The 62,829-nt window shown below is 46.1% G+C and overlaps 1 protein-coding gene across 1 annotated transcript; it reads left to right on the top strand.

The window, feature by feature from the left end:
• Window positions 1-27,941: 27,941 nt before the first annotated feature.
• CHMP1B (charged multivesicular body protein 1B) lies at window positions 27,942-36,616 on the top strand. The gene is made up of 8 exons (XM_072123791.1): window positions 27,942-28,158; window positions 31,729-31,826; window positions 34,988-35,134; window positions 35,299-35,367; window positions 35,486-35,593; window positions 35,711-35,754; window positions 35,837-35,909; window positions 36,411-36,616. Exons 1-8 carry the CDS (start codon window positions 28,143-28,145, stop codon window positions 36,453-36,455), a joined length of 600 nt encoding a protein of 199 aa, XP_071979892.1. The 5' UTR covers window positions 27,942-28,142; the 3' UTR covers window positions 36,456-36,616.
• The last annotated feature ends 26,213 nt before the right edge of the window (window positions 36,617-62,829 follow it).

Below are 62,829 nucleotides of genomic sequence, written 5' to 3'. Positions count from 1 at the left end.
GCATGAGGTAGTACCTACATGTGATGTGAAGCACCAGGTACATTGAAATGTAAGATATGATGAAGCACCAGGTATGACGAGGTGTGAGGCATGATAAGATGTGAGGCATGATAAGATGTGATGTGAGGCACCCGGTATGGTGAGGTGTGAGGCAGCACTTGTGGGTCTCACCTGCAGTCAGTCCCCGCACACCTCCCCGCAGTGAGCTCTCCCGCCTGTCGGGTGAGATGTGCGGGACCGGGGCCAGTAGTCGGCTATGTCCGGCCAGTAGTCGGCTGTGTCGGGCAGGAGCTGCTCCGGGCGATGTGTGAGGCGCAGAATTAGCGGAGCCTCCACCTCATCTACCTCATCATCTGTCCAGCGTAATACTGTCTCCACGGCAACGCGACGTCACAGCCTGTGTACCCCGCCCACAGAGGAACGTCCTAGAGAACAGCCGCCCACCGCCTCGTCACAGCGCGGGAAGCGCCAAATCCTGTCAGAGTGCGGAGAAGGCGGGAAGCGCCAAATCCTGTCAGAGTGCGGAGAAGGCGGGAAGCGCCAAATCCTGTCAGAGTGCGGGGAACGCGGGACCTTGTGCTGCCGGGGTCTGTCCGAGGGGCCTGGAGGCAGGAGCCGGGGACAGACAGAAGTCTCAGCACCTGTGCAGGGGGTCCTACAGTCTCTGTGTTGTAGTCTGAGCACTTTGGGGTCCTTGGTGCTTTTGGGCCTAGTGCCGCATACAGGGTCCTGTGTGGAGAAGGTCTATAGGGTGCGTGCATCTGTGTGACAGCGGTTTTGTATGGGAACATACAATTTATCATGGGGGGCCTTTTACGCTGCACCATACTGGGCCCCATCTTTTTTGGACCATTTTTTGTAGAGTCTTCGGCTGTACATACGTCTTCCGTGGACGGCACCGCACTATTCCGTACAGGGCAAAAAGTTAGGACATGTCCTGTCTTTCCCCCTGTAATGGCCGTGTGTAATGCATTACTATGGCGGTGGTACGGGTGCATGAGGCCTTACCAAAAAATTTCATCAGCAATATCCTGTGGTGCCTGGCTCTGGGAAGCCCAGGTCACTAAAAGACTGAGAGGTTTCAAATCCGAAAACTCCTGTTTTGGCAGTGGCTCTTCTCTCTGAGAGTCTGATTTTGGACAGCCCTTTACCAGTTATTTATTTATTTATTTTGCTTATATCTTTTTCTATCCTAGAACTTCCCATTAAAGCCCAGGCCCTACCGACGGATCGTGGTACTTCAAGCCACTACAAGTTTTAACAACTTTGGTCTGTTACTTGATTACACTTGCTTCAGTAAACTTTAGCCATCCATATTGTCTCTGGCACTGGACTCCTGACTTAGTGTGTAGACCCAGCTACATATCAGCTGAGTGAGTGAGACTTTTCAAAGTTCATTGTGTATTGATTCTGGAAGACGGCAGGGCACGTGCAGTCGATGTGGCTTTTAAACTTTGAGCCTCATATCTGTTTAATTAAGTACCTTTTAAAGGGGCATTCCAATTTGTGGATCAACCTTTTATGCTGTTGTATTGGGGTCTTAGTCTCTGTCTCTCTCGTGTTTGGGGGTCCCTATACCTATGGTTGAATGAGCTAGTCAAATTAAAAACCCCTCGGGAGCTTATCCTGGGTGCCATACCAATGCTAAAATCCGCTACAGGGTTTCTAGCTGATGCTTTGGGGAAGTGGATAAGGTTTGCAGCTAAGGAGGGAGTATTATCTAATGCCACCAGAAGGGACCTGCGGATAGAACGCTGGAATGGGGACATTAAGTTAAAAGCAAAGCTCTCTAATGTCCCTTTTACAGGTATTAGGACAGAAATTAGATGACATCTTAGAACGTGAGGCTGAAAAGAGGGATTTTCCAGACGTTAAAGAGCAAAAGAAAAACTTTTCTTTTTGTCCCTTCAGATCACAGCCTCCTACATACAAAGGAAAGGGCAAAGGTGGTAAATGGTTACCCCAAAGGCAGAGGACAAGGATTCATACTCAACCCCTCGTCTATACCAGTCCCAAAACAATGACTTCAGGGTGGGGGGAGAGACTTCTCCATTTCCATCCACAGTGTAAGTCAGTAACCAGAAATGGCTGGATTTTAATGATCATCCAAGAGGGTTACAAAATAGATCTGAATCTCAAAACAGAGGTCCAGCTAGTTAATAGAAGTAATGTGGATGAAGGTCCAAGAAGTAATATCCTTAGGAGTCATAACCAAAGTAACCCACCACCCAACACAGAACAGGTCATTTCTTGCCATTATTCTTAATAAAGAAACCCAATGGGTCTTACAGATTAATTATAAATCTCAAGTTCTTGAACAATTGGCACCAATACAGACAGCATAAGGTGGAAGTGTAAAATTGTCCACAACAGTTATAAATCAGGATACATACATGTGCACCATGGACTTAAGATGCATATTATCGCGTCCCTATTCGCAATCAAACTGTCGAGGTTTGCAGTAGAATCTTAGTGGCTTGAATTTGCATTCTCAATTCGTAGCCCTCCCATTCTGGATTTTTCTGCACCCCAAATTTTTACAAAACTGATGGAAGAAATAGCGGCCCTAAAGGAATTGGGACACTAAATCATTCCATGGGTTGATGACTTTCTGATAATGGTAGACACAAGGCCCAGCTAATTCAGAGCAGAGATTTTTGCATGAAATTCCTAGAGAAATTCTTGTTCCTGGAAAAAAAGGAAGGTGTTCCTGGGAGTGCATCTAGATTCTTCCTTACAGTAATCCTTTCTTCCAGAACTAGGAGGAAAAACTAAATAAATCTTGTGGATCATTTTCTCTTCGGTCTACTCCATCAGGAAGGCTATGAGGTTACTAGGGCTAATGACAGCATTGATACATTGGGGCAGATTTACTTACCCGGTCCATTCGCGATCCAGCGGCGCGTTCTCTGCGCTGGATTCGGGTCCGGCCGGGATTTATTAAGGTAGTTCCTCCGCCGTCCACTAGGTGGCGCTGCTGCGCTGAAAAGCATCGGAACGCCGAGCCGGGCTGAGTGAAGGTAAGTGCAAGCTCCGCAACAGATTTTTTTTATTTATTTTTTTTTGCGGCGGTTTTTCCGAATCCGTCGGGTTTTCGTTCGGCCACGCCCCCCCCGATTTCCGTCGCGTGCATGCCAGCGCCGATGCGCCACAATCCGATCGCGTGCGCCAAAATCCCCCGGCAATTCAGGGGAAATCGGCGCAAATCGGAAATATTCGATTATTAGTAACACGTCGGGAAAACGCGAATCGGGCCCTTAGTAAATGACCCCCAATGTGTCTCCTGGAGGCAATTCCATTCAAGGCCTTTCCAGGACTGGCTGCTAAAAAGTTAGGATTATCAAAATCGATCCTTGGAAAAGCAGAATTCTTTCAGAGGGAAGTCTTTCTCGTACGGTGGAAAAAAGGTAAAAAACTTTGGACATTGTCTCAAGGAGACTCCATGTTCTGTGATCTGCCTACAGACGGATGCTTAAGGTTCTGGGGGCAAAACTTCCAGATGGAAATGTTCAGCAAACATGGTCCTCCACAATGAGGAAGAAATCTTCAATCTTCTGCAGGTTTCACCCTTCTATCTCGCGGGAAGAAAATCAAACCACAGACTTCCTAAGTCGACACCAGGTAGATCCCAACGTATGGGCCATAAAGCGGGGGGGGTTTCCAGGACATTATCAAGAAATGTGGTAAGCCTCGAACCTTCGCCACATGCTGAAAGACAAAACGAAATTCATTCTCCTTAGTGGCTCACAATCAATCGCAGGTAGTAGACTCTCGTAAGTCAAAACTGGTGTTCTAACTGGGGTATGCTTTCCCCTATTGTGCTTGATTTCTAGGACCCTTCAGAAATTGGAGACCACATCATTCTGATCATTCCATGGTGGTCTGATCTGTTTTTTTCATCTCCAGAAGTTAGCAGTAGAACAGTCTATTCTTCTCCGTAACAGGTCCGACTTGCACCAGGGCCCAGTCTTCCATCCCAATCCCTCTTTTCTGAAACTCTGCATGGAACTTAAAAGGAGGATCCTCATGGCCAGAGGGTTATCAAAAAAGGTGATGGACTTGAAAAAAAGAGCCGCAAACCAGTTACTATGGCTATATATAAACAAGATTTGGAAAAGATTCATTACATGGACAGGTGACTCCCCTTCTGATCAGAATCTTCCCAACATTGCTCACTTATTAAACTTCCTTCAGGAATGATATGGCTCTAAAACCGAGGACCTTTAAAGGTTTAGGTCTCGGTTAAAGGGAAATATTTTAACCTCTGTTTCCTGTCCCTGCAGGGGGTCAGAGGCCAACCTCCATGTGGTCGTCATGGTGGACTCCTGGAAATGGAATTACCAGTATGTACTATTTCAAATCTTTATTTGGATGTGATTTACCATAAATGTAGCCTTGTTGTCCCTAAGAAATGAGAAAGCTTTTCTTGGATATCACCACCATTGTGCTTTTCTAGCAATAGCCAGGCATGCAGTATCGAGCCCGACTTGACCACATGAATTCAGCTCTCATGATTGCTCAGATTGCAAACTAGAAAAGAAAATTAACTAGACGATCTATGAGGTACATCCATATAGTTTGGTGCAGTTTGTGTAACTTTTCTTTGTGCCATCTATTAGGTGTACAATATCCCAAAAAACTTACAACATGCTGGCTTCTGATACAGAGTCAGCTAGCAAGGATGATTGCCCCTTTTTCCTCTCTTCCCACTCAACTCCCAGTGACCTTGCATATCTCCCAATAAGGGGCCCTAGGATTTGTAACGTAGAAATGCCTGGGACTTCTATGGGCCCCACATGTGTAATCCCAGATAATTTATGCACTGTATAATGCATACATGATATATCGGTATGCAGACCAAAGTGGAATGTTCCTGGAGTTTTACGAAGTGCTAATGGAGCATTTGCTTTTTGGAGACCAGGAAGGCGTGTCAGTACTTCTGGAAGTGAGACCACACGTATTATACCAGGAAAGAGCTTTCCAGGAGAAGTTCCCCAAACTGCTAGCCAGGGAAGGACATAAAAAGGTGCAGGATGTGTTCCAAAAGAGTTATCAGGAAGGTCACCATTTACCATTGTGAAACATGCCCGAAAAACCTAGATTATGCATAAGGGAATGATTTGGCTATATCACACCTTCCAGAATGTTTACCCTAAAGTACTCTGCACAGCTTATACATAATGCCGCACCTTCTTTTCTGATCCCTGCTATGTGCTCAGCCTGTAGATTATTACAGTACCCAGGAGAACCCACACAATGATTTTGGAGTGTTTTTTGTCTTCAGTGTTATGATTTTGGCACAATATATATATATTTTTTATACTATGCACTATCCATTATCTTTGCGGCCTATTTGTGGGGTTAAAATACTTTTAAAAAGGAATAAGTGCTCAGGGGTTTTTAGTGTACTGATCCCTAAGAGCATCTACAAATCCTTCATGACAAAAAAAGTTCTTCCTTCTGAGTCTTACCATGTGCCCAGCCGTGTGGAATATTGCCATACCTGGGATAAACCGCACAATAATTTTTGGGGTGTTTGTCTCCAGTGGCATGAGTTGGGAAAATTACATTTGGCACAATAATGGCACATTTGAGAGAAAACAATTTTTACTCTGCATCATTCTTTGTATTTACATTTGGGCCAGCAAATCAGGGGTTAAAATGCTGACTACAACCCTAGATAAATTCTTTGAGGGGTGCCCTTTCCAAAATGTGGTCATTTTTCGGGAGTTTCAATTGTACTGGTACCTCAGAGGCACCCCAATCCAGTGCAAACGGAGCTCAAAAAGCTAAATTTTACTTGTTCCCTTCTGAGCCTTACTACCTGCCCAACCTATAGATTATTGGTATCTTCATGGATTCCCAGACAGCCCAGGACTTGCCTTGTTGCCTGAGACTTGAGTAATAGGAACATTTGAGCAGATCTGGATTATCATTGTAGCACCGACTCCAGGCCCGGTTTCAGGGGAACCTGAATTTGTCACTCCTTCTTACTACCGTATTAATGTTCTCAGTATACTGATATGATTGAAAGCTATGACAGAGAAGGGAGCAAGAAGTTACTGCTTAAATTGTCATGTTGATACTTTGCAATATATAAGTGGGTTTGGTTAGTTTTGGCACTCAGTCTCTAAAGGGTTTGCCATCTGTGATATAGGACATACAGTCTGTTGCCTTACCCCACAATACCCCATGAGAAAGCAACCACGAAACGCGCGTCGGGGTTCTGTGGTGGTGTGATGACACTTCTGCTTCAAATGCAACATGCAGTCTGGTTGGTATGCTTTTTGAATATGCATTTGCACTTTATTGATATTATGTAATATTTGATATGCCAGCTGCTGATGCTTATTCTTGTGACGGTATGTTATGACTGTATTTAGGAACATGATGTGCCCCTCCTCTGTTTACCATCTGTTGATTATGTTTGTAATGGGTGTTTTAAGTCATAGTGACGATGAAATTGTTTGTGTATTCAATAAAATTTATATTTTTGGATTGAATCCAAGTTTGCACAGTCTAGTAGTAGGTACAAATTTATGGTTTATGTAGGCTTTGCATATGTATTTTTGTGTCTGGTTTGTAGGTATTTATAATACTTCTATATAGTTCAGGTAGTGTTTTTTTAGACCCCTTAGGTCAGTGATGGCAAACCTTTTAGAGGCCGAGTGCCCAAACTACAACAAAGACCCACTTATTTATCGCAAAGTGCCAACACAGAAATGTAATTTGTGATTTATACTCCCTTCTCTGTCACAGTTTTCATTGATACCAGCCCCTGAGTACACCAATAAAGCAGAAAATAGTCCCAGGTAGAGCTGTCACTTTAAAATAACTCTGTGCACAGCAAGTCCTGGGCTGTCTGGGACTGAAGGAAGATACCTGGAGTCATCTCTGGTGATGGCCTGAGTGCCCACAGAAAGGGCTCTGAGTGCCACCTCTGGCACCAGTGCCATAGGTTAGCCATCACTGCCTTAGGTTGTCAGGGATTGTCGCTCGTGTCACATTATACAATATAACTGCTCCTTTATCTTACTCCCAGGGTTCCCCTCTTGTCAGTGCGGAGGCAGTCTTATTTTGTGTTTCTGATTTTAGCTATGGGAGACACACTGCTCCCCACCCCCATTCACCCACACACTTTCTCCAGACTTCCATACATCGCCTGCAGCATCACCCAGTTTAATGTGATGCATTTATGGAAAGTCACAGTGTGCACAGGGAATTCATGACTGTGGATGAGTCATAGAGGGGGCGGCGGGGACCTCTCCATTTACATTTCTGGCTGCATTAAAGCTTATATAGGTCATCTATCTACGAGTGCAACATCAAAGACAGAGATAAGTGGTTACTTCACATTGACCGCATGTAGTCTGATGCAGCCAAATTACAACCTCCCCAACACTGCCCAGTAGTTTTGAACTTCATTATAGCAATAGAATTTGATTCTTCCTGGCTGTGTCTACCATCCATCTAAGGCTACACTCACACAGACATGTGCCCATTATAACGGCGGGGCACATGTCGGAACCGGGAAAAGAGGAGGGGTGAGCACCACTCACTCCTGCCCCTCTCCAAGGTAATATATGGCGCACGGCACCGTATTCTGGCAAAAGATAGGACAAGTCCTATCTTTCTCCTAGCTAGGGAGGGGTACGGTGCCGTGCGCCCATTGCTGGCTAGGGGACGTATATATGTCCCCACATATGTGTGTGTGAATGGATATAGTATCGGAGGCTGCAGGATGGCAGATAACTATGGAAGACCACAGGGAATAGTTTTATCTGAGAGTGAGGACACTAAATCATTCATGGGCATCTCTCGTTCCACCTGAGACAGGGTTGCTTGGGTAAAGTCCTTTGAATTAATACCAAGTCAAACCAGTCTAATGGCTCCGTGGCCCAACATTTATTGTCGGTTATATCTGTAGAGAGATTATTTACTAAATCTCCTCATTCTTAAAAAAAATCTGGATACCTCAAGGTTATGGACCGTGCAGTCCAGTGATTACTTTATCTACCATTAAAATCAAGCATGATAAAGCAGGGACTATTAATCAAAGTATATTAACATACAAGCTTTATTTTGCAAAGAATGTGATGATCCTTAGAGAACAGCAATGACTGCAGCACAGAGAAAGATTATAACTATATTTTCTGAATTTTTTTAACAGCGGCTAATCTGTAGCAAGTGCACAAGCCTTTGCTATGGGTGACTTCAGCACATCTGCGACCACCGGATATCACTAGTCTCTCACTGTTCTGCTGGGATTTTGGTCCACAGTTCTGTGAATGCTTTTCTATTGGGTTTAAATCAGGACTCTGATGTGGGCTCTTCAGTGTTTCAATGTTTTCTGTTTCAAGGAACTGCTTTACCAGTTCTGTTATGCAACAGGGGGTACTGTCCGACATGAAAATTGCTGGCTGACTGAGTGATGAATGCATATAAGGAACCATGTGTTGTCAAAGAAGGTTCTGATACTTGTATTGTCTCTGCCATGTAGCTGTATGAGAGCTCCAACTGCCGCAGAAAACATTTCCAAAACCATGACACTTCCTCCACCTCCTTTCACTGACCTCTTTTTACACACTTTGGGTTCAGTCTTTACCCAGTTTGTCATTGAACATAATGATTTCAATCAGATCCAAATAAATGAAACTAGTTTTCATCACTAAAATGTACTGTGGACACTCCTCCTCTGTCCACATAACATGCTCCTCAGCAATGATGCTTATTGCCTTCTGATTCCTTCTGCTAATGAGATGTTTGGTCACTGTAGAGTGAGCTTTCAGTCCAAATGCTCTTAAACAATGAAACACTGTATGGTGACACATATCCTTACCCTGTTCAGTGCTGAACTGGTGGCAGTTCCAGCTGCAGTGATGAATTTATTCCCCACGAAGATTCTCCACTTTATCCTGTCCTCTTTTTCCAACTCTCTTCCGAGCGACCAGTCTTCTTGGGGGAATTAACTGAGTTTGTTGTAAAGAGGAAATATTCTAGAGGACAACCTGCTGCTGGAGGGTTTGTCACTTTGTAACTGTGCAACATTAATACAAAGTCATTGAATAAAATAAAAAAAAATCTAAATTTTGGATGCAGTTAAAAAGAGATAATTGAGGAAATGACACAATTTGATCTCCAGAAACAGCTTGGTTTCGATGTTAGATTTACTTTAATGACTTTAGTTGTCTTCCACATTATGACTGATGCCTTTTTGTATTCTCATATGGCTCGGCAGCTGGTGCCGGACACTGGGAGCTACCAGTAAGTGGGGTACCCCAGGATCCTTTTTAGTTGCTTTTGTTAAGTGTATTTCTTTCGGGATGTATTTTATGTTACACATCTACATAAACACACTGATGGGAAGCCATAACAAAGTATCGTATTACTTATTTTACCTCTAGGGGTGAATGATATTACTATTCTGTCGTTAAATAGCTGATATTGCCACTACTGGACTTGAAACGTGTGTCTTTTTTATTGCAGAGAAATCTGATGTGGATTGTTGACTGATGCGGAGGGTTGATTGCTTTTGTTAGACACTGTAGATATACAGAGAATAGCATAGATGGTTTGCTGTCGTGGAGATGACGACATACATATCCTCTTCATTAAACCGTGATGAGTGTTCGTAATTAATGTGACCCCAGAGATTAGTCACATTACATGTCATTACTACTTACAGCAGTGGAGGCTGAGACGCTGCTCCAATGAATATCCTTCTAATCTTCTCCATAATTGGTAATGGCTCTCTAAGAGCAGAATTCATTCAAAACTATGAGATCTAGAGAGGTGGTAAAGGAGATAAGAAAGAGTAAAAGACCTCACTAGGATGCGAATGGGATTAAATTGAAACGAATGAGTATGAGGAACTGATCCAAATATCATAGAACCCAACCATTGCACTGATACCGGATTGTGATACAGGAAGAGTTTTTAGTTTATCTCCACTCCTGCAGTTCTGCTTGTTATGAAGCTTTGTATCATAAGCTAACAGAGTGCACCATTGTTTTATATCACTGCCATGATCCTGGCACTTATACGGCGTAACGAGCCGCGCACAAGATGAAACTGACTCAGCCATCTGTGTTCATCAATATTTCAGGACATATAGAGATGGAGAATGTAAATGTTCTCTGTTCCAGGAGGAAACTTTAACCAACAAGTTATTGCCTAAACATAAGCACTAAGTTGCCTAATTACATTGACGACTTTGAACCTACTATGACACTGTGCAGTCATACCCGTTGCCAAACGTAGCAAATGTAACTACTATAATACTGCCCCTATGTAGTATATAACCGCCCCCTATGTACAAGACTATAACTACTATAATGCATCATAGGTCCTTTAGCTGCCCAACTCTACAGCTTCAGCAGTGCAGAGGCCACAATCTGAGGCTTTGTGGTAGAACCGCCTCTCCTCTAGGTGTAGAGGATGTCCCCTGTCTAAGGTGATGGTAGACTTGCCTCTCCTCTAGGTGTAGAGGATGCCCCCTGCCTATGATCATGGTAGAACAGACTATCCTCTAGGTGTAGAGGATGTCCCCTGTCTAAGGTGATGGTAGACTTGCCTCTCCTCTAGGTGTAGAGGATGCCCCCTGCCTATGATCATGGTAGAACAGACTATCCTCTAGGTACAGAGGATGCCTCTTGTCTATGGTGTTGGAAGAATAGCATCTCCTCTAGATGTAGAGGGTGCCCCATGCCTATGGCAGAACCACCTCTCCCCTAAGTGTAGATGATGCCCCTTTCCATGGTGATGGTAGAATCTTCTCTTCTCTAGGTGTAGTGGATGCACCATGTCTATGGTGATGGTAGAACCTCCTCTCCTCTAGGTGTAGAGGATGCCCCCTGTCTATGGTGATGGTAGAACCTCCTCTCATCTAGGTGTAGAGGATGCCCCCTGTCTATGGAGGTGGTAGAACCTCCTCCCCTCTAGGTGTAGAAGATGCCCCTGTCTATGGTGATGGTAGAACCTCCTCCCCTCTAGGTGTAGAGGATGCCCCATTGTCTATGGTGATGGTAGATCCCCCTCTCCTCTAGGTGTAGAGGATGCCCCCTGTCTATGGTGATGGTATAACCTCCTCCCCTCTAGGTGTAGAAGATGCCCCTGTCTATGGTGATGGTGGAACAGACTCTCCTCTAGTGGATGCCCCCTGTCTATAGAGATTGTAGAATTGAGTATCCTCTAGGTCAGTGGTGGCGAACCCATGGCACGGGTGCCAGAGGCGGCACTCAGAGCTTTTTCTGTGGGCACTCAGGCCATCGTCCCAGCACATCAGACAGAGAATCTTCCTGCAGTTCCAAGCAACTTAAAAAATGCTGCTTTCAGTCATATTTTGATACTTACTTCGTTACTAGGGACTGTAGGAAGAGGGAGAATGAGTAGACAAGGCCGAATTATCTTTGGAGGACCTTCTTCTGGCCTCACGCTTCTCTGTGTACAGAGGGACAATGGAAAGAAGTTAAAATGATGAAAATTTTCCATCTTTCTACTGTGTTGCTGTCCTCAGGAGGCCCATATGATTGAAAGTTGTAGAACAGGGAACAATAAGTTACTACTTTAATTTTTGGTTGGCACCTCGTGATAAATAAGGGGGGGGTTTGGGTTCAGTTTGGGCATTCGGCTGCTAAAAGGTTCGCCATCACTGCTGTAGGTGTACTGGATGCCACCTGTCTATGGTGATGGTAGAACCGACTCTTCTCTAGGTGTAGAGGATGCCCCCTGTCTATGGTGATGGTAGAACCTCCTCTCCTCTAGGTGTAGAGGATGCCCCCTGTCTATGGTGATGGTAGAACCACCTCCCCTCTAGGTGTAGATGATGCCCCCTGTCTATGGTGATGGTAGAACCTCCTCTCCTCTAGGTGTAGAGGATGCCCCCTGTCTATGATGATGGTAGAGCCTCCTCTCCTCTAGGTGTAGAGGATGCCCCCTGTCTATGGTGATGGTAGAACCTCCTCTCCTCTAGGTGTAGAGGATGCCCCCTGTCTATGGTGATGGTAGAACCTCCTCTTCTCTAGGTGTAGAGGATGCCCCCTGTCTATGGTGATGGTAGAACCACCTCCCCTCTAGGTGTAGATGATACCCCCTGTCTATGGTGATGGTAGAACCTCCTCTCCTCTAGGTGTAGAGGATGCCCCCTGTCTATGATGATGGTAGAGCCTCCTCTCCTCTAGGTGTAGAGGATGTCCCCTGTCTATGGTGATGGTAGAACCTCCTCTCCTCTAGGTGTAGAGGATGCCCCCTGTCTATGGTGATGGTAGAACCTCCTCTCCTCTAGGTGTAGAGGATGCCCCCTGTATATGGTGATGGTAGAACCTCCTCTCCTCTAGGTGTAGAGGATGCCCCCTGTCTATGGTGATGGTAGAACCTCCTCTCCTCTAGGTGTAGAGGATGTCCCCTGTCTATGGTGATGGTAGAACCTCATCTCCTCTAGGTGTAGAGGATGCCCCCTGTCTATGGTGATGGTAGAACCTCCTCTCCTCTAGGTGTAGAGGATGCCCCCTGTCTATGGTGATGGTAGAACCTTCTCTCCTCTAGGTGTAGAGGATGCCCCCTGTCTATGGTGATGGTTGATCCGCCTCTCCTCTAAGTGTAGAGGATGCCTCCTGTCTATGGTGATGGTAGAACCTCCTCTCCTCTAGGTGTAGAGGATGTCCCCTGTCTATGGTGATGGTAGAACCTCCTCTCCTCTAGGTGTAGAGGATGTCCCCTGTCTATGGTGATGGTAGAACCTCCTCTCCTCTAGGTGTAGAGGATGTCCCCTGTCTATGGTGATGGTAGAACCTCATCTCCTCTAGGTGTAGAGGATGCCCCCTGTCTATGGTGATGGTAGAACCTCCTCTCCTCTAGGTGTAGAGGATGCCCCCTGTCTATGGTGATGGTAGAACCTCCTCTCCTCTAGGTGTAGAGGATGCCCCCTGTCTATGGTGATGGTAGAACCTCCTCTCCTCTAGGTGTAGATGATGCCCCCTGCCTATGGTGATGATAGAACCTCCTCTAGGTGTAGAGGATGCCCCCTTTCTATGGTGATGGTAGAACCTCCTCTCCTCTAGGTGTAGAGGATGCTCCCTGTCTATGGTGATGGTAGAACCGCCTCTCCTCTAGGTGTAGAGGATGTCCCCTGTCTATGGTGATGGTAGAACCTCCTCTCCTCTAGGCGTAGAGGATGCCCCCTGTCTATGGTGATGGTAGAACCACCTCTCCTCTAGGTGTAGAGGATGCCCCCTGTCTATGGTGATGGTAGAACCTCCTTTCCTCTAGGTGTAGAGGATGCCCCCTGTCTATGGTGATGGTAGAACCCCCTCTCCTCTAGGTGTAGAGGATGTCCCTGTCTATGGTGATGGTAAAATCGCCTCTCCTCTAGGTGTAGAGGATGCCCCCTGTCTATGGTGATGGTAGAACCTCCTCTTCTCTAGGTGTAGAGGATGCCCCCTGTCTATGGTGATGGTAAAATCGCCTCTCCTCTAGGTGTAGAGGATGCCCCCTGTCTATGGTGATGGTAGAACCGACTCTTCTCTAGGTGTAAAGGACGCCCCCTGTCTAGCAAAGGTAGAACAGAATTTCCTCTACTTGTGTCTATGGTGATTGTGAAATCACTTCTCAAATATTGTCTATAATAACAATTATAGTCCATACAGTCATTATAGTAATTACAGTCATTGTCCAGCTGCGTCTCACTGATGACCACCATGTCATATTTCAGCTCTAACATTAGGACTTAATGTTAGTAAGCCTTCTGACGTTCGTGTACATGGACTTTGTGGTTTTTTACATCATTTATTTAACTAGAATTCAACTACTGATCAGGCCATGGATCAATATTCAAGGACCACCAGTTGACATTTCCCCTCTGATCACAACAGCCCTTGAGTAGAAGACATTATTGGCATTTTCATCACTAGTGATGAGAACATTACTTAGTTTAAAATTAAAAGAGCGGTAAATGACTGACACTCACCCCAAGGGCCATCAACAACCACTAATAATGACCTCCAACATAGGAATGTAAGATCAATGAACCACTGAAGCAGAGATGGAAAAACGTTTATCAGAGGGACCTGCTACGATTTACACTATAGGACTGGGCAACCACCAGCTCCGCGTCCAGCGTCGGACTGGAGTGACTACAGTTACACGATATCCGTTCACAAATTCCTTAAACGTAGCTGACCCATAGCGGGCTTTGACCTTGCCTTGGACTGTTATGGTCTGAGGAGCCCTGTCAGTAACCTGGTGACTGGACTGCGAAGCTTATTAGCGCTGGCCAGCTGCTGACCTGATAAATAGCCGGCCTCTTCCTGTAACCCCTGCCAGATCTTTGTGCCTCATATCCTTAGAGAAAGCTTCCTATTGTGACTCCTGCAATTACCGTTGTGACCTCTGTTTCCGTTTCTGACCTCGATTCTCTGACGCCTCAACGTTCTGCTTCGTCCCCAACTCCGATCCTGTGCTGCCTGTCCTGACCTCCTGCCTGACCACGACTCTGCTTGCCATTCCTGAACCTCGCCTTCGCAACTACCACGAGCAAAGTCGTGGCTGTGGAGTGACCTGGTGGTATCCTGCCGCAGCAAGTCCAACCTGTTTTGTAGCGGCTCTGGTGAATACCGAGTGCCACTTAGTCTCTGTTCCCCGGTGTCGGCTTACGTCATCGCTCGCAGTGGTTCAGTGGGTCCACCACTATTATATGATTATACCTACATGAGGCGCAGGTACGACTAGTAACAATAATTCTTTATTTATATAGCACCTTAGGTATATAGGCTCCTAAGGGCCAATCACCTGTATGCTAAGCTCGAGAAGTGTTTATTCCATCAAGAGAGTCTTCTCTTTTCTTTGGTATATCATCTCTGACAAGGGACTACCGATGGATCCCACGCAATTGTCTGAAGTACTTCAGTGGCCTCGCCCAGTGGGACTTTGTGCCATCCAGAGATTTCTGGGCTTTGCTAATTACTACCGGCAGTTCATATCACCTGCCATTCCTGTTCCTTGCCTTGGCCACTACCGCGAGAAAAGTCTCGCCTGTGGAGCGACCTGGTGATATCCCGCTTTGTGGCGGGCTCTGGCAAATACTGGGTGCCACTTAGACTCCACTCCCAGGTGTCTGCTTACGTCATTGCTCACGGTGGCTAAGTGGGTCCACCACCACTGACCCTGTGTCCTTCTAATCCTCATCTTAGGCCAAGATGAATTTGGAACCAAACATTGAATAAGGTTTGGATCACAATACAGACACTAATGGGAGTAAACCTATGTAGGAAAATAACCATATTGCCGCCTATGTACAAAAATATAACTATTATAATACTGCCCCTATGTACAAGAATATAACTACTATAATACTGCCCCCTATGTACAAGAATATAACTACTATAATACTGCCCTCTATGTACAAGAATATAACTACTATAATACTGCTCCCTGTGTACAAGAATATAACTACTATAATACTGCCCCCTATGTACAAGAATATAACTACTATAATACTGCCCCCTATGTACAAGAATATAACTACTATAATACTGCCCCCTATGTACAAGAATATAACTACTATAATACTGCCCCCTATGTACTAGGATATAACTACTATAATACTGCCCCCTATGTACAAGAATATAACTACTATAATACTGCCCCCTATGTACTAGGATATAACTACTATAATACTGCCCCCTATGTACTAGGATATAACTACTATAATACTGCCCCCTATATACAAGAATATAACTACTATAATACTGCCCCCTATGTACAAGAATATAACTACTATAATACTGCCCCCTATGTACTAGGATATAACTACTATAATACTGCCCCTATGTACAAGAATATAACTACTATAATACTGCCCCCTATGTACAAGAATATAACTACTATAATACTGCCCCCTATGTACTAGGATATAACTACTATAATACTGCCCCCTATGTACAAGAATATAACTACTATAATACTGCCCCCTATGTACTAGGATATAACTACTATAATACTGCCCCCTATGTACTAGGATATAACTACTATAATACTGCCCCCTATGTACAAGAATATAACTACTATAATACTGCCCCCTATGTACTAGGATATAACTACTATAATACTGCCCCCTATATACAAGAATATAACTACTATAATACTGCCCCCTATGTACAAGAATATAACTACTATAATACTGACCCTATGTACAAGAATATAACTACTATAATACTGCCCCTATGTACAGGAATATAACTACTATAATACTGCCCCCTATGTACAAGAATATAACTACTATAATACTGCCCCCTATGTACAAGAATATAACTACTATAATACTGCCCCCTATGTACAAGAATATAACTACTATAATACTGCCCCCTATGTACAAGAATATAACTACTATAATACTGCCCCCTATGTACAAGAATATAACTACTATAATACTGTCCCCTATGTACAAGAATATAACTACTATAATACTGCCCCCTATGTACAAGAATATAACTACTATAATACTGTCCCCTATGTACAAGAATATAACTACTATAATACTGCCCCCTATGTACAAGAATATAACTACTATAATACTGCCCCCTATGTACAAGAATATAACTACTATAATACTGTCCCCTATGTACAAGAATATAACTACTATAATACTGCCCCCTATGTACAAGAATATAACTACTATAATCCTGCCCCCTATGTACAAGAATATAACTACTATAATACTGCCCCCTATGTACAAGAATATAACTACTATAATACTGCCCCCTATGTACTAGGATATAACTACTATAATACTGCCCCCTATGTACAAGAATATAACTACTATAATACTGCCCCCTATGTACAAGAATATAACTACTATAATACTGACCCTATGTACAAGAATATAACTACTATAATACTGCCCCTATGTACAGGAATATAACTACTATAATACTGCCCCCTATGTACAAGAATATAACTACTATAATACTGCCCCCTATGTACAAGAATATAACTACTATAATACTGCCCCCTATGTACAAGAATATAACTACTATAATACTGCCCCCTATGTACAAGAATATAACTACTATAATACTGCCCCCTATGTACAAGAATATAACTACTATAATACTGCCCCCTATGTACAAGAATATAACTACTATAATACTGCCCCCTATGTACAAGAATATAACTACTATAATACTGTCCCCTATGTACAAGAATATAACTACTATAATACTGCCCCCTATGTACAAGAATATAACTACTATAATACTGCCCCCTATGTACAAGAATATAACTACTATAATACTGCCCCCTATGTACAAGAATATAACTACTATAATACTGCTCCCTATGTACAAGAATATAACTACTATAATACTGCCCCCTATGTACAAGAATATAACTACTATAATACTGCCCCCTATGTACAAGAATATAACTACTATAATACTGCCCCCTATGTACAAGAATATAACTACTATAATACTGCCCCCTATGTACTAGGATATAACTACTATAATACTGCCCCCTATGTACTAGGATATAACTACTATAATACTGCCCCCTATGTACAAGAATATAACTACTATAATACTGCCCCCTATGTACTAGGATATAACTACTATAATACCGCCCCCTATGTACTAGGATATAACTACTATAATACCGCCCCCTATGTACAAGAATATAACTACTATAATACCGCTCCCTATGTACAAGAATATAACTACTATAATACCGCCCCCTATGTACAAGAATATAACTACTATAATACCGCCCCCTATGTACAAGAATATAACTACTATAATACCGCCCCCTATGTACAAGAATATAACTACTATAATACTGCCCCCTATGTACTAGGATATAACTACTATAATACCGCCCCCTATGTACTAGGATATAACTACTATAATACCGCCCCCTATGTACTAGGATATAACTACTATAATACCGCCCCCTATGTACTAGGATATAACTACTATAATACCGCCCCCTATGTACAAGAATATAACTACTATAATACCGCCCCCTATGTACAAGAATATAACTACTATAATACCGCCCCCTATGTACAAGAATATAACTACTATAATACCGCCCCCTATGTACAAGAATATAACTACTATAATACCGCCCCCTATGTACAAGAATATAACTACTATAATACCGCCCCCTATGTACAAGAATATAACTACTATAATACCGCCCCCTATGTACAAGAATATAACTACTATAATACCGCCCCCTATGTACAAGAATATAACTACTATAATACCGCCCCCTATGTACAAGAATATAACTACTATAATACCGCCCCCTATGTACAAGAATATAACTACTATAATACCGCCCCCTATGTACAAGAATATAACTACTATAATACCGCCCCCTATGTACAAGAATATAACTACTATAATACCGCCCCCTATGTACAGGAATATAACTACTATAATACCGCCCCCTATGTACAGGAATATAACTACTATAACACCGCCCCCTATGTACAGGAATATAACTACTATAACACCGCCCCCTATGTACAGGAATATAACTACTATAACACCGCCCCCTATGTACAGGAATATAACTACTATAACACCGCCCCCTATGTACAGGAATATAACTACTATAACACCGCCCCCTATGTACAGGAATATAACTACTATAATACCGCCCCCTATGTACAAGAATATAACTACTATAATACCGCCCCCTATGTACAAGAATATAACTACTATAATACCGCCCCCTATGTACAAGAATATAACTACTATAATACCGCCCCCTATGTACAAGAATATAACTACTATAATACCGCCCCCTATGTACAAGAATATAACTACTATAATACCGTCCCCTATGTACAAGAATATAACTACTATAATACCGTCCCCTATGTACAAGAATATAACTACTATAATACCGCCCCCTATGTACAAGAATATAACTACTATAATACCGCCCCCTATGTACAAGAATATAACTACTATAATACCGCCCCCTATGTACAAGAATATAACTACTATAATACCGCCCCCTATGTACAAGAATATAACTACTATAATACTGCCCCCTATGTACAAGAATATAACTACTATAATACTGCCCCCTATGTACAAGAATATAACTACTATAATACTGCCCCCTATGTACAAGAATATAACTACTATAATACTGCCCCTATGTATGTTATAGTGACATTCGATTAGTGTAACTTTGTAAATGACAGTATGACACATGCTGTATTTCTCTGGTGGTGGTGGGGGGGGGGGGGGGGGGGCACGTCTTGGCTGTGTGAGGTATTTATCTCCATTCTCTCAATTCTTAGGTTTGTCGTGTTGCTGACTCCCCCCCCCCCCCTCCTTTTCTATGAATTAATGTAGAATCTTTGGCTGTTCTGTGAATGGAGATGAGGGATGGAGGGTGAATGAGGCGCTGATGTCAGCGGTGACTCATGCCTCATTACCATGGGCTCCAGTCATTCAGGGCTCTGTCACCATCACGACCGCAGCTGACGCTCATCGTGTTCTCTACGGACAGGAATCTACTCAGACGTGAAGCAGGAATCTCCCAGCATCCTCCACTGCGGTGTAATAACTCGGGGATATCAGTCACTGCCTGCAGTAAAGAGACGCGTTCATAGGAATACAAGGTGTCCGTAAAATACTATATATACCACCTGACATGCAAGTGTAAGAACACAAAATTATCACGACCGCCGCATGGCTCTGCGTCCTATTTGCGCCATTACTGGAGATTTCCACTGTTAAAGTTACAGAAAAAAAAAAATAAAATGTGATTTCTAAATACAGATCTCAGTTCCCGACTTTAAGAGTCAATGGGGCTCATTTACTAAGGGACCGCACGAAGGGTCCGTCGTCGGAATATCCGATGATTTCCAATGTGCGCTGCATCTAAAATGGGATTGTGTCGCACGCGAAAAGATTTTGGCGCATCGGCGCTGGCATTCATGTGACAGAAATTGGGGGGGGGCGTGCCATGGACAATCCGACATATTTGGACTACGCACGGGATTTACCATTTAAAATTGTGTCGCATCCAATGCACTTACATGCACCAGGAAGAAGAAGGTGAACTCCTGTGGACCTGAGCGGGGAAAAGACACATGCAGGATCTGGGGCGCAGGATCTACGTGGATGGCGGCAGACTTCATCCTCATCGGACAACGCACCTCGGGGATCGTGCATGGACCAGGTAAGTAAATGTGCCCCAATATCTCCACTTCTGTGTAACCTAGAAACACAAGCCTGATAATATATTAGAGAAGAGATTTGTGTTTCTTGGTGCCCTTTTTTAGGAGATATGGACATCTGAAGTGAGACCCCCCCCCCCCCCCAACCTGAAGACAGGAAGAGGAAGGAGCTCCAGTAGACACTTACCAAAAGTACATGGAAAATGATCATGGATTAACACTGTACATATTACATATTTTGGTAAAGGTTTAAACAATTTTACTGCTTATTAAAAAAAAAAAATTTAATTGTAAAAATTACAAAGAAAAGCATATTTTTCACATTGCTTGCTAACAAAATAAATAAATAAAATAAAAAAAAATATATATACCATATATACTGGAGTATAAGCCTAGTTTTTTCAGCACAAAAAATGTGCTGAAAACCCAAACTCGGCTTATACACGAGTAAAAAATATATAGGTTTTACCAGGTTTTTATGGTAAAATTAGGGGCCTCGGCTTATACCTGGGTCGGCTTATACTTGAGTATATACGGTATATATATATACAGGCAGTCCCCGGGTTATACACACAATAGGGTCCGGAGGTTTGTTCTTAAGTTGAATTTGTATGTAAGTCGAAACTGTATATTTTGTAATTGAAGACACATTTTTTTCTTTTGCCCCAGTTATTATTGGAGTTTCCAAATTTTTGCTGTAATTGGACCAAGGATTATCAATAAAGCTTCATTACAGACTCATAATTACTGATTTTCAAGATAACACAGAAAAGTACTGTTATAGAAGTCAGATTTTGCATGTAATGGCTGAATCAGGTTTCGTCAGGAATGGGACTGGTACAAACCCAATGTCAGCCTCCTTCACGTGCCCTGAGCACAGGTGTCATTCAGCAATTGCATTTTACTATAATCTTTATGTCACCTGGAGAACTGTACTGTAGTGAGAAACTTCAGAATAGACTTTGTTCTAAGCCGATAAAACCATATCAACCCGGTGTTACATTTATTAAATGGCCCTTTATGACCTGTCCACTGGTTATTTTATCAGGACTTGATAAATGTTGCTTTCACTTGTGACCCACGTCAAGTAGCTGAGCAGAATAGAGAGCGGCAGCAAACTCAGGCTAGTTACGGCACTTCTATAGCTTTGCAGAACCCACCATCTATCAGGTATTTACGACATATCCCGTGTCTCTACTGTGTTATCTACCACTCTATTACTGCACAGCGTAATTGCAAGTAAATATATATATATACCCATGCTGCCGCTTAGCCAGAGTCAAGTATGATTGGACCCCTTTAAACTGGACTATGGACATGTATGCAGAGAGTGCAGGAGTTGTGTCTGCATTATTATATTTAAAGTGGTTGACAACACCTTGTACAGCTTTTATCCAGGAATGGAGAAAATTCTGACTTTCCATTAGCCTGGTTGAATACTGCAGCTTAGGACCTAGCAAGATGCCCGGGTTGGTCCATTATTATTGTCAGTATATTATATGCACCGAGAATAATGTCACATAAATATAGCACTTGCCAAATAAGATTCCAAACACACCATCAATGATCCCAAAAACAGGGGTCCCCATATGCTGCACGGAGATAGAGTAGAGGTACAAATACACTCACCGGCCACTTTATTAGGTACACCATGCTAGTAACGGGTTGGACCCCCTTTTGCCTTCAGAACTGCCTCAATTCTTCGTGGCACAGATACAACAAGGTGCTGGAAGCTCCTCAGAGATTTTGGTCCATATTGACATGATGGCATCACACAGTTGCCGCAGATTTGTCGGCTGCACATCCATGATGCGAATCTCCCGTTCCACCACATCCCAAAGATGCTCTATTGGATTGAGATCTGGTGACTGTGGAGGCCATTTGTGTCCAGTGACCTCATTGTCATGTTCAAGAAACCAGTCTGAGATGATTCCAGCTTTATGACCTGGCGCATTATCCTGCTGAAAGTAGCCATCAGATGTTACAGGGTACATTGTGCTCATAAAGGGATGGACATGGTCAGCAACAATACTCAGGTAGGCTGTGGCGTTGTACCAAGGGGCCCAAAGAGTGCCAAGAAAATATTCCCCACACCATGACACCACCACCGCCAGCCTGAACGGTCGATACAAGGCAGGATGGATCCATGCTTTCATGTTGTTGACGCCAAATTCTGACTCTACCATCCGAATGTCGCAGCAGAAATCGAGACTCATCAGACCAGGCAACGTTTTTCCAATCTTCTACTGTCCAATTTCGATGAGCTTGTGCAAATTGTAGCCTCAGTTTCCTGTTCTTAGCTGAAAGGAGTGGCACCCGGTGTGGTCTTCTTCTGCTGTAGCCCATCTGCTTCAAAGTTGGACGTACTGTGCGTTCAGAGATGCTCTTCTGCCTACCTTGGTTGTAACGGGTGGCGATTTGAGTCACTGTTGTCTTTCTATCAGCTCGAACCAGTCTGCCCATTCTCCTCTGACCTCTGGCATCAACAAGGCATTTCCGCCCACAGAACTGCCGCTCACTGGATGTTCTTTCTTTTTCGGACCATTCTCTGTAAACCCTAGAGATGGTTGTGCGAGAAAATCCCAGTAGATCAGCAGTTTCTGAAATCCTCAGACCAGCCCTTCTGGCACCAACAACCATGCCACGTTCAAAGGCCACAAATCACCTTTCTTCCCCATACTGATGCTCGGTTTGAACTTCAGGAGATTGTCTTGACCATGTCTACATGCCTAAATGCACTGAGTTGCCGCCATGTGATTGACTGATTAGAAATTAAGTGTTAACGAGCAGTTGGACAGGTGTACCCAGAGGTCGCATTAACGCCTCACCACGCGTCTATGACGCATGGTGAGGCACTATTACCCCCCAAAATAATCGCCATGCGTAAAATTACGCTTGGCGATTATCCTCTGTAGCACGCGGGTCGAGAGGTCCGACGCGCTCATTTGCAGGATCGCGATTCGCGATCATAATGAAGATTGAAACTGCACACCGCTCAGCAGTGCGCACAAGACCAATAACAAAGCTCCTTTCACGCTGCTGATGTTAAGCAGCGTCTATGGGGCTTTGTTATTGGCTGCCCGCGTGCCACTCTATTTTATATGACCGCGGGCCCCTCCTGACTGAGCACAGACTGATGGCACATGCATCACACTACCTGACAAACTACATCCTGGTGCCTTCTCAGGCTATCAAAATGTTGTACAAGAAGATGACATATGTAAAACAATATTTAATTGGCCGTGGACTACTTCTGATGCTTACATTCCCATCATTGGGGACAGGGACTGATTTGACATGGTTTGTGCAGCGCTGCGTAATCTGTGTGCGCTATATAAATAAAGAATTATTATTATTTATTATTATTACAGACACCTTACAGCTGATCATTACAGTCTGGGACTATAGTAACATCCAGAGACTTCACCAGAGGTCACAGTGGGCAGAGGGGTCCGTCTGTAACTATGGGTTGTCTGTAAGTCGGGTGTCCTTAAGTAGGGGACCGCCTGTATACACACACACCGGGTCACCTACAGGATAGGTTCTGTAGGTTTGTTCTTAAGTTGAATTTGTATGTAAGTCGGAACTGTATATTTTATAATTGTAGATCCAGACAAATTTTTTTTTGGTCTCTTTGACAGTTGGATTTTAAAAATGTTGGGTTGTCATCAGAACCAGAATTATCAATGAAGCTTCATTACAGACGCCTGTTATAGATGTTTATTGTAAGGTACAGAAAATTCCCAACATCCAGGGGTCCGTTTGTAACTAGGGGTAAGTTGGGTGTTCTTAAGTAGGGGACCACCTGTATAGTGAAAGATTCATATGTCATAAAAAAACAAAGTCAAAATTGTCACGTATCAGAAGGCACCAGGGCCCCTGCACCTGCACATGGTCTCACACTGGGTCTGAGGATCTCATCCTGGTACCTAATGGCTGTCATTACTGACCCACTGCCGGATCGCTCATGCTGGAGGATGTTGCAGCCAACAGAACGTTCTCCATGTTATCTTCATAGACACATGTGCTCATTGTGAACCTGCTTTCATCTGATACATAACAGGATATCCTCTATATTTTTTTCACATAGTTTCTTATGGTATGTTGCCCAATACAGCCAATTCTGTCCTGTAATGAATAGGGCCGAATACATTTATGTGCACAAGGCCTTAGGCTACTTTCACACACATATGCTTGCCGGTGCTACGACAGCGAGCTGCTCACCCCTTCCCTCTCCATAGCGAAGCCCTTCTCCTCCATGTCTCCTTGTACTGGCCTGTCTCCTGGTATCTGCTCCTCCTCCATGTCTCCTGGTGTACTGGCCTGTCTCCTGGTATCTGCTCCTCCTCCATGTCTCCTGGTATCTGCTCCTCCTCCATGTCTCCTGGTATCTGCTCCTCCTCCATGTCTCCTGGTATCTGCTCCTCTTCCATGTCTCCTGGTGTACTGGCCTGTCTCCTGGTATCTGCTCCTCCTCCAGGTCTCCTGGTGTACTGGCCTGTCTCCTGGTATCTGCTCCTCCTCCATGTCTCCTGGTGTACTGTCCTGTCTCCTGGTATCTCCTCCTCCATGTCTCCTGGGGTACTGTCCTGTCTCCTGGTATCTGCTCCTCCTCCAGGTCTCCTGATATCTGCACCTCCTCCATGTCTCCTGGTATACTGGCCTGTCTCCTGGTATCTGCTCCTCCGCCAGGTCTCCTGGTGTACTGGCCTGTCTCCTGGTATCTGCTCCTCCACCAGGTCTCCTGGTGTACTGGCCTGTCTCCTGGTATCTGCTCCTCCACCAGGTCTCCTGGTGTACTGGCCTGTCTCCTGGTATCTGCTCCTCCACCAGGTCTCCTGGTGTACTGGCCTGTCTCCAGGTATCTGCTCCTCCTCCAGGTCTCCTGGTGTACTGGCCTGTCTCCTGGTATCTCCTCCTTGATGTCTCCTGGTATCTCTTCCTCCATGTCTCCTGGTGTACTGTCCTGTCTCCTGGTATCTCCTCCTCCATGTCTCCTGGTGTACTGTCCTGTCTCCTGGTATGTGCTCCTCCTCCAGGTCTCCTGGTGTACTGGCCTGTCTCCTGGTATCTGCTCCTCCACCAGGTCTCCTGGTGTACTGGCCTGTCTCCTGGTATCTGCTCCTCCACCAGGTCTCCTGGTGTACTGGCCTGTCTCCAGGTATCTGCTCCTCCTCCAGGTCTCCTGGTGTACTGGCCTGTCTCCTGGTATCTCCTCCTTGATGTCTCCTGGTATCTCTTCCTCCATGTCTCCTGGTGTACTGTCCTGTCTCCTGGTATCTCCTCCTCCATGTCTCCTGGTGTACTGTCCTGTCTCCTGGTATGTGCTCCTCCTCCAGGTCTCCTGGTGTACTGGCCTGTCTCCTGGTATCTGCTCCTCCTCCATGTCTCCTGGTATCTCCTCCATGATGTCTCCTGGTATCTCCTCCTCCATGTCTCCTGGTGTACTGTCCTGTCTCCTGGTATCTGCTCCTCCTCCAGGTCTCCTGGTATCTGCACCTCCTCCATGTCTCCTGTTGTACTGGCCTGTCTCCTGGTATCTGCTCCTCCGCCAGGTCTCCTGGTGTACTGGCCTGTCTCCTGGTATCTGCTCCTCCGCCAGGTCTCCTGGTGTACTGGCCTGTCTCCTGGTATCTGCTCCTCCTCCAGGTCTCCTGGTGTACTGGCCTGTCTCCTGGTATCTGCTCCTCCTCCATGTCTCCTGGTGTACTGGCCTGTCTCCTGGTATCTGCTCCTCCTCCATGTCTCCTGGTATCTCCTCCTTCATGTCTCCTGGTGTACTGTCCTGTCTCCTGGTATCTGCTCCTCCTCCAGGTCTCCTGGTGTACTGGCCTGTCTCCTGGTATCTGCTCCTCCGCCAGGTCTCCTGGTGTACTGGCCTGTCTCCTGGTATCTGCTCCTCCTCCAGGTCTCCTGGTGTACTGGCCTGTCTCCTGGTATTTGCTCCTCCTCAATGTCTCCTGGTATCTCTTCCTCCAGGTCTCCTTGTGTACTGGCCTGTCTCCTGGTATCTGCTCCTCCTCCAGGTCTCCTGGTGTACTGGCCTGTCTCCTGGTATCTGCTCCTTGTTCATGTCTCCTGTTGTACTGGCCTGTCTCCTGGTATCTGCTCCTCCGCCAGGTCTCCTGGTGTACTGGCCTGTCTCCTGGTATCTGCTCCTCCGCCAGGTCTCCTGGTGTACTGGCCTGTCTCCTGGTATCTGCTCCTCCTCCATGTCTCCTGGTGTACTGGCCTGTCTCCTGGTATCTGCTCCTCCTCCATGTCTCCTGGTGTACTGGCCTGTCTCCTGGTATCTGCTCCTCCTCCATGTCTCCTGGTATCTCCTCCTTCATGTCTCCTGGTGTACTGTCCTGTCTCCTGGTATCTGCTCCTCCTCCAGGTCTCCTGGTGTACTGGCCTGTCTCCAGGTATCTGCTCCTCCTCCAGGTCTCCTGGTGTACTGGCCTGTCTCCTGGTATCTCCTCCTTGATGTCTCCTGGTATCTCCTCCTCCATGTCTCCTGGTGTACTGTCCTGTCTCCTGGTATGTGCTCCTCCTCCAGGTCTCCTGGTGTACTGGCCTGTCTCCTGGTATCTGCTCCTCCTCCATGTCTCCTGGTATCTCCTCCTTGATGTCTCCTGGTATCTCCTCCTCCATGTCTCCTGGTGTACTGTCCTGTCTCCTGGTATCTGCTCCTCCTCCAGGTCTCCTGGTATCTGCACCTCCTCCATGTCTCCTGTTGTACTGGCCTGTCTCCTGGTATCTGCTCCTCCGCCAGGTCTCCTGGTGTACTGGCCTGTCTCCTGGTATCTGCTCCTCCGCCAGGTCTCCTGGTGTACTGGCCTGTCTCCTGGTATCTGCTCCTCCTCCAGGTCTCCTGGTGTACTGGCCTGTCTCCTGGTATCTGCTCCTCCTCCATGTCTCCTGGTGTACTGTCCTGTCTCCTGGTATATGCTCCTCTGCCAGGTCTCCTGGTGTACTGTCCTGTCTCCCGGTATCTGCTTTTCCGCCAGGTCTCCTGGTGTACTGGCCTGTATCCTGGTATCTGCTCCTCGTTTATGTCTCCTTGTGTACTGGCCTGTCTCCTGGTATCTGCTCCTCCTCCATGTCTCCTGGTGTACTGGCCTGTCTCCTGGTATCTCTTCCATGCTCTGGACAATAGGGTGACAGACACAGCTCACCTACTTACCACAGCTCGCAGTGATGTTCCATCCTGGATGATCTGCACCACCTGAGCGACCTCTGTGGGTTGTAGACTCCTCAGAGCGATGACACACAGCAAAAGTGACCAAAACAATAGGCAATAAGGATTAGAAAAGATACATTTTTTTGCGGTCACCAACTACAGGACCCTCCTTTACCGTCTTGCTAATTGCTATAATTCTACCTGAACACGGAGACAGTGACAAGCATGTGCTGGTGTCAGTAACTTGTATGAGACGAGATCCCTGCTGCAGCTTCTTCTTCTTCTATCATTGCAACTAGAATAGAACTGCAGCCAAATATCCCAAACTTTGGCTGATAACAGAGAGTAATAGCTGGTATCTGGCTGAATGAGTCCCTGCCCCTCTGATAAGTGACAGGATGAGTCCCCGCCCCTCTGATGAGTGACAGGATGACTACCCGCCCCCTCTGATGTGTGACAGGTAAGTCCCCGCCCCCTCTGATGTGTGAGAGGTGAGTCCCCGCCCCCTCTGATGTGTGACAGGATGAGTCCCCGCCCGCTGGCGCCTGACTCTATGGTCACAAGACTCTGACACCATGGAACCTGCCCTTTACGTCATCACCACACCCCTATTCTAGCCCCACCCTACGATACCCAGAGTGGATTCCTACTGGCTGAGAGGCATGTGACGTCAATAATCAACAGGAAGTTTGGCTCCTCAGTAACCGGAAGAACCCGGAAGATTTGAGAACCTGTGACACTGGACCGGGAGACGCCGGCGGCTGAAGAGACCGAAGCAACATGTCCAACATGGAGAGTATCCTGCCCGGGTGAGCGCGGAGCCAAACCTGCGCCTCTAGACCTGTATTATCTGTATATGTATCTTATCTGCCCTAGTAATGCCCCCCCCTCTCTGTGTATCTGCCCTAGTAATGCCCCCCCTCTGTGTATCTGCCCTAGTAATGCCCCCACCTCTCTGTGTATCTGCCCTAGTAATGCCCCCACCTCTCTGTGTATCTGCCCTAGTAATGCCCCCTCCTCTCTGTGTATCTGCCCTAGTAATGCCCCCACCTCTCTGTGTATCTGCCCTAGTAATGCCCCCTCCTCTCTGTGTATCTGCCCTAGTAATGCCCCCCCCTCTCTGTGTATCTGCCCTAGTAATGCCCCCCCCTCTCTGTGTATCTGCCCTAGTAATGCCCCCCCCTCTCTGTGTATCTGCCCTAGTAATGCCCCCCCCTCTCTGTGTATCTGCCCTAGTAATGCCCCCTCCTCTCTGTGTATCTGCCCTAGTAATGCCCCCCCCTCTCTGTGTATCTGCCCTAGTAATGCCCCCCCCCCCTCTCTGTGTATCTGCCCCAGGAATGCCCCCCACCCTCGGTGTATCAGCAATCAAAGGAACCAGGCAGCGCGGCCCCCGGTATCATAACTGTGCGGATTCCCCAGAACCACTGCACAGGACAGAAATGGCGCACAACTTGCTGATCCAATCAGCACCGAGATATAAGGTTTTAAAATTAAAAAAAAACAAAAACCTTGAAGTCTGGAAGTTTTGTACCCCAGAAGATCCGTCAGTGTCTTATTCTGAAGGGTAAAACAGATGGGGAAAAATAGATATATTTGTTTGGCTTAAAAACACCAGAAAACTGCATCAAAATTTTGTCCCATAGAAATTTCTGGGAAGCTACTCCCATTTTTGGAAGCTGTGCCCCATTAATATGCTAACAAGAATAATGTCTTATACCTTAATTCATCTCTCTAGGATGAAATGGCTGATAACAGAGAGTAATAGATTGTATCCCCCCTGTACAGTCTCCTCTCCCCGGGATGTAATGGCTGATAACAGAGAGTAATAGATTGTATCCCCCCCTGTACAGTCTCCTCTCCCCAGGATGTAATGGCTGATAACAGAGAGTAATAGATTGTATCCCCCCCTGTACAGTCTCCTCTCCCCAGGATGTAATGGCTGATAACAGAGAGTAATAGATTGTACCCCCCTGTACAGCCTCCTCTCCCCGGGATGAAATGGCTGATAACAGAGAGTAATAGATTGTATCCCCCCTGTACAGACTCCTCTCCCCGGGGTGTAATGGCTGATAACAGAGAGTAATAGATTGTATCCCCCCTGTACAGACTCCTCTCCCCGGGATGTAATGGCTGATAACAGAGAGTAATAGATTGTATCCCCCCTGTACAGTCTCCTCTCCCCGGGGTGTAATGGCTGATAACAGAGAGTAATAGATTGTATCCCCCCCTGTACAGTCTCCTCTCCCCGGGGTGTAATGGCTGATAACAGAGAGTAATAGATTGTATCCCCCCCTGTACAGTCTCCTCTCCCCAGGATGTAATGGCTGATAACAGAGAGTAATAGATTGTACAGGGGGGATACAGTCTCCTCTCCCCGGGATGTAGTGGCTGATAACACAGAGTAAGGCTAAATTCACACTGCCGTGAGCCCGCCGCACCGTAGCACGGCGGGCACACGGCAGCGCGGGGAGAGGAGGAGGAGGTGAGCGCAGCTCACCCCCGCCCCTCCCCATAGAAACTAATGGCGCACGGCGCCGTAATACGGGGAAAGATAGGACATGTCCTATCTTTCCCCGGGCTACGGAGCGGTACGGTGCCGCACGTGTGCTGCACCGTACCGCTCCCGTACAGGGCCGTGAGCCCATAGGAGTGTATGGGGGACGTATATCGGCCGTATATACGTCGGCCGTATATACGTCCCCCATACTGTAGTGTGAATGTAGCCTAATAGATTGTATCCCCCTGTACAGTCTCCTCTCCCCGGGATGAAATGCCTGATAACAGAGAGTAATAGATTGTATCCCCCCTATACAGTCTCCTCTCCCCGGGATGAAATGGCTGATAACAGAGAGTAATAGATTGTATCCCCCTGTACAATCTCCTCTCCCCAGGATGAAATGGCTGATAACAGAGAGTAATAGATTGTATCCCCCCCTGTACAGTCTCCTCTCCCCAGGATGTAATGGCTGATAACAGAGAGTAATAGATTGTATCCCCCCTGTACAGTCTCCTCTCCCCGGGATGTAATGGCTGATAACAGAGAGTAATAGATTGTATCCCCCTGTATAGTCTCCTCTCCCCGGGATGTAATGGCTGATAACAGAGAGTAATAGATTGTATCCCCCCTGTACAGTCTCCTCTCCCCGGGATGTAATGGCTGATAACAGAGAGTAATAGATTGTATCCCCCCTGTACAGTCTCCTCTCCCCGGGATGTAATGGCTGATAACAGAGAGTAATAGATTGTATCCCCCCTATACAGTCTCCTCTCCCCGGGATGAAATGGCTGATAACAGAGAGTAATAGATTGTATCCCCCCCCTGTACAGTCTCCTCTCCCCGGGATGTAATGGCTGATAACAGAGAGTAATAGATTGTATCCCCCCTGTACAGTCTCCTCTCCCCGGGATGTAATGGCTGATAACAGAGAGTAATAGATTGTATCCCCCCTATACAGTCTCCTCTCCCCGGGATGAAATGGCTGATAACAGAGAGTAATAGATTGTATCCCCCCCCTGTACAGTCTCCTCTCCCCGGGATGTAATGGCTGATAACAGAGAGTAATAGATTGTATCCCCCCTGTACAGTCTCCTCTCCCCGGGATGTAATGGCTGATAACAGAGAGTAATAGATTGTATCCCCCCTGTACAGTCTCCTCTCCCCAGGATGTAATGGCTGATAACAGAGAGTAATAAATAAAGTGTGAGACGTGACTGCCTTGGGTTATACTCTGTGTAGCTCTTGTTTGCTGACAGGAAGCAGAGTTACTGAGATCCTATTTTCTGGACTGTCCATATCTAAGGGATTGGTGACCTCTATCCTTTTGTAATGGATCACATGACTTCATCTTCACCTGTGACATCACTGGGGGCGGGGCTGGGTGCAGGTGGCAGAACCGGGTGATCAGGTTTATGAGTGTATATTATTAGTGATGGAGACTCCCCTATTCTGTTTGGTTATAGACTAGTAACCCTTACACTGCCAGGCAGGTCACATGGTGTGTGCAGGGACCTCTGATGTGTGGGGTTATATAGTGACACACACAGTGATAATGTCCCCCAAATGTTGTGCAGAAAGCTAAGGCGCCAATTGCTACCCCCTGAGGCCTGGGCATCCTCCATATCCCAGCCCATAGGATACAAGAGGTTATGAGGTCAAGTGGAGACTGATTCTGGGGATTGACCTTGTTAACCCCGCTGCCCCGGGGGCGCCGGTGTATGCTGCAGTTCTGTGTCCCCTCAGTATTTGGGCCGTGAGCACAAATACTTCAGCTCTACCCACATAATCGCCGTCTGTGATGTGTTCAGTGTCGTGGCCGATGATGTCGTCCTCTCTGGGTTGTTCTGCCCTTAACCTTCCAATCAGAACATTTGTTTAATCTGAAGTTTGCGGCAAAAGAACTAAACCGAAGTGCCAAGAAATGTGAGAAGGAGGAAAAGGCTGAGAAGGCCAAAATCAAGAAGGTGAGGAAAACCTGACGAGAAGAGGGGGGAAGGGGGGGGGATCAGCACCAGGCAGTAGGATTAGGTGCTATAGTGATGGTGGTCTGCCCTCCAGGATCAGCACCAGGCAGTAGGATTAGGTGCTATAGTGATGATGGTGGTCTGCCCTCCAGGATCAGCATCAGGCAGTAGGATTAGGTGCTATAGTGATGATGGTGGTCTGCCCTCCAGGATCAGCACCAGGCAGTAGGATTAGGTGCTATAGTGATGATAGTAGTCTGCCCTCCAGGATCAGCACCAGGCAGTAGGATTAGGTGCTATAGTGATGATAGTAGTCTGCCCTCCAGGATAAGCATCAGGCAGTAGGATTAGGTGCTATAGTGATGATGGTGGTCTGCCCTCCAGGATCAGCACCAGGCAGTAGGATTAGGTGCTATAGTGATGATGGTGGTCTGCCCTCCAGGATCAGCATCAGGCAGTAGGATTAGGTGCTATAGTGATGATGGTGGTCTGCCCTCCAGGATCAGCACCAGGCAGTAGGATTAGGTGCTATAGTAATGATGGTGGTCTGCCCTCCAGGATCAGCACCAGGCAGTAGGATTAGGTGCTATAGTGATGATAGTAGTCTGCCCTCCAGGATCAGCACCAGGCAGTAGGATTAGGTGCTATAGTGATGATGGTGGTCTGCCCTCCAGGATCAGCATCAGGCAGTAGGATTAGGTGCTATAGTGATGATGGTGGTCTGCCCTCCAGGATCAGCACCAGGCAGTAGGATTAGGTGCTATAGTGATGATGGTGGTCTGCCCTCCAGGATCAGCATCAGGCAGTAGGATTAGGTGCTATAGTGATGATGATGGTCTGCCCTCCAGGATCAGCATCAGGCAGTAGGATTAGGTGCTATAGTGATGATGGTGGTCTGCCCTCCAGGATCAGCATCGGACACTAGGATTAGGTGCTATAGTGATGATGGTGGTCTGCCCTCCAGGATCAGCACCAGGCAGTAGGATTAGGTGCTATAGTGATGATGGTGGTCTGCCCTCCAGGATCAGCACCAGGCAGTAGGAATAGGTGCTATAGTGATGATGGTAGTCTGCCCTCCAGGATCAGCACCGGGCAGTAGGATTAGGTGCTATAGTGATGATGGTGGTCTGCCCTCCAGGATCAGCACCAGGCAGTAGGATTAGGTGCTATAGTGATGATGGTGGTCTGCCTGCGGGGTCAGCATCAGGCAGTAGGATTAGGTGCTATAGTGATGATGGTGGTCTGCCCTCCAGGATCGGCATCAGGCAGTAGGATTAGGTGCTATAGTGATGATGGTGGTCTGCCCTCCAGGATCAGCACCAGGCAGTAGGATTAGGTGCTATAGTAATGATGGTGGTCTGCCCTCCAGGATCAGCATCGGGCAGTAGGATTAGGTGCTATAGTGATGATGGTGGTCTGCCTTCCAGGATCAGCATCAGGCAGTAGGATTAGGTGCTATAGTGATGATGGTGGTCTGCCTGCGGGGTCAGCATCAGGCAGTAGGATTAGGTGCTATAGTGATGATGGTGGTCTGCCCTCCAGGATCGGCATCAGGCAGTAGGATTAGGTGCTATAGTGATGATGGTGGTCTGCCCTCCAGGATCAGCACCAGGCAGTAGGATTAGGTGCTATAGTGATGATAGTAGTCTGCCCTCCAGGATAAGCATCAGGCAGTAGGATTAGGTGCTATAGTGATGATAGTGGTCTGCCCTCCAGGATCAGCACCAGGCAGTAGGATTAGGTGCTATAGTGATGATAGTAGTCTGCCCTCCAGGATAAGCATCAGGCAGTAGGATTAGGTGCTATAGTGATGATGGTGGTCTGCCCTCCAGGATCAGCACCAGGCAGTAGGATTAGGTGCTATAGTGATGATGGTGGTCTGCCCTCCAGGATCAGCATCAGGCAGTAGGATTAGGTGCTATAGTGATGATGGTGGTCTGCCCTCCAGGATCAGCATCAGGCAGTAGGATTAGGTGCTATAGTGATGATGGTGGTCTGCCCTCCAGGATCAGCACCAGGCAGTAGGATTAGGTGCTATAGTGATGATAGTAGTCTGCCCTCCAGGATAAGCATCAGGCAGTAGGATTAGGTGCTATAGTGATGATAGTGGTCTGCCCTCCAGGATCAGCACCAGGCAGTAGGATTAGGTGCTATAGTGATGATAGTAGTCTGCCCTCCAGGATAAGCATCAGGCAGTAGGATTAGGTGCTATAGTGATGATGGTGGTCTGCCCTCCAGGATCAGCACCAGGCAGTAGGATTAGGTGCTATAGTGATGATGGTGGTCTGCCCTCCAGGATCAGCATCAGGCAGTAGGATTAGGTGCTATAGTGATGATGGTGGTCTGCCTGCGGGGTCAGCATCAGGCAGTAGGATTAGGTGCTATAGTGATGATGGTGGTCTGCCCTCCAGGATCGGCATCAGGCAGTAGGATTAGGTGCTATAGTGATGATGGTGGTCTGCCCTGCAGGATCAGCACCGGGCAGTAGGATTAGGTGCTATAGTGATGATGGTGGTCTGCCCTCCAGGATCCGCATCGGGCAGTAGGATTAGGTGCTATAGTGATGATGGTGGTCTGCCCTCCAGGATAAGCATCAGGCAGTAGGATTAGGTGCTATAGAGATGATGATGGTCTGCCCTCCAGGATCAGCACCAGGCACTAGGATTAGGTGCTATAGTGATGATGGTGGTCTGCCCTCCAGGATCAGCACCGGGCAGTAGGATTAGGTGCTATAGTGATGATGGTGGTCTGCCCTCCAGGATCAGCACCAGGCACTAGGATTAGGTGCTATAGAGATGATGATGGTCTGCCCTCCAGGATCAGCACCAGGCAGTAGGATTAGGTGCTATAGTGATCACTGTGGTCTGTAGTGAGCAGTGGGGTTCACCTTCCAGGATCAGCATCAGTAATTGGGGTTAGGGGCAGTAGTGATCAGTCAGTAGGATTAGGGGCAGTAGTGATCAGTCAGTAGGATCAGGGGCAGTAGTGATCAGTGTGGTCTGCCCTGTGGGACCAGCATTAGTCAGTAGTATTAGAGCAGTAGTATCGTTACCATTTGCCCTACAGTGATGGCATCAGTCAGTAGGATTAGGGGCAGTAGTGATCACCATCAGTCAGTATTGATTATTGTTTCATCAATTGTTTTTTTTTCACTGCTCCAGGCCATACAGAAGGGGAATACGGAGATCGCTCGGATACACGCGGAGAACGCCATCCGACAGAAGAACCAAGGCATCAACTTCCTGCGGATGAGCGCCCGAGTAGATGCTGTAGCAGCGCGGGTACAGACCGCTGTCACAATGGGCAAGGTTGGTTGGATTTGATGCTGCAGCTAATGAAGGTTTTACATTACTGCTGCAGCTGGAGCAGAATCTTCAGATCACCCCCGGAGCTGAAATCCTACTGCAGCTGGTTTCCAGTGACCAGAGTGCAGTGCATTGTGGGCAACATTTCACTTGTGTTTCTGTTTCAGGTGACAAAGTCCATGGCGGGTGTGGTGAAATCCATGGACGCCACATTGAAGAGCATGAACCTAGAGAAGGTGAGCTGGAGGGGCATGGTGGGGGTATCGCCTCTATGGTCACAGTGGGGTAATTGGAGGGTGTGGCTTCTGTGGTAGCGTGCCCACCATTGTGGAGTCTCATGTCCTCTGTCCTCAGATCTCCGCCCTGATGGATAAGTTCGAGCAGCAGTTTGAGACTCTGGATGTTCAGACCCAACAGATGGAAGACTCAATGAGCAACACCACGACGCTGACCACACCACAGGTAAGTACTGGGTAGGGTGGCACCTCTTCTCACCAACCAGTCAGAGGAAGGCGCACTTCTCAGACTGGCACGTTTGGAGCGTGTCATTATTACAAAAATTTCCTTCCTCTTTTGCAGAATCAAGTGGACAATCTGTTGCAGGAGATGGCGGACGAGGCCGGGTGAGTGAACGTTATAGTGTGTTACATGGGATTTGACATGTTTTTCACAAGCTCCACGTTCACTTTTTGTTTCTTTTTTCAGCCTTGACCTGAATATGGAGCTTCCTCAAGGACAGACCGGATCTGTGGGAACCAGCGTTGCCTCTACAGAACAGGTACATAAAACGCTGCCCCAGAAGCATACTGACAAATAAGGGGATCCTGCTGGTTCAGTGTCTGCAGGAGCCAATGATGAGGTTGCATAAATTTGTAATCGCTATATCCCACCCATCACGAGAAAGCATAAATGTAACTCTGTATCAGAAGAATAGTGAGTGCAGCTCTGGAGTATAATACAGGATGTAACTCAGGATCAGTACAGCATAAGTAATGTCATGTATGCACACAGTGACTGCACCAGCAGCAGAATAGTGAGTGCAGCTCTGGGGTATAATACAGGATGTAACTGGGGATCAGTACAGGATAAGTAATGTCATGTATGTACACAGTGACTGCACCAGCAGCAGAATAGTGAGTGCAGCTGTGGAGTATAATGCAGGATATAAGTGAGGTTCAGCATTACATGCACAGTACAGGTAGATAAGGTCTGCGTATTTATTGCTGGATAATTATGTAATATAATGAGTTGAGTTATTGATGTTCTGTGTGTTTTGCAGGATGAGTTGTCGCAGAGACTTGCCCGTTTGCGTGATCAGGTGTAAGGTTGTTGCTTCCGTGTGAGTTTGCTTTGTCCTCCTGTAAATATACATGGTACATACCTGGATTTGTTTCTCTACAAGAAGCTTTCTGACTGGTCGCCTTCTCCTGGATCCTGTTGCCTCATACACAACTGTGCTGCTCAGAGACTGCAGGGGGCAGAGTGTCACCCCCATCGTACTCATTATATATCAGATTAAACTCATTAAAACTGTGTATAAATGTCTGCACATGAACACTAAGAAACCTGACAAGTCCATGATATTCTGAACATCTCAATGAGGCTGTGATGTCATGGGGCCCTCCCGCTGTGGCTGCCCTGTGATGTCATGGGGCCCTCCCGCTGTGGCTGCCCTGTGATGTCATGGGGCCCTCCCGCTGTGGCGGCCCTGTGTGTCTGTCCATTAGTCATGGTCTGGCTCTGCTTGGCACCACATCCTCGTGTAGGGTGGCTTCTTGCTGCTGGGTGCCTTTACATTTGGGCTTGTATTTATTTGCATCCTGGCGCTGATGGATCCACGTCTGGAGCCTGCTCCTCTTGTTCTCTGCTGTGCGGCTTTTAATAAATAGTTTTCTTTATGTAGGTTTGGAGTTTTCTTTGCATTTGCAGTGAAACCACTTTGTAGCACAAAGACTTTCAGCAGTTTCTGAAGATTTTATCGGAGGGTCGTAGTTTCTAACCTTGTGATTTAAGGGAACGTTTTTGAGGCGTTGCTCGCCCGTATAATGGTCTAGGAATGTGAGGAAGAGGCCTTTGGCCACCCTATAATGTACACTGGGTGACCTTAAACAATTGATCCCCTATTACATAACTACAGAACAGCGGGATAACAAAAACCTACAAATCAGTCTTGTCCGGAAAATTGTCCACAATTTCTGTATTCCAATGCCTCCAAGTGTCACCGGCCAATAAACCTACAGAGAGACGGTTACAAATCTTTCTAAAGGACGTTTAGAGGGCTGGAGATGGCACTGGGCGAGTGCCGGGGCCTAGAGCTACTGGGATGGTGGTGGTGGTGGGGGGGGGCACATATTGCTGTACATAATGAATCCATAGGGGTTAACGACGTGAGCCTTAATTAAAATAACCATGAGGGGGCTGTTTGGGATGATAAACTTGGGAATATTAGACTGTTTTATCTTCGGAATTTTGAATGCCACCATGTGAGTTCACTGTAGAGGGGCCCACTGAGGCTCTGTCGCCCAGGGGCCTTATGAAACCTGGAGCCGACCCTGGACATCTACCATGAGTTTTGACGGATGGTAGGTGGTCCAGTATTACATTTTGACGGACTGCTTTAAAACGAGCCAAAAGCGCGTTCAAAGCGCCACGTGTGCCATCACCCCTAGTGTTGTATTTCCAAATGCTACATAAATGGACCCAGCCTCTTTTTTTGGATAAATAAATGATTACACCAGAATATCCTTATTAGAGGGGGAGAGCCCAGGACTTTTTGCCTTCCTTACCTTATAACACCAGCCCGTTTTAGTAGCCAACCATAACTAAAATAAACCATTGGGCCCTGGATCAGGGACCCCTAGTCACTGCCCGTCCCAGCCTCCCTGGTGGTTTAGTATAAACTTTTCTAAAAAGCAGAATAATAATTTTCATTGATAATAACACCCACCGCTAACAACCCCCAGTGACTATTATATTTACAATGACACCGGTCATTGATGTGGTCCACAGCAATTCTTATACTCCCCTCCTACTCCAGGGCTACTTCTGTGATATGTTAGGAAAAGGCTGGTGAAATCTCACTGACCAATTTATATCGGTTTTCTTTTATATGCTATTGGATCATTCACACTTAAAGGGTCTCAAAAATCTGCTATAAAGTCCTATGAAAATGAGCAGAGAAGAGTCACATTTTGCCTGAGATGAGTCAGGTTTAGAGGCTTCAGAGGGAGAGTCACTTCAGACACCTCGATGGTACTGAGGAACATGCTGCTGGCACTGAAGGGTGATTAGTTTAATGTGGTAAAATCTTATGACCGGGTCCTTCTTAGTCATTGTGATGTTGCTGTATAGTACTGGAATTTTTACACTATGTGGCACATTTACTTACCCATCCTGCGCGATCCCCAAAAGTGCATTGTCTGACCGGAATGCACATAGTCTGCGATTCACTAAGATCCGTGCACCAGATATCCTGCATGTGTCGCTTCCCCACTCAGGTCCCCGGAGCTCACCTTCTTCTTCCTGGTGCATGTAAGTGCATTGTCTGTGTATAATGCCCTGTGCGGGGAGTCCCTAAGATCGTGCGCCCGATATCCTGCATGTGTCGCTTCCCCGCTCAGGTCCCCGGAGTTCACCTTCTTCTTCCTGGTGCATGTAAGTGCATTGTCTGTGTATAATGCCCTGTGCGGGGAGTCCCTAAGATCGTGCGCCCGATATCCTGCATGTGTCGCTTCCCCGCTCAGGTCCCCGGAGTTCACCTTCTTCTTCCTGGTGCATGTAAGTGCATTGTCTGTGTATAATGCGCTGTGCGGGGAGTCCCTAAGATCGTGCGCCCGATATCCTGCATGTGTCGCTTCCCCGCTCAGGTCCCCGGAGTTCACCTTCTTCTTCCTGGTGCATGTAAGTGCATTGTCTTGCGGCACAATTTGAAAGTTAAATCCTGCGCTCAGTCCGAATCAGTTGGATCATCCGACTACCTGTCCCATGATTTCTGTCGCATAAAAGCAGCACAGCTGCGCCACAATCCGATCACGTGCGACACAATCCCCAGTTAAATACCTGTCAAAGCGGCGCAAATCCCGGAAACCTTGGAATACCCCACGAAAGTGCGATCCGCGGCACCCTTAGTTAAAAAGTCCCTATATATTTTTTTAAAATTTTTCAGTACCACCTAATAGTAGCCTCTAAGAGACCACGTATAGGGCAGAGAAGGGGAACGCTTTTACATCCTTTGGTGGTAAGACCCCGGGTGTAGTCAGACGGCACCTGTAATAAAGGACACGGCTGCAGGGCCGGTGCTTGCTCCGTAGTCTGGATGAAGTCTAAGCTCTGTATTTTGGATGCTGTAGATCAGGGGTCTCAAACTCGCGGCCCGCGGGACAATATTTTGCGGCCCCCACCTGCATGGAGAGGGCAGGTCGCGCTGCATGGAGAGGGCTCACGGGCTGAGCCCTCTCCATAGCCGGTAAGTCTTTGCTGCATATTGCAGCAAAGGCTTACCGGTAACACCCGCGATCGGTGCTAGCACCGATCGCGGGTGTTTTCACAGCGATGGCTGCCGGCAAAGCTGTCGGCAGCCTCAAAAAGATAGCGGCGCATGGGCGCCGCCATCTTACCTGGGATCGCCGCTCCCCGTGACGTCATCGGGGGGCGGCGATCCGTCTCCATGGTAGCCTCGGGTCTTCCGAAGACCCGAGGCTATTTCGTTTTAACCCCTTCATTACAATGTGCTGATAGCACATTGTAATGAATGAGGAGGAAAATCCCCATATATTGCCATACTGTAGTATGGCAGTATATGATAGGATCGATCAGACAACCTAGGGTTAAAGTACCCTAGGGAGTCTGAAAAATAGTATAAATAAAAATACAAAAAAGTTTAAAAAAAAAAAATGATAATAAAAAAACCTAAAATTTCAAATCACCCCCCTTTCCCTAGAACTGACATAAATATAAATAAACAGTAAAAATCATAAACACATCAGGTATCGACGCGTCCGAAAATGCCCGATCTATCAAAATATGATAACGTTTTTTCAATGCGTTTAACCCCGTAACAGAAAATAGCGCCCAAAGTCGAAAATGGCACTTTTTTGCCATTTTGAAAAATATAAAAAATCTATAAAAAGTGATCAAAAGGTCGTACAGTCCTAAAAATGATATCATTGAAAATATTATCAAATTTCGCAAAAAATGACACCACCCACAGCTCCGTACACCAAAGTATGAAAAAGTTATTAGCGCCAGAATTTGGCAAAATCAAAAAAATAATTTTTGTACAGGAGGTTTTAATTTTTGTAAAAAACATTATAAACCTATAACAAATTTGGTATCCCCTTAATCGTACCGACCCAAAGAATAAAGTAGACATGTCATTTGGGGCGCTCAGTGAAAGACGTAATATCCAAGCCCACAAGAAAATGGCGCAAATGCGTTTTTTTCATCATTTTCATTGCATTTGGAATTTTTTTCCCGCTTCCAAGTACATGGCATGGAATATTAAATACCATCATTATGAAGTGCAATTTGTTACGCAGAAAACAAGCCGTCACACAGCTCTTTACGTGTAAAAATAAAAAAGTTATAGATTTTTGAAGGTGGGGAGTGAAAAATGGACATGAAAAAACAGGAAAGGGCCCGTAACCGGTTAATCCCCTTCCCTCCGGTACTTGAAGAAGATGAAGTCGCCGCTCTGAACGCACTTGGTGCAGGTCAGAGCGGCGACTTCATCTTCTTCGATGGGAGGCAAGTACCGGGGGGGAGGGGGGGATGGAGTGTCCCTGACTGGGCTCAGTGCGGTAGGAGCTTGGGACCCCTCGGTGCACAGGACGCGTTCATAGAGAGAACACGTCTCCCAGCTCGGGGCTTTCCTTGCGCTGGGAGACGCCATGACATTTGAATCTGAATAATGATATTTTGTAAGCGCATTTTGTGTGGAAAACTTGATGCGGCCCAGCCTTACCCAGAATCTACCTCCAGCGGCCCCCAGGTAAATTGAGTTTGAGACCCCTGCTGTAGATGTAGAGGGTCCCTCGCACTCAGCTCCTGCTTTCTACATAGTGGCCCCTTTTCACTATGATGTGAGCCCCCCTCCTCTGTCCATCATCGGGGTCTTCTTTGCTCCTCTGCCGCCATCTGCTGGTCTTGTCTGAGATTACTGGGACCACATTGCATCTCTCTTATAGGATTACAGCGCCTCCCAGTGATGACACTGACATCTTGCAGCAGATCCCATTACCTCGGATTTTATCCCATTCTGATTTCTCCAAACGTCCAGTGGTCCAGATGGGGGTGGAGTCTGCCATTGAAAAGAAACATGGCTCCACCCATTTGACCATTACCAGTCAAGTGTAATACATTAGACTTGGGCAGTATCCATCATGGAGGAACGATCATGGCAGGGATGGATCTTCTGCTTCTGTTTTAGATGTTCAGGACCACTGAAAACATTACATTTGATTTGAGTAGCACAACTTTCCCAGACTCGGACGCCTTATAGAGCCACTTCAGGCTGTAACATGTCATGGACTGATTACAGGAGGGGCTAGAGAGCCAATTTCCCCCCCCTGTTACCCCCTGCACACAGATCCTTGCGTCACCCCATGTTGTCCTCCCTCACCCCGCAGTTTGTGGCTCTCATCCATGTGTCCGATGGAAGAATGTAAATACGGTCCCGGCCTCTGATCTCACGCCAGGTGCACGGATGGAATATCTCTGCTTCTAATCTCCATAATTTGGATGTGACGAGTCCCGAAAACCTCTAGTGCGGGGGGAAGGGAAGCGCAATGTAAGGGTTTCTGTGGTTTTGGAACCTTTCCCTCCATCTGTGACTTTCATTTTGTCACCTCTGCTGCGTATAAAGTCCTCTGATTGTTGTACATTTTATCTGTGACTGCAGAAGGGAGACATATGGAGGCTCCTGGGGATAGTGGCGTATTGTGCTGTGTATGTGCTGAGGATATACCCTGCAGATCACAATTACAGAACATTGTATGATCTCCAATGGGATCTGTTCTGCTCTTCGTCCAGTCTCTTTCTCAGTTCTGTGACTGTGGTGGGTTTCTTGTCCAAAACTTTGTCACCAAGGATTTTCCAGAGGTTTTCTAATGGGTTTAGATCAGGACTTGGCTGTGGCTATTTCATGGTTTCACTATTTTCTGTTGCAAGGAACTTCTTTACCTGTTTTGCATTGTCCTGCATGTAAATTGCTTCTGATTGAGTGATGAACCAAAGAAGGGACCACTTTCTTGTTGAAGAAGGTTCTGATACTGCCATGTAGTACTGTGTGGGAGGTCCAAGTGCCGCTGCAGACAACATTTCCTAAACCATGACACTTCCTCCACCTCCATTCACTAACTTCTTTTCACACTTTGGGTTCAGTCTTTCACCAGTTTTTTTAACAATCATAATGTTTCCCATCAGATCCAAATAAATTAAACTTGTTGTCATCACTAAAATGTACCCCGGACACTTCTCCTCTGTCCACACAACCTGCTCCTCAAAATAGTTAAGTCTCATCTTCTGATTCTTTCTGCTCATAAGAGTTTTGGTCACTGCGGAGTCTGGTTTCACTCCGAATGCTCCTAAACATCGAAACACTGGGGCTTATTCACGAAGGGTCCCGCGGTCGCATTTCCGTCGGGTTTTCCGACATTTTCGGGGATCGCGCCGCTGGGACAGGTTTTTAGTAGGCAATTGTGTTGCACACAAATCGGGGGGCGGGCCATTAGGACAAACCGCAGGATTTAACTTAAAAATTGTGTCGCAAGCCGTGCACTGACATACACCGGGAAAAGGAAGGTGAACTTCAGCGAATCTGATCAGGGAAGCGATCACATGCAGAATAACGGGCGCACGATCTTAGTGAATTGCGGCACAGTGCATTATCGCCGGACAATGCACTTTTGGGATCTCCTCCAGACTGGGTAAGTAAATGTGCCCCACTGTATGACAAGACAGATACTTACCCTGACAATTCAAATGAAACAATTCCCCATGGAGATTCTCTGCGTTATTCTGTCCTCTCCTGCATTTGTCTTTCTTGGGCACCGGCCTTCTTGAGGGATTGGAATGATTTGTGATGTTGTAAAGATGCAATAGTCTAGATATCACAGACTTGGACTGACTAAGCTCTGCTATGGCTGGTAGGGTCACCCCTTTCATTTGGACAACCTGCTGCCGGAGGGTTCAGTCACTTTGGAACAGCAGAACGTTTATACAAAGTCAGTGACAACTGGAAAGTTACTGCCAGTGCCATCGGGATTGTCAGATAATTAAGGAAATTATCACCAGTTGCCAAAATAACACCAATAACTCGCAAGGATGTCAAAGTGTCTCTAGTTTCGATCAGTCGACTTCATAATGACCAGGACATTAGTGAATTGTGATCTCCAGTGGATACAGATTGGTCCCTGGAATATGACAATTCACCATCTGGGGGATTCATTTTCTGTAATGTCAGGTTCCCCTGGGGGGGGGGGGGGGGCAGTAAATTAACATTTTTTTCATGAAAATCAATTAGTAACAAGTCCAATTCTCTGAGGATATAAATGACTTCAACAAATGTGCAGCAGGAGACCCCTGGGCCCCCCAGACTGACCCCTGCCATCCCAGGACATCAAAGTGGCTGCTCAATCTGCACCAGAGACCACCAGATTATAAATCAGAGGGGAGACCCCTGATGCTTGAGGTTCAGCTCTGATCCCCCCCCCCCTTATTTGTTACATTTTCCCCATGAATTATTCACCCTGATGACAGGTTACTCCTCCTGCTACACTGTAACAACCGCACAGCTGCTGCTCTTTAACCCCTTGCATCGCTGATCCTTGTAGTGAACAGCTTCTCCCTGGCCCCCAGCTCTATTCATGGTCTCGGGATCTCGCACTCTGGTCCCGTTGGATCCCATTTATCTGTTCGGTCTCTTTGGAAGCAATAAGTGAATTAGAAAGTTGTCAAGTCCCAAGCAATGATTGACATATCCAAGGATTGGCCACTGATAGGGGGGGCCAGGGTCCCCTGTGTCTCACCCCCACCAATCATCTATACATGACCAATCCCTTTAAGGCTTTTATCAGGTGATTATCAATAGCACAGTCAGGTGACTCTCCAGCAGGTGGCGCCCTGGCTACTCTGTACAGTCAGGGTGATGCTTCTATGGTCGCCCTGGATCGAGAATATCAGGTGATGGAGAGATTTTACTAATTGTTACTTTTACACAGATGAATAATTATAGATTATGATATGACAATATTTTAGCCCCTTTAAAGGAAACCTACCACTGCCCCCCTGGTAGCCTCCAGTCCTTCATCCTCCTCCTGTCCCCCAGCCTCCTCCTGTCCTCCAGCCTCCTCCTTTAGCCTCCTGTCCTCCAGCCTCCCCCTGTAGCCTCCTGTCCTCCAGCCTCCTCCTGTAGCCTCCTGTCCTCCAGCCTCCTCCTGTAGCCTCCTGTCCCCCAGCCTCCTCCTGTAGCCTCCTGTCCTCCAGCCTCCTCCTGTCCTCCAGCCTCCTCCTGTCCTCCAGCCTCCTCCTGTAGCCTCCTGTCCTCCAGCCTCCCTCCTGTCCTCCAGCCTCCTCCTGTAGCCTCCTGTCCTCCAGCCTCCTCCTGTCCTCCAGCCTCCTCCTGTCCCCCAGCCTCCTCCTGTAGCCTCCTGTCCTCCAGCCTCCTCCTGTAGCCTCCTGGCCTCCAGACTCCTCCTGTAGCCTCCTGGCCTCCAGACTCCTCCTGTAGCCTCCTGGCCTCCAGACTCCTCCTGTAGCCTCCTGGCCTCCAGACTCCTCCTGTAGCCTCCTGTCCTCCAGCCTCCTCCTGTCCTCCAGCCTCCTCCTGTAGCTTCCAGCCTCTTCCTGTAGCCTCCGGTCCTCCATCCTCCTCCTGTAGCCCCCTGTCCTCCATCCTCCTCCTGTAGCCCCCTATCCTCCTCCTGTAGCCTCCTGTCCTCCATCCTCCTCCTGTATCCTCCTGTCCTCCATCCTCCTCCTGTATCCTCCTGTCCTCCATCCTCCTCCTGTATCCCCCTGTCCTCCAGCCTCCTCCTGTAGCTCCCTGTCCTCCATCCTCCTCCTGTCCTCCATCCTCCTCCTGTAGCTCCCTGTCCTCCGTCCTCCTCCTGTAGCCTCCTGTCCTCCGTCCTCCTCCTGTAGCCTCCTGTCCTCCATCCTCCTCCTGTAGCCCCCTGTCCTACAGCCTCCTCCTGTAGCCTCCTGTCCTCCATCCTCCTTCTGTCCTCCATCCTCCTCCTGTATCCCCCTGTCCTCCAGCCTCCTCCTGTAGCCTCCGGTCCTCCATCTTCAAATACAGCACCAGAACCAAGCTCTATACATATATCCAGCACTGGCCAATCACAGCCATGGCTAGTAGGGAGCACCAATCCTTCCAGGTCATCCGCACATCTAAGTGAACCCTTCTCCGTAGAGTGGACATTTATAGCTCTCTTTATGTACACACAACTATCACTATATATAGAAGAGATGATTCTGGAGATCACATTATGGGACCCCCCTTGTGGCGTGGGGCCGAGGGTGTGGGATTGTGACCTGTGTCCCTGCGGAGCTGACACCGGTGTAAGATCAGGGGGTGTGACTATTGGGGGGTTTATAAATATTCCATAAACATGGATAGAACATAATAAAATATGGCCGCCGCCCATGGCGTGCTGAAGTCACTGTCTGGGGTCATTGTGGGGTTAATAGGATTATTAGAGGATATCGCTTTACAATACATCGTCATGTCTCATATCCGGGGGTCCCGGAGCCCCCTCCTTCAGCAGGTTCTGGTTCTTCTCTTCTCTATGATCTGCAGCCAAAACCACTATAAAGTGGCGCGGTGCGGCGGGTGCTCGGCGCTGCCCTGTAATTGGCCACATGATGTTATAATTGTCCGGCGCTGCGGCCAATCTCTCTCCACTTTTGGCTTTTCCGGAATCGCTCCGACGCCGTCTGATCCCAATTTCCCGGAGTGACACATTGGACAGAAGTTAAAACAACTGTTATGGTTTAGTGCCGAGATTTCCATGTGATTGAGACGTCGTCTGGTGCAGACCCCCCGCCCCCTCCTCTCCCCCAACTGTGGGGGGTCTACTGCTACAAGCGGCCACAGAGAGGGGGAGCCTAGGATTGTGTCCGGGGGTAGTCAGAGTGGCAGAGAGGGGGTATGCAGTTTTGGGGTACAAGTAGAAGTAATAAGAGCAGGGGGTAATATGAATGTCACACCCAAGTGTCATTGTCCTCGGCTCAGGTTGGGTTGTTGGGTCTTCTGTGATCCGATCCAATAATCAGTCATTAGATCCTGAAGTGATTGCGTTCTGCGTTCCCCGATGTCAGCAGGAAACCCCCTGACCTTTTCTATAAAGACACCACTAGGAGGAGATCACTACATACAGATTATACACCACCACTAGGGGGAGCTCACTACATACAGATTATACACCACCACTAGGGGGAGCTCACTACATACAGATTATACACCACCACTAGGAGGAGCTCACTACATACAGATTATACACCACCACTAGGGGGAGATCACTACATACAGATTATACACCACCACTAGGGGGAGATCACTACATACAGATTATACACCACCACTAGGGGGAGATCACTACATACAGATTATACACCACCACTAGGGGGAGATCACTACATACAGATTATACACCACCACTAGGGGGAGATCACTACATACAGATTATACACCACCACTAGGAGGAGATCACTACATACAGATTATACATCACCACTAGGGGGAGATCACTACATACAGATTATACATCACCACTAGGAGGAGAACACTACATACACATTATACACCACCACTAGGGGGAGATCACTACATACAGATTATACACCACCACTAGGGGGAGCTCACTACATACAGATTATACAGTCACCACTAGGGGGAGATCACTACATACAGATTATACACCACCACTAGGGGGAGATCACTACATACAGATTATACACCACCACTAGGGGGAGCTCCCTACATACAGATTATACACCACCACTAGGAGGAGCTCACTACATACAGATTATACACCACCACTAGGAGGAGATCACTACATACAGATTATACACCACCACTAGGAGGAGATCACTACATACAGATTATACATCACCACTAGGAGGAGATTACTACATACACATTATACACCACCACTAGGGGGAGATCACTACATACATATTATACACCACCACTAGGGGGAGATCACTACATACATATTATACACCACCACTAGGGGGAGATCACTACATACAGATTATACATCACCACTAGGGGGAGATCACTACATACACATTATACACCACCACTAGGAGGAGATCACTACATACAGATTATACACCACCACTAGGAGGAGATCACTACATACAGATTATACACCACCACTAGGAGGAGCTCACTACATACAGATTATACATCACCACTAGGAGGAGATTACTACATACACATTATACACCACCACTAGGGGGAGATCACTACATACATATTATACACCACCACTAGGGGGAGATCACTACATACATATTATACACCACCACTAGGGGGAGATCACTACATACAGATTATACATCACCACTAGGGGGAGATCACTACATACACATTATACACCACCACTAGGAGGAGATCACTACATACAGATTATACACCACCACTAGGAGGAGATCACTACATACAGATTATACACCACCACTAGGAGGAGCTCACTACATACAGATTATACATCACCACTAGGAGGAGATTACTACATACACATTATACACCACCACTAGGGGGAGATCACTACATACATATTATACACCACCACTAGGGGGAGATCACTACATACATATTATACACCACCACTAGGGGGAGATCACTACATACAGATTATACATCACCACTAGGAGGAGATTACTACATACACATTATACACCACCACTAGGGGGAGCTCACTACATACAGATTATACACCACCACTAGGAGGAGATCACTACATACAGATTATACACCACCACTAGGGGGAGATCACTACATACAGATTATACACCACCACCAGGAGTAGCTCACTACATACAGATTATACATCCACCACTAGGGTGAGTTTACTACATACAGAATATACAGCCACCACTAGGAGGAGATCACTACATACAGATTATACACCACCACTAGGGGGAGCTCACTACATACAGATTATACACCACCACTAGAGGGAGCTCACTACATACAGATTATACACCACCACTAGGGGGAGATCACTACATACAGATTATACACCACCACTAGGAGGAGCTCACTACATACAGATTATACATCCACCACTAGGGTGAGTTTACTACATACAGAATATACAGCCACCACTAGGAGGAGATCACTACATACAGATTATACACCACCACTAGGGGGAGATCACTACATACAGATTATACACCACCACTAGGAGGAGATCACTACATACAGATTATACACCACCACTAGGAGGAGATCACTACATACAGATTATACACCACTACTAGGGGGAGCTCACTACATACAGATTATACACAACCACTAGGGGGAGCTCACTACATACAGATTATACATCCACCACTAGGAGGAGCTCACTACATACAGATTATACACCACCACTAGAGGGAGCTCACTACATACAGATTATACACCACCACTAGGGGGAGATCACTACATACAGATTATACACCACCACTAGGAGGAGCTCACTACATACAGATTATACATCCACCACTAGGGTGAGTTTACTACATACAGATTATACACCACCACTAGAGGGAGCTCACTACATACAGATTATACACCACCACTAGGGGGAGATCACTACATACAGATTATACACCACCACTAGGGGGAGATCACTACATACAGATTATACACCACCACTAGGAGGAGCTCACTACATACAGATTATACATCCACCACTAGGGTGAGTTTACTACATACAAAATATACAGCCACCACTAGGGGGAGATCACTACATACAGATTATACACCACCACTAGGGGGAGCTCACTACATACAGATTATACACCACCACTAGGAGGAGATCACTACATACAGATTATACACCACCACTAGGAGGAGATCACTACATACAGATTATACATCCACCACTAGGGGAAGCTCACTACATACAGATTATACACCACCACTAGGGGAAGCTCACTACATACTGGTTATACACCACCACTAGGGGGAGATCACTACATACAGATTATACATCACCACTAGGGGAAGCTCACTACATACAGATTATACACCACCACTAGGGGAAGCTCACTACATACTGGTTATACACCACCACTAGGGGCAGCTCACTACATACAGATTATACAGCCACCACTAGGGGGAGATCACTACATACAGATTATACAGCCACCACTAGGGGGAGCTCACTACATACAGATTATACACCACCACTAGGGGGAGATCACTACATACAGATTATACACCACCACTAGGAGGAGCTCACTATATACATATTATACAGCCACCACTAGGAGGAGATCACTACATACAGATTATACACCACCACTAGGGGGAGCTCTCTACATACAGATTATACAGCCACCACTAGGGGGAGCTCACTACATACAGATTATACAGACACCACTAGGGGGAGATCACTACATACAGATTATACATCCACCACTAGGAGGAGCTCACTACATACAGATTATACAGCCACCACTAGGAGGAGCTCACTACATACAGATTATACAGCCACCACTAGGGGGAGCTCACTACATACAGATTATACAGACACCACTAGGGGGAGATCACTACATACAGATTATACATCCACCACTAGGAGGAGCTCACTACATACAGATTATACACCACCACTAGGGGGAGATCACTACATACAGATTATACAGCCACCACTAGGGGGAGCTCACTACATACAAATTATACACCACCACTAGGAGGAGCTCACTACATACAGATTATACAGCCACCACTAGGAGGAGATCACTACATACAGATTATACACCACCACTAGGGGGAGATCACTACATACAGATTATACATCACCACTAGGGGGAGCTCACTACATACAGATTATACACCACCACTAGGGGGAGATCACTACATACAGATTATACACCACCACTAGGAGGAGCTCACTACATACAGATTATACAGCCACCACTAGGGGGAGCTCACTACATACAGATTATACACCACCACTACGAGGAGCTCACTACATACAGATTATACACCACCACTAGCAGGAGATCACTACATACAGATTATACAGCCACCACTAGGAGGAGATCACTACATACAGATTATACACCACCACTAGGAGGAGATCACTACATACAGATAATACACCACCACTAGGGGGAGATCACTACGTACAGATTATACACCACCACTAGGGGGAGCTCACTACATACAGATTATACACCACCACTAGGAGGAGATCACTACATACAGATTATACACCACCACTAGGAGGAGATCACTACATACAGATTATACAGCCACCACTAGGGGGAGATCACTACATACAGATTATACACCACCACTAGGGGAAGATCACTACATACAGATTATACATCCACCACTAGGAGGAGATCACTACATACAGATTATACACCACCACTAGGGGGAGCTCACTACATACAGATTATACACCACCACTAGGAGGAGCTCACTACATACAGATTATACACCACCACTAGGAGGAGCTCACTACATACAGATTATACACCACCACTAGGGGGGCTCTGTACATACAGATTACAGCAGGCCTGATCCCTGTTTCATCTCACGTGTGATTGAGGCTTATGGGGCGTATTCCTGCTGTAAGCAGCTGGTGTTTGATGTGAATTGGTTGTGACTGCGTTGAGGTTTACGTTGTAGTTGGTGACCGCGATGTTTGGAGAGCGTGTTCTGTGTTAGACGCCGCCATTGTTTACTGCAGAATCCAAACAACATCCCGGGATTATATGTATCAGATGTAAGGAAGGGATCGGAATGTGCGGCTGACAATGGCGCTGGCAGCTGTGGTCCCGCCATTCCTGGGGCATCATCTTTACTGGTCTTCTACTGCAGCTGGGTGACGGTCCCAGTACAGTGAGCACCCAGCTTTCCCATGATCAGATGGACATACATCACAGATGGCGAGTGGCATGGGCTGCCTGGATCTGATGGGGGTGATGGTTCATTGAAGGTCGCTTCCACCAAAAGGTTTCTGTAAATAATCGGAGGAATCCAAACAGCAAATGGCCAAAGCTTCAATCAGTGACCCCTGACCCCACTGACTGGATCCCCTACAACCCTGTGACCCCATGTCCTGCCAGCACCCATCCCTGGGGTGCAACACCCGGAACCTGTAGAACCTGGAAGATCAGGCCATCCGGATTATCAGAGGCAATAATCCTGCTCTCAGCTGAGGGTTTGTTACAATTGAAACAAAGAGAATTTTATCCCAGCTCACCTCCGAGATCACATGGATGTCGGCACGGAACCCGCCTTTGTTACAATTGCACAGTCCTTGAAGCCCTCTGTTACTTTGCTACAATGTGTCAGCCTGGAGTCCCAGCTGTTTAGTGCACAGAACATTGTCTACAATTGTCTTGATACAATTGTAACAAATCCTCAGCTGAGCGAAGGTTTGACTATATAGAGAAATATTGCCTCTGAATAGAAACAGCAAGCAGAGGTATTGTAAGTGGTGAGAAATTGTAATGAACTGACAACTGCAGCTCAGAAGACAGTAGCACACAGGATAGGCTTAGATACACAGTGAAGAATTTATCACACATGATAAGATTAGATACACAGCTCAGCATCCAGTATCACACACAATTGGATTAGATACACAGCTCAGCAGACAGTATCACACAGGATAGGATTAGATACACAGCTCAGCAGGCAGTATCACACAGGATAGGATTAGATACACCGCTCAGCAGGCAGTATCACACAGGATAGAATTAGATACACGGCTCAGCAGACAGTATCACACACAATTGGATTAGGTACACAGCTCAGCAGACAGTATCACACAGGATTGGATTAGATACTCAGCTCAGCAGCCAGTATCACACACTATTGGATTAGATACACAGCTCAGCAGCCAGTATCACACACTATTGGATTAGATACACAGCTCAGCAGCCAGTATCACACACAATTGGATTAGATACTCAGCTCAGCAGCCAGTATCACACACAATTGGATTAGATACACAGCTCATCAGGCAGTATCACACACAATTGGATTAGATACACAGCTCAGCAGCCAGTATCACACACAATTGGATTAGATACACAGCTCAGCAGACAGTATCACACACAATTTGATTAGATACACAGCTCAGCAGGCAGTATCACACACAATTTGATTAGATACACAGCTCAGCAGCCAGTATCACACACAATTGGATTAGATACACAGCTCAGCAGCCAGTATCACACACAATTGGATTAGATACACAGCTCAGCAGCCAGTATCACACACAATTGGATTAGATACACAGCTCAGCAGCCAGTATCACACACAATTGGATTAGATACACAGCTCAGCAGCCAGTATCACACACAATTGGATTAGATACTCAGCTCAGCAGACAGTATCACACATAATTGGATTAGATACACAGCTCCGCAGCCAGTATCACACACAATTGGATTAGATACTCAGCTCAGCAGCCAGTATCACACACAATTGGATTAGATACACAGCTCAGCAGCCAGTATCACACAGGATAGGATTAGATATACAGCTCAGCAGACAGTATCACACACAATTGGATTAGATACTCAGCTCAGCAGCCAGTATCACACACAATTGGATTAGATACACAGCTCAGCAGCCAGTATCACACAGGATAGGATTAGATACACAGCTCAGCAGCCAGTATCACACACAATTGGATTAGATACTCAGCTCAGCAGCCAGTATCACACACAATTGGATTAGATACACAGCTCAGCAGCCAGTATCACACAGGATAGGATTAGATAAACAGCTCAGCAGACATTATCACACACTATTGGATTAGATACACAGCTCAGCAGACAGTATCACACAGGATAGGATTAGATACACAGCTCAGAAGACAGTATCACACACTATTGGATTAGATACACGTGTGACCCCGGTGTGTTGCAGCCCTGGAGGTCACATTCCTGGTGTCTGGACATTTGCTGGGTGCACCTGACCCCCGGCAGACACGTGTCACTCAGACGTCTCTGGGTTGAGGGGATTTGCTGACATGTGGCCACAAATTGCTCTACAAGAGGAACAGATGGAGCTGAATGTGGTTCTCATTTGGGTGAGCAGGAATCTTAGTATCGGGGGTCCGCCATGTGGAGGATAGACGTGTGGGGGGTCCATCGAGCTGGGGAGGGGCTCACACCCTAATAGCACAGACCGCCAGCACCTCATGTACAATAGGAGGTATCAAACATGGGGGAGACCCCAATAATACCACAGCGGAGCCCTAGGGTGTGCACTGATAGGATTAGATACAGGATGTATCCAATCATGTGTCAGGTCTGCTATATTAATAATAACACCCCTTTATACTCCCTACAGAGTAATAACACCCCTTTATACTCCCTACAGAGTAATAACACCCCTTTATACCCCCTACAGAGTAATAACACCCGATGTACCCCTACAGAGTAATAACACCCCTTTATACCCCTACAGAGTAATAATACCTGATGTACCCCTACAGAGTAATAACACCCCTTTATACCCCCTACAGAGTAATAACACCCCTTTATACCCCCTACAGAGTAATAACACCCGATGTACCCCTACAGAGTAATAACACCCCTTTATACCCCTACAGAGTAATAACACCCGATGTACCCCTACAGAGTAATAATACCCCTTTATACCCCTACAGAGTAATAACACCCCTTTATACTCCCTACAGAGTAATAACACCCCTTTATACCCCCTACAGAGTAATAACACCCGATGTACCCCTACAGAGTAATAACACCCCTTTATACTCCCTACAGAGTAATAACACCCCTTTATACTCCCTACAGAGTAATAACACCCTTTATACTCCCTACAGAGTAATAACACCCCTTTATACCCCCTACAGAGTAATAACACCCGATGTACCCCTACAGAGTAATAACACCCCTTTATACCCCTACAGAGTAATAACACCCCTTTATACTCCCTACAGAGTAATAACACCCCTTTATACCCCCTACAGAGTAATAACACCCGATGTACCCCTACAGAGTAATAACACCCCTTTATACTCCCTACAGAGTAATAACACCCCTTTATACCCCCTACAGAGTAATAACACCCGATGTACCCCTACGGAGTAATAACACCCCTTTATACCCCCTACAGAGTAATAACACCCCTTTATACCCCCTACAGAGTAATAACACCCGATGTACCCCTACAGAGTAATAACACCCCTTTATACCCCTACAGACTAATAACACCCCTTTGTACTCCCTACAGAGTAATAACACCCCTTTATACCCCCTACAGAGTAATAACACCCGATGTACCCCTACAGAGTAATAACACCCCTTTATACTCCCTACAGAGTAATAACACCCCTTTATACTCCCTACAGAGTAATAACACCCTTTATACTCCCTACAGAGTAATAACACCCCTTTATACCCCCTACAGAGTAATAACACCCGATGTACCCCTACAGAGTAATAACACCCCTTTATACTCCCTACAGAGTAATAACACCCCTTTATACCCCCTACAGAGTAATAACACCCGATGTACCCCTACAGAGTAATAACACCCCTTTATACTCCCTACAGAGTAATAACACCCCTTTATACTCCCTACAGAGTAATAACACCCCTTTATACTCCCTACAGAGTAATAACACCCCTTTATACTCCCTACAGAGTAATAACACCCCTTTATACTCCCTACAGAGTAATAACACCCTTTATACTCCCTACAGAGTAATAATACCCGATGTACCCCTATAGAGTAATAGTACCCTTTTATACCCCCTTCAGAGTAATAATACCCGATGTACACCTACAGCGGAATAACACCCCTTTATACCCCCTGCAGAGTACTAATACCCATTATACCCCTACAGAGTAATAACACCCCTTTATACCCCTACAGAGTAATAACACCCCTTTATACTCCCTACAGAGTAATAATACCCGATGTACCCCTACAGAGTAATAACACCCTTTTATACCCCCTTCAGAGTAATAACACCCCTTTATGCCCTCTACAGAGTAATAATACCCATTATACCCCTACAGAGTAATAACACCCGATGTACCCCTACAGAGTAATAACACCCCTTAATACCCCTACAGAGTAATAACACCCCTTTATACCCCCTGCAGAGTACTAATACCCATTATACCCCTACAGAGTAATAGCACCCCTTTATACCCCCTACCTAATACTAATACCCATTATACCCCCTACAGAGTAATAATACCCCTTCATACCCCTAGAAAGTAATAAAACCCCTTTATACCCCCTACAGAGTAATAAAACCCCTTTATACCCTCTACAGAGTCTAGAATCTGTAGGGGGCGCTCTCTCTCTCTCTCCGTCATCTACCACAATTACATGGACCCCTGGATTTCAGGAAGAAAAAAAAAATCAACTCTAGAAATTTGGGAATAAGTTGGACCTGCATTACCCGCATTTCTACAAACATTACCACAGATCCAGGTACACCCTGATTCGGGGGATCCCTCTGTCCAGCCTCTTATATTTGGTCCAATCTTTCAGGTTCTGTATGATGTTCAGGGTAATACTTGTGCTGTGGTCGCATTGTTCTTGAGATTAAGTCCTAGTACATTGTAGCGCAGGTGTAATATTACTATAATTTTATATTGCTATTATCTTGGTAAGGCACCCACCTCTCCGGGTGCAGGCCACCAGATAACCCCCGCAGCCAGCACCCATTTTAGCCTATTTGGATTATTTCATCTATTCCTGTTTCTTGGCTAAAAGACTGATTTCCTTTGGGGAAGTTTCAGAAATCTCCCCCAATGTAGCAACTCCACGTACTTACCTCTAAGGACCTTCCTATGTCCTGTGATTCTGTAGTGTGATCTGGTTATGTGATGAGGTCATGTGATGGAGTGATGAGGTCATGTGGTATAGTGATGAGGTCATGAGATATAGTGATGAGGTCATGAGATATAGTGATGAGGTCATGTGATGGTGTGATGAGGTCATGTGATGGAGTGATGAGGTCATGTGATGGTGATGAGGTCATGTGATGGTGATGAGGTCATGAGATATAGTGATGAGGTCATGTGATATAGTGATGAGGTCATGTGATATAGTGATTAGGTCATGAGATATAGTGATGAGGTCATGAGATATAGTGATTAGGTCATGAGATATAGTGATGAGGTCATGAGATATAGTGATTAGGTCATGTGATATAGTGATGAGGTCATGAGATATAGTGATGAGGTCATGAGATATAGTGATGAGGTCATGTGATGGTGTGATGAGGTCATGTGATGGAGTGATGAGGTCATGTCATGGTGATGAGGTCATGAGATATAGTGATGAGGTCATGTGATATAGTGATGAGGTCATGTGATATAGTGATGAGGTCATGAGATATAGTGATGAGGTCATGAGATATAGTGATGAGGTCATGAGATATAGTGATGAGGTCATGTGATATAGTGATGAGGTCATGTGATATAGTGATGAGGTCATGAGATATAGTGATGAGGTCATGTGATATAGTGATGAGGTCATGAGATATAGTGATGAGGTCATGAGATAGTGATTAGGTCATGAGATATAGTGATGAGGTCATGAGATATAGTGGGGAGGTCATGTGATATCGTGATGAGGTCATGAGATATCGTGAGGAGGTCATGAGATATCGTGAGGAGGTCATGAGATATCGTGAGGAGGTCATGAGATATCGTGAGGAGGTCATGAGATATCGTGAGGAGGTCATGAGATATAGTGATGAGGTCATGTGATATAGTGATGAGGTCATGAGATATAGTGATGAGGTCATGAGATATAGTGATGAGGTCATGGGATGGTGTGATGAGGTCATGTAATGGAATGAGGTCATGTGATATAGTGATGAGGTCATGTGATATAGTGATGAAGTCATGAGATATCGTGATGAGGTCATGAGATATCGTGATGAGGTCATGAGATATAGTGATGAGGTCATGAGATATCGTGAGGAGGTCATGAGATATCGTGATGAGGTCATGAGATATCGTGAGGAGGTCATGAGATATAGTGATGAGGTCATGTGATATAGTGATGAGGTCATGAGATATAGTGATGAGGTCATGAGATATAGTGATGAGGTCATGGGATGGTGTGATGAGGTCATGTAATGGAATGAGGTCATGTGATATAGTGTTAGGTTTCCACAGGTCCATCCTTCCTTTCCACATTATTTCTGCTGATGTGTCGGCCATATCTGTGGCGCAGTCACTAGTCTCCTCTTTGTTCTGGTGATTTGTTTGATATTGTCTGTTGTGGGGCGCCAGCAGGTTAGGGCCCATCATCCACACATCCTGAAAATTCCCCACAGCTGTGGAGGAGGATGTGGCCCCTAAACCCTCCTCGAGCCCCTCACTAATCAGCGGGAGGTGAAGGTAAAATACCTAATTTGTCCGGAGAGCTGACACCTGGATTCTTGCTTCCTACAGTGGATATAACCACGTGTGGCACAGAGGGGGCATAAGAATGTATATAGGGCCCCCCATGATATGTAACTGGTGGCTACGGATTCCGGAACATTCCACCATTCTATAGCGACAGTGCAGTGGATCCGGGGAGGAGGACAAGACAATATGGCGACATGCAGGATCATAGACAAGACTATGGCTGCTGTATTATAGGGATTGTACACCGCAGCTATAATACCGCCATATACACAGCAGCTATAATACCGCCATATACACAGCAGCTATAATACCGCCATATACACAGCAGCTATAATACCGCCATATACACTGGAGATCAGAATTAGAGAACAATCATTTTTTTCAGGAATAATGTAATCTCCATTGATGAACATGTGATGGATGTGTACGGGGTCTCCAGGCCACTAGAACAGGGTTTTACCCAATCAGCAAAATATCAACATAAAACCTTTATTATACATAAAACCTGATGCTGATAATTAGAGAACAGCAATGACTGGAGAACAGAGAGAGATTATAATGACATTTCCTGCAGGTCCCGGCAGTCCCAGTCAGTAGTGAGAGGACAGGACCTCGGCCCCGGCCACAGGACCTCAGCCCCGGGCCGCAGGACCTCAGCCCCGGGCCGCAGGACCTCAGCCCCGGGCCGCAGGACCTCAGCCCCGGGCCGCAGGACCTCAGCCCCGGGCCGCAGGACCTCAGCCCCGGGCCGCAGGACCTCAGCCCCGGCCACAGGACATCACTAGTCCTCACACGGCTCTGCTGGGATCTGCTCTGATCTTCTCCCAGTCTCTTCCTCAGTTTTTTGTCGGTTTCCTGTACATAACTTTGTCACCAAGGATTTTCCAGAATTTTGCTATTGGGTTTAGATCAGGACTCTGATCTGTTTCAATAGAACTGCTTTACGCAAAGAAGGATCCGCGTGTTGTTGAGGAAGGTTCTGATACTTGCATTCTCTCTGCCCTGTAGCTGTATGAGAGGTCCAACTCCTGCTGCAGAAAACATTCCCCAAACCCTGACACTTCCTCCACCTCCTTCCACTGACTTCTTTACACACTTTGGGTTCAGTCTCTCCTCAGTTTGTCGATGAATGTGATGTTTCCCATTAGACCCAAATAAATGAAACTTTCTTACATCACTAAAATGTACTGTGGAAACTTCATCCACACAACCTGCTCCTCAGCAGAGGTGAGTCCTGGGCAGCACAGTGGCTGAGTGGGTAGCACTTCTGCCTTGCAGCGCTGGGGTCCTAGGTTTAAATCCCACCCAGGTCAACATCTGCAAAGAGTTTTTATATTCTTTACATGCTTGCGCGGGTTTCCTCCGGTTTCCTCCCACACTCCAAAACATACTGGTAGGTTGTTTAGATTGTGAGCCCCATTGGGACCAATTTGCTATGCTTTGTGCAGCGCTGCAGAATCTGTAGGCGCTATATAAATAAAGAATTATTAGACTTGCCTCCTGATTCTTGCTGCAGAGTCGGCTTTCAGTCCAAATGCTCTAAAACGTGGAGACACTGTATTAGGAGAAAGATCCAGAGATCTGAAAGTGTCTGTTATCAGTGTGATCAGTGTCTTTTACAATTATCTCATTTACATTTTTATTCTCTGCTTAAAAATATATACAATTTATGAAAAAAGCTAAAAATACTAAATACTGATATTCCTCATGTTAGGATATAATCACATAGGACACACATTAAGGGAAGAGTTTGCTGTTCTCTAATTTTGATCTCCAGTGTACATGAGATACACAGCTGGAGCTATAATACCGCCATATACATGAGATACACAGCTGGAGCTATAATACCGCCATATACATGAGATACACAGCTGGATTTATAATACCGCCATATACATGAGATACACAGCTGGAGCTATAATACCGCCATATACATGAGATACACGGCTGGAGCTATAATACCGCCATATACATGAGATACACGGCTGGAGCTATAATACCGCCATATACATGAGATACACGGCTGGAGCTATAATACCGCCATATACATGAGATACACGGCTGGAGCTATAATACCGCCATATACATGAGATACACGGCTGGAGCTATAATACCGCCATATACATGAGATACACAGCTGGAGCTATAATACTGCCATATACATGAGATACACAGCTGGAGCTATAATACCGCCATATACATGAGATACACGGCTGGAGCTATAATACCGCCATATACATGAGATACACAGCTGGAGCCATAATACCGCCATATACATGAGATACACGGCTGGAGCTATAATACCGCCATATAAATGAGATACACAGCTGGAGCTATAATACCCCCATATACATGAGATACACAGCTGGAGCTATAATACCGCCATATACATGAGATACACAGCTGGAGCTATAATACCGCCATATACATGAGATACACAGCTGGAGCTATATAATACCGCCATATACATGAGATACACAGCTGGAGCTATATAATACCGCCATATACATGAGATACACAGCTGGAGCTATAATACCCCCATATACATGAGATACACAGCTGGAGCTATAATACCGCCATATACATGAGATACACAGCTGGAGCTATAATACCGCCATATACATGAGATACACAGCTGGAGCTATATAATACCGCCATATACATGAGATACACAGCTGGAGCTATAATACCGCCATATACATGAGATACACAGCTGGAGCTATAATACCGCCATATACATGAGATACACAGCTGGAGCCATAATACCGCCATATACATGAGATACACGGCTGGAGCTATAATACCGCCATATACATGAGATACACGGCTGGAGCTATAATACCGCCATATACATGAGATACACAGCTGGAGCTATAATACCGCCATATACATGAGATACACAGCTGGAGCTATAATACCGTCATATACATGAGATACACGGCTGGAGCTATAATACCGCCATATACATGAGATACACAGCTGGAGCTATAATACCGCCATATACATGAGATACACAGCTGGATTTATAATACCGCCATATACATGAGATACACAGCTGGAGCTATAATACCGCCATATACATGAGATACACAGCTGGAGCTATAATACCGCCATATACATGAGATACACGGCTGGAGCTATAATACCGCCATATACATGAGATACACAGCTGGAGCTATAATACCGCCATATACATGAGATACACAGCTGGAGCTATAATACTGCCATATACATGAGATACACAGCTGGAGCTATAATACCGCCATATACATGAGATACACAGCTGGAGCTATAATACCGCCATATACATGAGATACACGGCTGGAGCTATAATACCGCCATATACATGAGATACACAGCTGGAGCTATAATACCGCCATATACATGAGATACACAGCTGGAGCTATAATACCGCCATATACATGAGATACACGGCTGGAGCTATAATACCGCCATATACATGAGATACACAGCTGGAGCCATAATACCGCCATATACATGAGATACACGGCTGGAGCTATAATACCGCCATATACATGAGATACACAGCTGGAGCTATAATACCTCCATATACATGAGATACACAGCTGGATTTATAATACCGCCATATACATGAGATACACAGCTGGAGCTATAATACCGCCATATACATGAGATACACAGCTGGAGCTATAATACCGCCATATACATGAGATACACGGCTGGAGCTATAATACCGCCATATACATGAGATACACAGCTGGAGCTATAATACCGCCATATACATGAGATACACAGCTGGAGCTATAATACTGCCATATACATGAGATACACAGCTGGAGCTATAATACTGCCATATAAATGAGATACACAGCTGGAGCTATAATACCGCCATATAAATGAGATACACAGCTGGAGCTATAATACCCCCATATAAATGAGATACACAGCTGGAGCTATAATACCGCCATATACATGAGATACACAGCTGGAGCTATAATACCGCCATATACATGAGATACACAGCTGGAGCTATAATACCGCCATATACATGAGATACACAGCTGGAGCTATAATACCGCCATATACATGAGATACACAGCTGGAGCTATAATACCGCCATATACATGAGATACACAGCTGGAGCTATATAATACCGCCATATACATGAGATACACAGCTGGAGCTATAATACCCCCATATACATGAGATACACAGCTGGAGCTATAATACCGCCATATACATGAGATACACAGCTGGAGCTATAATACCGCCATATACATGAGATACACAGCTGGAGCTATAATACCCCCATATACATGAGATACACAGCTGGAGCTATAATACCGCCATATACATGAGATACACAGCTGGAGCTATAATACTGCCATATACATGAGATACACAGCTGGAGCTATATAATACCGCCATATACATGAGGTACACAGCTGGAGCTATAATACCGCCATATACATGAGATACACAGCTGGAGCTATAATACCGCCATATACATGAGATACACGGCTGGAGCTATAATACCGCCACATACATGAGATACACGGCTGGAGCTATAATACCGCCATATACATGAGATACACGACTGGAGCTATAATACCGCCATATACATGAGATACACAGCTGGATTTATAATACCGCCATATATATGAAATACACAGCTGGAGCTATAATACCACCATATACATGAGATACAATACAGCTGGAGCTATAATACCGCCATATACATGAGATACACAGCTGGATTTATAATACCGCCATATATATGAAATACACAGCTGGAGCTATAATACCGCCATATACATGAGATACACAGCTGGAGCTATAATACCTCCATATACATGAGATACACAGCTGGAGCTATAATACCGCCATATACATGAGATACACCGCTGGAGCTATAATACCGCCATATACATGAGATACACAGCTGGAGCTATAATACCGCCATATACATGAGATACACAGCTGGAGCTATAATACCGCCATATACATGAGATACACAGCTGGGGCCATAATACCGCCATATACATGAGATACACGGCTGGAGCTATAATACCGCCATATACATGAGATACACAGCTGGAGCCATAATACCGCCATAT

Source organism: Engystomops pustulosus, chromosome 9, assembly GCF_040894005.1.
Source record: "Engystomops pustulosus chromosome 9, aEngPut4.maternal, whole genome shotgun sequence".
NCBI classification, from domain to species: domain Eukaryota; kingdom Metazoa; phylum Chordata; class Amphibia; order Anura; family Leptodactylidae; genus Engystomops; species Engystomops pustulosus.
Note: the sequence above shows the minus strand (reverse complement) of the source record. Positions and strands in the feature narration are given on the sequence as shown.

Bases quoted from the DNA above. Each gene is read 5' to 3' on its own strand.
- CHMP1B (XM_072123791.1), top strand. The intron at 35,135-35,298 runs GTTGGTTGGATT...TTTCTGTTTCAG, and splicing joins CCGCTGTCACAATGGGCAAG to GTGACAAAGTCCATGGCGGG. The intron at 35,910-36,410 runs GTACATAAAACG...TGTGTTTTGCAG, and splicing joins GCGTTGCCTCTACAGAACAG to GATGAGTTGTCGCAGAGACT.